At 36.6% G+C, this 72,089-nt stretch overlaps 6 protein-coding genes across 8 annotated transcripts; 4 read left to right on the forward strand and 2 right to left on the reverse strand.

Moving 5' to 3' along the window:
• The first annotated feature begins 6,247 nt into the window (after positions 1 to 6,247).
• On the forward strand, positions 6,248 to 13,306 carry LOC121237730 (succinate dehydrogenase subunit 7B, mitochondrial-like). Its single transcript, XM_041134589.1, has 4 exons — positions 6,248 to 6,429; positions 6,524 to 6,592; positions 10,292 to 10,394; positions 13,216 to 13,306. The coding sequence occupies exons 1-4, from the start codon at positions 6,373 to 6,375 to the stop codon at positions 13,296 to 13,298; spliced, it is 312 nt and encodes a 103-aa protein (XP_040990523.1). The 5' UTR covers positions 6,248 to 6,372; the 3' UTR covers positions 13,299 to 13,306.
• Positions 13,307 to 16,359: 3,053 nt separating this feature from the next.
• LOC121237288 (LIM domain-containing protein WLIM1-like) lies at positions 16,360 to 23,357 on the forward strand. Its single transcript, XM_041133970.1, has 5 exons — positions 16,360 to 16,640; positions 20,768 to 20,864; positions 20,965 to 21,005; positions 21,163 to 21,252; positions 22,844 to 23,357. The coding sequence occupies exons 1-5, from the start codon at positions 16,503 to 16,505 to the stop codon at positions 23,099 to 23,101; spliced, it is 624 nt and encodes a 207-aa protein (XP_040989904.1). The 5' UTR covers positions 16,360 to 16,502; the 3' UTR covers positions 23,102 to 23,357.
• Positions 23,358 to 28,439: 5,082 nt separating this feature from the next.
• LOC121236610 lies at positions 28,440 to 28,820 on the forward strand. Its single transcript, XM_041133054.1, has one exon. The coding sequence runs from the start codon at positions 28,440 to 28,442 to the stop codon at positions 28,818 to 28,820; it is 381 nt and encodes a 126-aa protein (XP_040988988.1).
• A 9,753-nt stretch (positions 28,821 to 38,573) lies between these two features.
• Positions 38,574 to 40,109, reverse strand: LOC121237893. The gene is made up of 3 exons (XM_041134816.1): positions 39,673 to 40,109; positions 39,420 to 39,547; positions 38,574 to 38,913 (listed from the first exon to the last, which is right to left on the reverse strand). The coding sequence occupies exons 1-3, from the start codon at positions 39,974 to 39,976 to the stop codon at positions 38,788 to 38,790; spliced, it is 558 nt and encodes a 185-aa protein (XP_040990750.1). The 5' UTR covers positions 39,977 to 40,109; the 3' UTR covers positions 38,574 to 38,787.
• A 7,837-nt stretch (positions 40,110 to 47,946) lies between these two features.
• LOC121237338 (nucleobase-ascorbate transporter 6-like) lies at positions 47,947 to 55,014 on the reverse strand. 3 transcript variants are annotated; one of them, XM_041134042.1, is made up of 15 exons: positions 54,661 to 55,014; positions 54,144 to 54,305; positions 53,122 to 53,219; positions 52,845 to 53,021; positions 52,250 to 52,350; positions 51,815 to 51,890; positions 51,670 to 51,729; positions 51,334 to 51,518; positions 50,385 to 50,481; positions 49,919 to 50,005; positions 49,085 to 49,143; positions 48,898 to 48,989; positions 48,699 to 48,776; positions 48,445 to 48,605; positions 47,947 to 48,331 (listed from the first exon to the last, which is right to left on the reverse strand). In XM_041134042.1, exons 2-15 carry the CDS (start codon positions 54,256 to 54,258, stop codon positions 48,116 to 48,118), a joined length of 1,602 nt encoding a protein of 533 aa, XP_040989976.1. In that variant the 5' UTR covers positions 54,259 to 54,305; positions 54,661 to 55,014; the 3' UTR covers positions 47,947 to 48,115. The 3 variants fall into 3 exon arrangements, with proteins under 3 accessions (XP_040989976.1, XP_040989975.1, XP_040989974.1); XM_041134041.1 differs by having other exon boundaries at positions 54,144 to 54,388; XM_041134040.1 differs by having other exon boundaries at positions 54,144 to 54,420.
• Positions 55,015 to 57,387: 2,373 nt separating this feature from the next.
• On the forward strand, positions 57,388 to 57,723 carry LOC121236611. Its single transcript, XM_041133055.1, has one exon. The coding sequence runs from the start codon at positions 57,388 to 57,390 to the stop codon at positions 57,721 to 57,723; it is 336 nt and encodes a 111-aa protein (XP_040988989.1).
• The last annotated feature ends 14,366 nt before the right edge of the window (positions 57,724 to 72,089 follow it).

Consider the following 72,089-nt stretch of genomic DNA (forward strand, 5'->3'; position numbering starts at 1 on the left):
AATTGAGTCATCTCCAAATGACGAAATAGTGACTCTAAGAAGATCCTTCAGAATACGTGCTATTCCAGATGATTACATTGTATACCTAACTGAGTCTGATTTTGATGTTGGACTTCTAGAAGACCCAATTACGTTTCACAAGCCATGAGTGGAGATAAATCTACATTTTGGTTGGATGCCATGAGGAATGTGTTAGAATCCATTTATAAGAACCAAGTTTGGGATCTCATTGAAGTACCAGAAGGGGCGGCAACAATTGGCTACAAATGGGTTTATAAAGTCAAACGAGATTATTTTGGTAATGTCAAATGATATAAGGCTAGACTTATCGCTAAAGGATTCACTCAGAAGGAAGGCATAGGTTATCACGAAACCTTCTCTCTGGTCTCTAAGAAGGATTTGTTGAGGATAATTATGGCCTTAATAGCTCATTTTGATTTAGAGTTACATCAAATGGATGTGAAAATGGCTTTTCTTAATAGAGATCTTGATGAAATTGTCTGCATGAAACAACTTGAGGGTTTCAGTGATGACAGTCAGAAAGTATGCAAGTTGAAGAAATCTCTTTATGGACTAAAACAAGCTTCCCGTCAATGGTATTTAATATTTCACAAGATTGTTATCTCATACGGTTTTATCGAGAATCTTGTTGATCAATGTATATACCTTAAGGTCAGTGGGAGCAAATACATTTTTTTCCTAGTCCTATGCTAAGACGATATTCTTCTTGCAAGCAGTGATTTGGGCTTATTACATTAAACTAAACAATTTCTCTCCCGAAATTTTGCAATGTAGGATATGGGTGAAGTCTCTTATGTCATTTGCATAGAGATTCACAAAGACAGGAAACAAAGAGTCTTAGGACTATCTCAAAATGCCTACATTGAAAAAGTTTTACAAAGATTCGGTATAAAAGATTGTAAAGCCTCTGTAGCTCCCATAATCTAAGGTGATAAATTTCATAAAGGTCAATTACCTGAAAATGCATTGGAACAAGAGCAGATGAAAAGTGTGCCTTATGCATCTGTAGTGCATAACTTGATGTATGCTCAAGTTTGCACCTGTCTAGACATATGTCTAGCAGTTGGATTATAGGGTCGCTATCAAAGTAACCCATGTCTTCAACATTGGATAGCAGCAAAGAAAGTGATGCGGTATTTGCAAGGAACCAAGGACTACATGCTAACCTACAGGCATACAGAAAATTTGCATGTGGTTGGCTATTCAGATTTAGATTTTGCTGGTTGTGTAGACACCATAAAGTCTACTTCTAGATATATCTCTCTTCTTGCTGAAGGAGTTATATCTTGAAAGAGTACGAAGCAATCTATAGTTGTTACATCTGCTGTGGAAGTAGAATTTATTGCGTGCTATGAAGCAATGACACAAGCCATGTGGTTGAAAAATTTTATTTCTGGTCTTGAAGTTTTCGATTTCATTCAAAGACCAATAAAGATTATTTGTGATAACACCACTGCAGTGTTCTTCTCAAAGAACAATAAGAGTGGAAGAAGAAGAAAGCATATCGACATAAAGTATTTAAGTGTAAGAGAGAGCATAAAAAATAATGTAGTATATATTTAGCAGACCAGTACAGATTTGATGTTAGCCGATCCAATAACCAAAATTTTACCGGTAAAACAGTTTCAGGGTCATGTGGATCATATGAGCCTATCTAAAGTGTAATATCTCTCATGTTGATATATATTCTACAAAGAATAAAGTTGAATTCAATTTTAGTTTTGCGCATAAAGTAACGAATTCGTTATATCCATTGGGTAATTAAGTTGGACCTGAATAACTTTATTAGTTGTTTATAAAGTATTTAAAGAGATACTATGTATTGTGACACGTGGAAGGGAAATGCTCACTATAGAGAGCAATACCGCCATGGTTCGTGTATAAAATACCTTGATAGAATTGAGAGCATTATTTTTGGTCATTTTAGTTTTACCTATTAAGTGAACCAATTGAGAGAATATTAAACTTTTGGTTTCCCAAGAAAACCATTTGTCTTCCCTAAGGTGGTTCACTTTATCTAAGATGATTCACTTCATCTATCAAGCATAGAAAATTATCCTTAATAAATAAAGTGGTTAACCCTTACTATTTTTTTATGGATGAAATAATGAGGGTAGCCCAAAGGTTGTAGGAGTAATAGGGTCCCTAGTCTTGCCTATATAAAGGGCTTGTGTTTTCCATTAGACTTACCCCATAAAGTTATAAGGCAAAAGACTAGAAGTCCATTCTTTACAGAAAGTTTTTACTCTCTTTTGTAGGCTTTTTAGTTCTCAAACTCAAATGACTAGAGGTAAAAGATTCTATGGATCTCTTTATTTTGTCAAAAAGTTATACACTTGAGGCTATTGCTTGGTGGTGGATCCACCACGTAGGGTGGTGCAATTTTGTCATGGCATCCTCATTGGGTTCCAGTTGCAAACAAGAAGGTACTGGAGGTGGGAGAGTTTATCGCACGGTGGAGGGGAAACCAACACTGGCACTCTCTTTCTCGACACCTTTGGTGTGCAACTACTTGTTGGCGTGAGAATGGGGTGCTTAGGCTGAATGTGCTACGATGAAGACATAAGTGCAGTGGCTTGATCTCAAGTGGCTCAAGGAGTCTTCCGTTGGCCGTGGCTTGGAGGTTAACGCTATTTGTGGCTGAGAAAGGAAAAGGGATGGTGCATGGATATGGCGTTGGGCAGCAGCTTGAGGCTGTATGTGACATTGAGGTTGCCGTGTATGTGTCTTGTGGTCTCTACATGACGTTGCTGTGCAAGGACGACATAAAGGGGTTCAAAAGGTGGTTGTGAGGTGCTATGGTGGTGAGGTGCTATGGTGGTGAGGCTCTTGTGGAAGGGAAATCGAGATGCCATTTGTGACTGGGATGTCGAGCATGTGCGTGTGCGTGTGTGTGTATACTTATGTATTTATATACGTATTGTTGTACCCTAGGGTAGAGGAAGAGACGGCATGTGCATGGGCTACATGGGTTGGGTATCCTATTATGAGCTTTCACTTATAAGCCTAACGGACCGATGTCAAATTCCAAAATGAGCCTCACTTTATCCGATAATATATTTTGGGTTTATAAATAATTTCTTGGGCCCAATACCCATTAATAGGACATGCTTGTCCATAAATAGTAATTGGACTTTAACCTAATTATCGAATCCAATAAAAAAATCCAAAATTTATCATATTAATTTTTGGTCTATCAGTCTATTCAAAATTATTCAATAGATTGTAACTAGGCTTATCAATATGGCTTATCTACTGTCATTTAGGTCCAACAAAATTATTCTTATAACTATTGGGTCTAGTCGTTACAGCTCCTTCCTCGGCAGCCCTAGACAGTGGAGGATGCCACAGATGCAAGGAAGATTAGGGAAAGGGGAGAACACGATTAATGGTTGTGGGGAGAGGAATTCGAAATGAGGAAAGGAATTGGGGCGAAACGAGTGTTTAGGTTAGTAGAAAAGAAAAAATAAAATAAAATCTATGTTGACATGTGTGCAATGTAGGGCTTTTCTATAGAATAACTCGCACTCAATTAATCTTCATTCCTCTTGAACTTAATAAGTCACGAAACATTCTTGGTCCAAAAGAAATCTTCAAAAGAAGATTCGACAGAACTTAAAATAGTAGAAAAATTATGTCCACCATTTTCATAGTCCGTGTCCTTCTCTCTTCATTTCCTCATTCATGCTACCACATTCTTAATCATGTTATCATTGCCTTAGCTATCTTCTATTGCATCACTTTGTTCATGGTTGCCAAGGCACGAACCCACGACCGCTAGGAGTGCTACCCACACCCACACCTCCAAAGCGATCAACCCTTAGCCCTGCCCTGGCATGGCCCTAGGGGAAGAATTAGGCCTCTAGGCCCCGTGGGCAAGTGCCCCTGTCCAGATGCTAAGGACAAATTGGTTCCAGTGTTGTCCACCCACCACGAGAGAGAGAGAGAGAGAGAGAGAGAGAGAGATGCCTAAGGCTAGGGGGTAGCAATATGTGATATGATCCATTAACCCAATACGAATACAACACGATAAAAGCGGATTTGAGTTTGGCCTTAACGGGTTTAAGTCAAAATGGGTTGAGCCGTTAAGACACCATTGCTTAACGGGCCACTAACAGGTTAACCCATTAAGACACCATTGCTTAACGGGTCACTAACGGGTTAACCCGTTATGACCCGTTAAGAAGGTTGAATTTACATTTATATCATATTTGGAGTTGTAACATTATTATTTTACAATATGTGTTTATCATATTTAGGATTGTAACTTTAATATTATTATAATGTATGTTTAATTTGTGTAATTGTGTGTTTATCATATTTGGTACCGTTGGTATTTAATATTAATATTTTTATTGTTTGGATTGTAATTTTAGACTTGTAATTAGTTTTTTTATTTTTTATAGATATTGCTTATATTTTAATATTTATATAAAATCAATTAGTCAAACGGATTGAAACGTGTATGTTCAATCCATTAACGTAAACGGGTTGAGACGGGTCGAGTCCGGTTGTGTTGTATCATATCAATCTATTTCATATTCAGTAACTGGTCAAAACATGTCAACCCGTTATCTTAATGAGTTATGTTAGGGTTTGAAATTTTAACACAAAATCTTTAACAGATCGTGTTCGAGTTGATCTATTAAATATAATGTATATGTCTTGACACGATACAAACACGACCTGTTAACACAATTTAATACTGTAGCAAAGGTTAGGAGCGAGCTATGGGGGCTAGGAGCTTTTAAAATAAAGGAAACAAAGGGAGACTACCGAGTGGGAGGGTTTTAAAACAAAAACTTGGATAAAAAGACGTCATTCTGGGTGGATTCGAAGGCCCACCGCCCAACCTTAATGACCACAAATGTGGGTCTCCGTTCACACCAACTTACAGGAAAGCATGTGGGTATGAGTCTCAAACCGAGATTGAGATCAATGATTGCGACTATGGGTCTAGATCTCAAATCAAAATTGAGACCCATGAGTCGCCATGACCACTATGGTGAGTCTCTAATCTAAATGCCCACGATAGAATAAGTTTAGTCTTTTACTTTTTTCTAATTTAGTCTAATTGGGTGAGATTTGGATGGTGGTTTTGGAAAATCAGCTCACTCAACACATAAATTCCTGTAGTAGGGGTGTAAATTGGTTCAGTCCGATTTGGGAGGATGATGGACTTTTGATCCATCATTTTCTTGGACCAGACCAGACCAACCATCTTTAGTAGACTGGATCGGACTGGACCGTTAGCTATGGGTATGAAATTATTTTATTTATTTTGTTTCATCTTTTTCTTTTAAATAAATTAATGAAAAAATTATTAAAATTAAAATTAAGTGAATTATTAATATAGATTATGTAACTAATTCATTAAAAAAATATTTAACTATAATTATATTTATGATGTTGATAGTTACTACTTCCTAACTTAGACTTTAGTATCTATAAGTATTAATAATATCGTCTATTAAAAATTAAAATTCTAACATTTTATATATGATTAATGAATATAAAATATTTTCATTGTACATAGATTATTCATACTTACTTACACCTTAGGTATTTAAAAAAATTACTTAATTAATTTAATTAAGTGTAAATAGTAGAATATGTATGAATGTATTATGTATCTATATATATATTATATTTTGATTTATTATATATTATTAATTGATAGCATATATTATTTAATATATTATATGGTCAATGATAATATATCTGATAAAAATTACATAATTAACTTATACAACTACTATATAAAATAATATATATATTTTAAATATATATATATATATATACTAATTCGGTTCGGTTTGGTCCAAAAATCACATACTCCGAGACCAGATCAAAATCCATTACCCTAGACCGTAGGCAGGAGTGACGGTTGGGTCAAGGTGAAAAATGACCAACTCATGGTGGAGGGGGAGGCTGGGGAGGTTGTAAATAGACTGGTACCACCTCTTACTTCTTACAATATATTAACAGTACAATAGTTTGATATAAATAAATATTTAATAAATTTGTCTTTCCTTTTAAATTGTTGTATATAATTATATTTTAAATTAAAGATGTTTTTTTTTTAAAACAATATTATTTTTTTAAAATTACTTTATAAAATTAATTTTCATTTAAAATAAATTTTTGTAAAAGAATGTGAAAAAAAATTGGATGCCTATTATTTTTCTTCCGGAAAATTGACAAGGCAAAATTAAGAGGGTACCGCAAAATAACCAATTTATTTATTTTTCCACCTCCGCAGCTCCGTTCTCTCTTCAGAACTGCTGCATTCTTTAGCCGCTGCTCCTCTACTCCGCTGATCCCTCTCATAGCTCTGAAACTTGACCGAAAATGGCGTTCATACTCAATAAAATGGGCATCGCTTCCAATTTCCGTGCTCATTCCCAGGTACACTCCCTCTCTTCTACTCGTTCCCCCTTGCATCGATGTCGTTTTCATCTCTCATGTTTTTTCACTCCGGTTTTATGATCTGATGAAGCAGAAAACAGAGGATTCGCTCTCTCTGATCCGCCGCGCATACCACATGGAACTTGGGCCTCGCGAGAAAGCCGTGAGTCTCTCTTCTGTTTTCGCTCTCTTCAGCTGTCCGTGTATGTGTGGGATATATAATCTTACGTATGCATATATTTAATAAATATGCCTATTAAATATGAATATTGGTGCGATTTTCTTCGTATCTGAAATATTTAACAAAACTGTCGTTAATCAATTTCCAAAGCAAGATTATGTCAAATTACTTGTAAAAAGAAAAAAAGAAGAAGCTAGATTTGGTCAAATTAATGGCAAGAACACCGCATCAAACAGGTCAAAAACTTTCTTAATTTTGGTTCGTGAAATTTTTGCGGGACGTTATGGTAGTATTTTCTGAGTTGCTTTTGTTTATGAAATATTTCAACTTTTATTTTTTTGATCAGTAAAAAGATAGATATTATATATATGAATGAAATAGACATATTCCTTGTACACAGGACGTATACATAAGAACTCATAAATACATTCTAAAAGCGATAAATTAAAGACAAGAAATCTTGAACATTGTCCCCATGTGATACAATAGTGGAAAACCAACACATAGTGTGGAGAAAAAAAAATTTCAACTCAATCATTGTGCGTTCCTTATCTTCAAAGCAGCGCGCGTTCCTTTCCGTCCAAATACACCACATAATACACAACGGAATCATCTTCCACACTGCTATCACTTGCTAGCAACCTTGCAACTTTGACCAACATCCCAACAAATCCACCACCCTCATAGGCATAACCTAGGCAATATCAACCCTTAGAAAGATCTCATCACACAACACTCTTGTTACCTCACAGTGTAGTAATAGATGGTCCACAGATTCGCCATTCTTCTTACATCTATAACACCAATCCAACACTACACATCCTCTCTTCCTCAAGTTGTCCTTGGTCAATATCTTCCCAAGAGTTGCACTCCAAACAAAAAAAGCTACTCTGGAGGGCACACGAAACCTCCAAATATTCTTCCAAGTGAACGGAGCAATATCAAGTTGTGTTGTCAAGATGCTGTAATATGCCTTAACTGTACATAACTTGTGGTTATTAGACCTCCACTTCAAACTATCTCGTTGTGTCAATGAGATCTCCGTGGAATATAATAAGCTGAAAAATTCTGAAACAATAGGTAATTCCCAATCATGGAAATCTCTATTAAAAAGGATATTCCAGAGGTGCGCACCATGAGAGAATATACGCACGTCAGCCACTGAGACCTCCCTATTAACTGCAATACGGTATAAGGCCGGGAAAACCCTTTCCAAAGCCTGGACTCCACATCACACATCCTGCCAAAATCTGATACGACTGCCCTCACCAACTACAAAGCGAACTTGATTTGCAAAACATGGCCAGCCCGCCCTTATATACTTCCATAAACCCACCTCATAGCCCCCGCTAACTTCCTTAGAGCACCAACCACCCCAAGCAACTCCATATCTAGCGTCAATAATATCCTTCCACAATGATCCCCCCTCCAAATGATATCTCCATAGTCATTTTTCCAATAAAGCTTTATTGAAAGTTATCAAGTTACATACACCCAACCCCTTATTCACAACTGAGGCACATACAGTCTTCCATCCAACCAAATGGAATTTCTTCTCCTCCCCATGCCTCCCTATAAGAATGCCCTAAAGAGTTTCTCCATTCTGTTCACCACTTCTACAGGCATAGGAAACAAAGAAAAAAAAATAAGTGGAGAGATTAGTGAGAGTGCTCTTGATAAGAGTGAGGCGGCCCCCTTTTATACACCCATTTCTAGTCAGCCAACCTTTTCTCTATCTTCTCCACTACCCCATCCCAATAGCTCTATTCTTGAATGTTGCTCCCAGCGGGAGACCCAGATATTTCATTGGGAAAGAGGACACCTTACAATCCAGGATGTTAGCTAACCTGAGAATATTAGAGACCACACCCACAGGAACCATCTCAAACTTGCCCAGATTCACCTTTAGCCCCGACACTGCCTCAAAGCAAAGTAACAAAGCTTTCAAAGTTTGGATCTAGCTACTCTTTGCTTCACAAAAAACTAGCGTATCATCTGCAAAAAGAAGGTGTGAGATGGGCCACCATAACCATTGCCCACCTGGAAACTCGATAAGAAACCTCCCCCAACAGCAGCTTGCACCATCTTACTTAAAGCCTCCATAACTATAACAAATAAAGGAGGAGATAAAGGATCTCCTTGCCACAATCCCGTGAACTATCAAAAAAACCAGCACATGTGCAGTTAACCATAACTGAGAACCGGGCAGTTGAAATACAATGACGCATCCATGCAATCCACCTATCCCCAAAACCACATCTCTCAAGCCCGTATAAGAGAAAATCTCAATTCACATGATCATAAACCTTCTCCATGTCAAGCTTTTACAGAACACCTGAACCTTCCTCCCGTAATCTGTAGTCCAAGCACTCATTTGCAATAAGTACTGAATCAAGAATTTGTCTCCCATGGATAAATGCGTTCTGGGACTTGGAGATAATATGTTCCAACACCGGACTAAGCCGGTTAGTGAGAACCTTCGAGATTATCTTATATACGCTACTAACCAGACTTATAGGCCGAAAGTCTTCAATAGTCGAAGCCCCATGTTTCTTAGGAATAAGAACAATAAAGGTCGCATTAAGGGACTTTTCAAACTTTTGACAACAGTGAAATTCTTTGAAAACCTGCATAACATCACCTTTCACAATATCCCAGCAAGTTTGAAAGAACCCCATTGAAAAACCATCCGGCCTCGACGCTTTATCATTGGCCATGCCAGATATGACCTTGTAAATCTCTTCTTCAACAAAAGGTCTCTCCAATGCACTCACACTCTACGAATCAATTGCCTCAAAATGCAAGGCATCAAGCTCCGGCCTCCAAGGAATCGATTATTTGAGAAGGGACTCATAGTACTGTACTATGTGATTTTCTAGCTTGGAAGGAGAAGATATCACCTGAGAGCCTGATTGAAATGACTCAATGGCATTGTTATGCTGATGTGAATTAGCCACTTTGTGAAAGAACTTCGTACACCTGTCGCCTTGTTTCAACCAAAGTGCCCTGGATTTTTGACGCCATGAAATCTCCTTTGATGACAAAACCCTCTCCAAGTTTGCCATAATCAATCCTTCCTCAATAACACCTCCTCCGAATTATCTCCCAAAAACTCTTTATTCTCAAGTTCTTGCAGTTCCTCCAACAGTGTAATCTTCTGATTATCAATGTGACAAAAAACCTCCAAATTCCACTTCTTCAAGTCTTGTTTTAGTGCCTTCAACTTGCTTGCAAGAATGTTACTTGGAGTACCAAAAAACTGATATGAAGACCACCAAACACAAACCATCTCTACAAGCCCATCTGCTGTTAGCCATATATTTTCAAACTTGAAATACCGTCGCCCCCTATGAATACCCCCACAATCCAAAAGGATAGGATAATGATCTGAACTGACTCGAGCTAGTCTTTTCTGACTTACTTCCGGATATTTAGCTTCCCACGAAGGAGAAACTAAGAATCTATCCAGTCTCGATCAAACCCGCCCATTTGACCATATTTCAACTTTTTTTTAGGACAACTTTGACTATGGTTTTGTAAATTGATGGTGAAAATCTAGATGGTACAAAATTATTTTTACATCAACAGATTGTGTCGTTTTAAGAGCCTGGTAATTTACGTGATATGTGATTTCCTTGCTTCACTTGTGATTTTCTTGTGCTAAGCTGAATCGTTTTGCAGCTCTTGGCCGACGATCCAGCTTTGAAGCGATTCAAATCACATAAAAAGAGTGTGTGGCGACTCAAAAGAGTTGGTGATGTTCTAACTCTTGTTGTTGTTGCAGGTAGGACACTTTATCTACAAGTTAAATAAAATGGTTTATGGGTGTTCTAGTCTGGAATTGCTCTATGAAAATTCAATTAGCATTGATACTTTTGTTAAGGGTTTGGTGATTATGCCAAAATAGCCTTTTTATCTTACAGTTACCGAACACCCGGCGGGCCACTTATGTATGGAGAAATCGATTTTGAATTGATACAATAGGGCACTAAAACATGTTTAGAAAATTTGATTCGGAGTGCTTTATCAGCAGTTTTAGCCCTTGAGGTGGTTCATCAATCTAATAATTCTAATCATCACATGCCAAAAGTCTTGAAAAAATTGAAATAAGTAACAGCAATGGAAATTCATCAACTCATAGAGTTTGTGTAAGTCCATCCATGACCACATAAAACACATCACTCACTACAGCTTTCATCCCTTCTGCTCTTCTTCCAACCAAGATCCACATTATCAGCTCTACCTGCAGATCATCATTTTCTGCTGAAGTCACATGAGCTCTACCCAAAATGGCAGTTTACACTAAAACACATGTCAAAGAAGTTCATAGTGTACTAGGCGTCTCTCTGTCCTGATAACTAGTATTGCCTCCCCCCACCCAGCTCTATCAGCAGGCCCTCAGATTGCAAGCAGTAGTTTAAAGCTTTTCAATAATTTTTTGGTGGTTGAAGGGGGGTGATTGCCAAATTGATAGCTTGGGAGTGATTGAAAATTGGGTGGTAGTTTGAGGGGGCTTTGTATATTTATCCTATGTAAAATCCACAAAAAGAATCTCTATTTTTTAATGATAAAAAATGAAACATGGAAATCAGGTCTGGCATTGTTTAAAATTATGTATAGAAGGGACTCAAACACTAGAAAAATGCCTAAGAATAGAGCAATGACAATGGATGTTTTCTTTATATCATTACAGAATTATCTATTTTGCAAACTTAAGGAAGCAAGGTAAATGGGATGATCATGCCCTTTTCTTTTTAGTGTGAAATTTACATTTTCACAAAAGAATTTTCAAGTTACATGTTACTTTGTAAGGCTTTCTTATATGATATGTTATGAAAATTAATTTTGCAAATGTTATAAATGTGCATGCTCATCCTATGTGATATGAAATGCATATACTATGGTGAAAGTTAATGAAGCATAAAATAAATAAATAAAGAAGAAGAAAGATGATGAATGTATGGTTTTCTAAAGTTCCTGTTCTTAGGCCATATGATGATTTGAAGGTCTTGGAGCAAAAAGGTGAATGCGCAGGTCACACTGAAGGACGTTAAAAGTTGTGGACCACCAGGATATTCACATCCATAAGCGGCTTTCCTTGTGGCTGCTGGATGTGGCTCGATGCACAACCAAACCCCGAAAGCCTAAACTATAAACCCTAAACCCTATGCATGCGATGTTAAAATATGTTTAAACTAACTTATCAAAAAAAAAAAAATGTTTAAACTATGTTTTCAAAGAAAATCAGCTTGATAAGGTTTTTACGATATGATGTCCTACTTTACTAAATATTCAACTCATTTTGGTTTTATGTTTTAAAACTATTGAAATAATGATGAGGATGAGTCCATGGGCCAGAGCCAGTAGAGCAGACAATTTACCTTGTAAAGATTGAAATATACGTTTATCAAATGACCTATTCAGATTTCATTTAGGATGAGTTTATGGCATTTGGATCACATTTTGAGGTGGCCTGTGCTTTGTGGAATGTTTTATTTGGCCAAGTTGGTTAGGCTTGTGTCAAGCCTAGTAGCATAGTGGATCTTTTACACTCATGGGGAGGATTAGGATGTAGTCCACAAATTTCTGTAATGTGGAAAATAATTCACTCACGCCTTATGTGATGTGTCTGGAGGGAAGAGAATGATAAAAATTTCATGGACCACAAACGGACAATGGAGGACATCAAAACTTTCGTTCTCAATACTCCCCTCCTTTGGAAAGCTTCCATAGATCTAAATGGGATGAGTTTGCATAATATATATATATTTTTTTCTATTTCAAGTTACGTGAATTTCTTGCGAGCATCTTGCTGTTCTGGGATTGTGCCTTTCGTGCTTAAAACAAAATTCTTATTACTTAATTAAAAGAGAAATTAAGGGCATTATGCTTTTCCTAAGTTCTTTTTTTTTTTTTTTTTTTAAAGTATGTTTCTCCTAATGTTTTTATGTGGGATTGTCAAGTTTAATATTCAAGCTTTAATAAATCGTTTTATCATCATGTTTAAAACTCTTGAAGTTTATGGAACTCTTATTAACGGGTGTTAGGGAACTTGTTGATGTAACATTACTGACCTTATTGGTAAAGTGGTTTTACATGCACGCACTTATGAGCACCACCTCTGCTTTTATTTCAACTGACAACTGATCACTTCTGGCACGACCATTTAGACCTTTTCTGTCAGGGATATTGGTTGTGAAAATTGTGGTAACAAATGCCATATAGCCCGCATCATTGGACAAAACTTATTTTTCTTGACTGCTCAAATCTTTTTCACAGTAGGCATTATACATGGTCCTATAATCTGCTAAGTTGTTGGCTGTCTACTAATTTTCTTTCTGCTCCATTTTAATCAGATCATTCTCTGCATATGGAATTGGTTGATAGTAGTCATTTAGACTCTGCTCAATATAAACAACTGCCGCTTTATTTGATATTTGGAATCAATGTGGTTAGTTATTAGATAAACAAAATATGGTTGTTTATGTTGGTAGTGACAAAAGAGAATACCTGCATTCATTAATTATGCCACAACGAATATAGTCTTCTCTTGTTTCTACTTTCAAAGATTTCATCATAGTGTTTATGATGCATGCTTGTTTCAGGTTGCTGCTATGAAATATATGTTAAGGCAGTAATGCGAGAAGAAGCTCGCAAACAAGCGACGGCTGCAGGCGGTAGTGAGTAAGTGTGAAGAAGGATAAAAAAAAAAGGAATAATGAGATGTAAAATTGTTTGGAATGATGCTAGACTTTAAAAAAAATGCGAGTTGCATTTTTTTTTTTTTTTTTTGCTTTTGGGTAAAATAAGAAGTGAAAACAATGGCGAGAAATGTTTGTACTCAACCTTCTGCTTGGTCGATCTGTGCTGGGTTTTATTTTATTTCATCTGTTGTTATTGCGACTGAGGGCTTTTGGCCTCAGACTTTAAGAAGGAAACCAACTGACCTGCATTCCTTCATTGCAAGGTTTATACGTCTTGATTGAGAATGGGAAACCATTGATGACAGTAGGGAAGACTGGGTGTGTTTGATTGGGTGGTGGAGAATCAATGCAATGAATATTCAGATGTTTTTATTGCTCTAATTTTCTAACCTGAATAAATCCAATGGCTCTTTCATTTTAGGGATAATTCTGATTTCAAATTGCAGTTACTCTCTAGTAGGGTCAAGTGATATTAAGGTCTGATTCAAATTGCAGTTACTCTCTAGTAGGGTCAAGTGATATTAAGGCCGTTTGGATATCCAAACGAGATAATTTTATATAAAAATTTAAAGTTGAATAAAATATTATATAATATTATTTATTAATATTATTATTGTTTTAAAATTTGAAAAAGTTAAATTATTTATTATATTTTGTGTAGAAATGTAAAAAAACTGTAATGATGAGACGAGATAAAATGAAATTATTTCAATATCCAATCTACCTACAAATTTTGACAATTGTTGTCAACTGGTAACATTATATTTGTATAATCACGAGGTTCTATATTTAATATTTAATTTGTTATATGTACTGCTGATTAACGAATGAATTTGATCATTATTTGATCATCATTAATTTTTCTATGATAGTCTGTATCTTAAATAAAACTCTCCGCTCTATTCTCTTGCTTTGCTCTTTAAATAAACAATAAAACATGTTCCTTGGTTGGATTGAGAAGGGAACCGTAATAAAAGGCTGCTCTTGATCAAAGAGGGATTGTGGTATATTTTTTACATTGAGTAATGATATCTGCATAATATATTTTATAACATATATTATAAAATAAAAATATTTTTATAAAGTGATTATTTTTATAAGTTAGTGTATAAAATATGTTATTTTTAAAAAATATTATTGTGTAAAATATTATAAAAATTACCTTAAATATTATAAAAATAATAATATTAAATACAAGTATCAAAATTTAAATAAATAAATCTCAAATAAATAAGTTTTATACAAACTATGTAATTAAAAAAAAAATGGGTCTATATTTTTATAAAGGAATGATTGAGAAAGAGGTGTACAACGTGCAAGCACTCACATCACTAGAAGATAATATATAATATAAGAATGACAAAATTTTATTTTGAAAGAGGATTCTGACCTCATCATTGCTGTCCTGTCCGCGCCCACACACAAGAATATTTTCTGGCTCTATGTCCCAAAACATATGTATATATAGATAGATATGAATGCCCCCACATTATATTTTTAATGCCAACCTTTTCTTTTCGCCTAATTCATGGGTGAAATCCACGCTCTTAATTCATTCGTGCAAATGTTTTTGGCCTGAAATTTCGAATTATTTTGGGCGGGGGGCGCCTAATATTAATGATCCTGACAGCCCCTCTAGGTTTTAGGAAAATAGATTATGGGGTTGGTTAGAAAGTGAGATCATATCTCGTATTTAAATTTTGCATTTTTTTTTTTTAAATATTACCTAAATATAAAAAAATAATATAATTTTTTAAATATTATAATATTTTTATTAAATTTTTTTATCACTTTTTAAAACTCAATAAAATATTTTAATTCAAATAATTTTATTGTTATTTATAAAATTTTCATCTCTTCTTATTATCAAAATATGTCTAAATCGAATTCAAGCTCCAGGCCAGAGGAAGAAATTTTAAGCTCTAAAAGATATGTATACAACATTCTCAATTAATGATGTGATTATGACCGTTTGACAATTCATGAACATGAAAAATTAAAACCTTACTCTATATTTTTATTATGATACGACGATTCGAACATGACACGATAACTAACATGACAATAATAATAGTTTCTATTATAATAAGACTATATTGGATTGGACAGATTCTAAATTTTAAAAATGATACATATGGAATTAGAAGACTAAGGTAAATATTGAAACAAGAGTTTTGTTATTCATCATCCTACACATTACACTTTTTTTGTTATTTTATTCATGTTGAACTAATTGAGTTCTTCTACTAATCAATCCTACATCACACACTTGCTAAAATAAAAAGAAAATAAAAAGATAAAAAATCATGTGCGATGTACAATATTTTATTTCTTTGGTTGAAGATTGAGATCCCTTATCTCTTCATTTTTATGAAAAAGAAGTGAATAATGTTTTATCATTGGTGTATAATATTTTACAGAGCAATGTTAAGAGCTGATCTGTTGACAAAATTATATATATAATTTAGGTGTTAATTGAGACTTTATATGAGGTTTAATATTATTCTATTTATATTTTTGAATAACTTGTTTCTAATCAAAATAAACTTCCTATATTCTTATATTGTTAAAATCCTTAAAAATCTCCCATATTTTTAGATGAATTAAATCTCTTAATTTTTTTCCAAGTAAATTAAATTAGAATATTGAAAGAGACAAGTGAAGAAGATTATCAAAACTTGTACCCATTTCACTTTTTTTATTTTATTCTATTATTATTTTTTAAACAAAACTCTTTTGCAATAATTATAAAATATTAATATTGTTGCTATATAGTCACGCGCCGACTCAAGAGAGTGGTATAAAACTCAAGAGGCACGTAAAAACCGCGATATGTTCGAATCTCTTTGCAAAATTTACTTTTTACTCTCCACTGGCCGTAGTGAAGCAACAAATCCCAGATGGACACGTGTCATTTCAAGGGCATTACCGTAATAAGCACTTGGACCCATAGTTAGGTGTAAGCCAAACCCATCATTATTTGGACCCATAGTTACCAAATTGTCCCCGATATACAATGCTGGCAATTTCTATATTGCCCGGAGTCTAACGGAGACCCATTTTTAGCTGTAAAGACACGAGTTTTGAAACAGTACGATAGAGAGTCTGCGGAAGGGAGAAAAGTATTTGGAATTTTTCATTTTATTGGGTCTGGGTTTTAGATTTCTGGGTGTGGAAGCTTTGTTGGGATGGCAACATTTGCAGGGACTACCCAGAAGTGCAAGGCCTGTGACAAGACTGTGTACTTGGTTGATCAACTAACTGCTGATAACAAGGTCTACCACAAGGCCTGCTTCAGATGCCACCACTGCAAGGGTACCCTCAAGGTAACAATCCCAATAAAAGGAGAGTCTCTCCAATAGAGAAACACATGGAAACACTTCTTTGACATTTTCATGGTTTTGACCTCTTTATGTGCCCAATTCCTTGTTTTGTCACTTGTATACTTGTTTATGGATATTCTCACCTGGGTTTTGTCTGTGGATTATTATCGTGAGCTTATATGGGGCACTTGGAAATGAGTATTATGGTGATGGATTGTAATACTGTGTTTGATTGATGACGGACTCATGCTTCATGATGATCATTTTTCTGATTTTGGATGGTGGTGTTGATCTTCTGAAAAAATTGAGTTTTTGGAGTAAAATCTTGATTTATTCAAAAATCTTCTCGTTAAGCTGACTAGGTATGTGTTGCATAAATGAGTTTTCAGTTGGACTGTACTTTAACATAGAAGTTTGGATCAAATAGGATCAATGAAATCCTAAAGAACAGTTAGGAAAGTATTTGAATAACCCTTGCCAGTATAAGCGGTAAAATAGATAAGAATTTACTTAGAAAGTTTGGGTGCTATTTGAGATCTATTTGAGTTGTTGTTGTTGATTTTTTTTTTTTTTTTTTCCCTGAATTTAGAGAACTTCAGAATTTCTGAGTAGTAGGACCCAAGAAAACATATTTTAAGCATTTGGAATGGAGTTTTCAATTGGCATTATTATGTTAGTTACATTGTAGAGACCATGAATGGATTGAAGTTTATCAGCCAAGATGGCTGGCTCAATGTGTGACTGGGTTTGATCATCATAGGTATTTTCACAAATTATATTGGATAATCCATTCAAACGGTACTAATAAAAAAAAAAAATTCAAAAGGTATAATCTCCACCATTGATTTTAGCAATCACACACTGATTTACAACTTTTATGCAAGTGGAAGGATTAAGATGATTCATTGGGAGTGGATTGTAAATAAACTTTAGTATTACAAGGGTACGGTTTTTCAAATTTCCGTTAGGTATCACAACCCTATTGTGATAAAGCACCAGAGCAACCACACCTACACACACAACGATATCGAGACAAACAATGAAATAAATACAAAAACACAAGAATCAAGCATACAAACACACACGGCATACAATATTTAACGTGGTTCGGCAACGAGTCTACATCCATAGAGCTGCAGAAAATTTTATTCCAAATGAGATTACAATCACACAGTGAGTTACAAGCACCACTCTACTCACACAATTTCAACTTTCTCTCTAGGGTTTTTTCTCTCTCACAATATGCTCTCACACATTTTGCCTCTCTCTCTATTCAATTTGACACTCGCTGATCTACTCAAGAGAACAAAACATTACATATATATATATATATATATAAATGGTGCTGGAAACCCTAATACGGCAGAACTGGGTTCTTCACTCGAGAGGGTGTCGAGCGCACCTCGAGCGAACAACTAATTGAACATTGACTCGAACGGTCTATCAAGCGCTGCTCTAGCGAACACTAGAGTTAGTGCTTCACTTGAGCCCACTATCGAGTGCACCTAGAGCAAATTCACTGCCTGAGCTTCGCTTGAGTGCCAGGTCGAGCGAACTTTCTATCTACACCTTTTCTGCTCACAAACTAGGCTCTACATACAACCCAACAATCTCCCATCTCGTTCACAGCATCATCCTCATTTTGTTCCTGATTCCGACAGTCTCTTTTGATGTGGCCAACTTGCCACAATTCCAGCAAGTGATCTACTAACCAGATCTCGTCCTGCTTCTGCCCCTGTTCTTGGAACTTGACTTGTCAAGTCCCCGGCCCTGATCATCACTAATTTGGACAAGGTGAGCTGAATAACCCCCAGAACCTATCAATCCAACAAATTCCACTCAGCATCATCCATGCTCTCCAGCTTCAGTCTTAATAGAGGAAGGTACAACCTGTTCCCATAGAGATAATCTCCGATCTGCATGCTCCAATGACCAAAACTTGTGCCATCGAACTTCTCGATTCCAACGTTCACGTCTTCTCCAAACACCGTTCAGCCCTGAACTCCAACCTTGGAGCTCTGATACCAATTGTTGTGGTAAAGCACCAGATCACTTATCAACCACACCCACACACAACGATATCGAGACAAACAGTGAAATAAATGCAAAAACACAGGAATCAAGCGCACATACATGACAGTATTTAAAGTGGTTTGGCAACATGCCTACATCCATAGAGCTGCATGAGATTTTATTCTAGAGGGGATTACAATCACACAGTGAGTTACAGGAGCACCACTCTACTCACACATTCTCAACTCTCTCTCTAGGGATTTTTCTCTCTCACAATATGCTCTCACACATTTTCCTCTCTCTATTCAATCTGACACTCACTGATCTACTCAAAAGAACAAAACATTATATATATACATATATAGAGAAACAGTGATGGAAACCCTAATACGGCAAAATTGGTTTCTTAGCTCGAGAGGGTGTCAAGTGCACCTCGAGTGAACAACCAATTGAACATTGGCTTGAACAGTCTATCAAGCGCTGCTCGAGCGAACACTAGGGTTAGTGCTTCGCTCGAGCCCAACATCACGCACATTTTGAGCAAACAATCTGTCTAATGTTAGCTCGAGCTCACTGTCGAGTGCGCCTCGAGTAAACTCACTGCCTAAGCTTCGCTTGAGTGCCAGGTCAAGCGATAGTCGAGCAAACTTTCTATTTGTGCCTCTTTTGCTCACAAACCAGGCTGCACATACAACCCAACAGCCATAGTGGAAGTTGCGAGCGATCTGTTCAGTTTGCTGTATGCTATAAGTATTGGTAGGGATGGCATGGACAGGATGAGATTCATTCTTGAAATGCAAAGTTCATTGTTAGATCTATGTACATGGTCTTGTCATGTTAGAAACATAATCCTTTTCCTTGTAAGTGCATATGGAGAAGCAAGGTGCCTTCCAAGGTTGCTTTCTTTGGTTGGACAGCATCTCTTGGGAAAATTCAGACCTTGGAAAACTTGAGGAAGCGTGGGCTGATTGTTAGGGATTGGTGTTATGTGTGTAAAAAACATGGCAAATCGGTGGATCATTTAGTACTTCACTGTGAGGTGGCATGGGTGTTATGGGATGAGATTTTTAGCAGGATGGGATTGGTGTGGTTAATGCCCAAGAGGGTGGTGGGATCTCTCTGCTTGTTGAAGAGACCTTTGGGGTAATTCTCAATATGCTGCTGTATGGAATTTGATTCTTCTATGTGTGATGTGGTGCATTTGGCTTGAGAGGAATGGCCAGAGTTTTGAAGATCGGAAATGCTCATTGGATGAACTTAGACGTTTCTTTTTCCATACCTTATATCTTTGGGCTTCAGCTATTGTATTCAATGGAGCTAGTGTTATTGATTTTCTTGTATCTTTTTCTAGTTCCTAATTTGTAATTAGGTGTTCGCTTTTGTGTACTTCTTGTATACTTGGGCTACACCTATTTTCTTGATTCTATAAAATCTTATTTTACCTATTAAAGAAAATTTACGTTAGGTAACTGCAGCAGTTCTGTCATACTTTGCAACAATAGCTATTTGTAATATTGTCTGCTGTATAACCGACTAAAAGTTTTCTTTTGATTGTCTCAATCCAATTAACCTTCACTTTGACAATAGGCCAACATCACAAACAAAATGAAGGGAATAGAGAGTAACTCACCATCGATGCCTCTAGATTTATCTGCTTTATGAACGCATTTTAGATGGGGAGGTTGAAGCCTAAATGTGGTATATAAGTTTTTCAAGTGGTACCCTGATTTCATGATATCAATTGCTACATCTTGATGTGCTTGAATATTGGGTTGCACTTATTGGCTGCTTTTTGAAGCAATGAACTGGGCTTGTTTAAAACATTTTTAGTTTGTTATAGTGATAATTTCAATATGGGATATGCTGATTGATTTATGTGTGAGATTTTTTCTTACTAAACACCAGATAACCTCTTTAACATTCTCAGTTGGCCAAGGTAAATTGTTAAGTGTTTTTTGCATCTTTCTTGCACTTACTTTTGTCATCTTTCAATAATGATGTAGTTCTTGAGATTCTGGGCTATACTGTGTCTTAAAAGGTCCTAAAGTACATAGAAAACCATTCTTTTTTCTGCTTCTACCTTATACTTAATTCCCATTTCTTTGATGGCTTTGCAGCTTAGTAATTATTCCTCCTTTGAGGGTGTATTATATTGTAAACCTCACTTTGATCAACTGTTTAAGATGACTGGCAGCTTGGATAAAAGTTTTGAAGGTGATTGGCTATTATTGTGTTGTTTTCATGCAGATTCACTTCTGCTTGTATCTGATTGATGAGTTGATTTATATGTTCCTTTTCCTTTTCTCTTCTACAGGCACTCCAAAAACTGTTAGAGCTGACAGATCTACCAATCAGGTGCCTAAACCCTTAATTAGATCATTTTTCTTTCTAGTCATCACAATTTCTGGTCATAGCAATTCCAGCCATGAGAGGAGCGAAGTGTTCCTTGTAATTAATATGGAAATCCTTAATCATTTACTTAAGTTGTCTTATTTCGGGTGGAGCTGTGCAGGTTCAGACCAACAGCAAAGTTTCAGGTTTGTTTGGCGGAACTAAAGAAAAGTGTGTTGCTTGCAGTAAAACTGTTTACCCCATTGAAAAGGTATATCTTAGCAGTTCAACATTCACTTATGCGATCTGTATAAGTTGATTTATTTTTTATTGTTGTAAGGTTTTGGGTGTCTACTCAAGCACTAAAATTTATTCTCCTCAATGCAAATACCTTGTATGTATGCTCGTTGTTGCACTAAAAAGATTGAAAGAAGAAAAGAGACGAGTTCAGTTTGTTGTAGTTGTTACTTTTCTAGTCCTTCAAACAAATTTATGACAACATATCACATTTTGGTTGGCAGATATCAATAGACAATAGGTTAGAATACACGATATCAGATGGATGGAGATTCCGAAAAAATTGTAAAATGTGAGAATCCATAATAGTTTCGTCAATGTGAGTGGAAAACATGCAAGTTGTACATCTATCAAAACCTCTGATTGCTGGAGGAAAATATTACACGAATTTAGGAAAATCACTGCTCAAACAACTTTAAGTGGAGTCAGGAAACACTCCCACCTGAAACACCCCCACCCCCACCCCCACCCCCTCCACCCAAACCCATCTCCCTTCCTCCTATCCTTCTCCATATTTGACAATCTACCTCTTTTCCAGCTCCCCCTTACTCTACCTCTTTCCCTGCCCCCCATTTTCTCTTCTACTTTTTAATTCCTTTTTCTTAGGACATGGAGAATGGATCTAGAACATTCCATCCACAAAACCACCACGTACCTTGCCACTAGAATCGCTGTCATCTGATCACCCTCGCCAACCACCAGTTGTGCCATCCCAGCAGACATGGCCGCCAAGTACCACTAATGGGCGTAGGTGGCTGCCATGCACCACCTCCAAGTTGTGGCCTCCAAACCTATTTTGATCAGATTTTTTTACCAGTCTCTACTAGAGTGACTCTAGTTCATTTTTTGGCCTCTCTCTTCTCTTTTCCCCAATTTTCTCCTCCCTTCTGTTCAGAAGTTAAAGCCTCCGAGTTGCCACCATCTGCATACTATAGCCACCACGTGCCCCCTAGTCTGGCCACCTGCCAATCTAGCACTCTGCAGTCTACATCACTGGATTAGAGATTCAACATGCGTATGTGGCCCACACGCTCCCTTTCCGATAGCACTTTAACAGGTTTGCTTCCTACTCCGAGGGACAATTTCTCTTTAGCCGAAAAGTAGACTATCATTCTTGGTTCCTTTTCCAGGGTTATGGAGGATGAGATCATGGAAAGTTTCACTTGATGCTCTGAAGCAGTCAATTCCAATGCATTCCCCAAACAGATTTTGGTTGCAGTATAATAATCCCCTAGCAGGATTGCATAAAAAAATCCCTTTTGTGGCGATCCTTTCACGCACTGTATTTATTGTAATGGGGTATTTATTGGGCCCTCAATCCCTTCCTCTTATATATCTCTCTTTAATATAATGGAAAATGCTGCTCAAGAAAGAAAGTGAAGTCATATTAGTATTTTTCCACATATCTGCAGTATGAGTAATAAATTGAGGTTATACCGTGGGCTAAAGATTGCTCATGTTGGTGCTTGAAGAAGTCAGCAAGCTGTTAAGCACATTCAAAGTTGAGAGAGAGATGGCGCATTTCCCTGATTGTTTTTTTCTCTCCTTTCCTTTCTTCTTTTCAGGTGGCAGTTGATGGTGTATCATACCATAAGGCTTGTTTTAGGTGCACTCATGGAGGCTGTGTGATCAGCCCATCAAACTATGTGGCCCACGAGCATCGTCTCTATTGTAAGCACCACCACAATCAACTATTCAAGGAGAAGGGAAACTTCAGCCAACTTGGTAGGCACGAAGAAGTTGCAGGGGAAGGTGCAAAATTCAGCCAAACTGAAACGCATGGAGAATTTAAGGTGGTAGCTGACAATGTGGTGGCAGAATAACTACTATGAGAAATTTATATCCCTCAGATGGTGGGTTTTGAAGCAAGAGTTGGGATGCTCTGTTGTAGTGTACAAGAAGAGGTTTTGGAATTCCCTTTCCTTGATATATAGGTAATATGCTACTCCGGTATAAATCATTGATAGAAGAGTCGGTATGTTGTTAATTTTGCGAGTGTGAGCTTTGAGATAATACGGAGAGAATGTGTTTATTTCCTCTAATAAACTGATGTGTCGAGCCCAGTTTTCCTTTTTTTCACCTTTGGTTTGAAGCTTGATGTGGTTTCATGTTCTATAGCTGGTGTGTTTCTGCTCATTGCTCATTGCTATTGACTACATTTTTGTGTTTGTCATCTTTGGCACTACTCTGTAAAACGCTGCTGAGCCTTGATCTCTATGACTTTCACACACGTGAACATACCCAAACAACCCGATAGCTATGGCCTTTTGTCGTATATTGATAGATTGCCTTGGCTAGTCATTGAAAAAGTATGTGTTCTAGTTTTGGTCAGATCTATTGCACTCTAGCGACCATCAGTCGACACACACCCCACCATGTAACCCTACAGCCGCCAATCTACTGGGACGACGTGGAACAACGGCGAAAATCTCAACGAGTGGCCTTCACGCCCGCACCAGCGGATCCCCCACCTCAAGATCTTTCAAATCTACCCTATCTCACCTCTCAACCATCAGCGCGTGGTCTCCACACGCCACCATAGCTGCGCGGTAAGATAGATGTTCTGCCGCAGATCAATTCATTTGATACCGTGCTTTTTACCATGTTATCGTTTTTCCTAACCGATAATCTTGATAAAGAGAATACGAATTTCTCAAAGAAATATCTAACAAACTGCAGTGCACCCATAGCTTCTACTGCCTTCAACGGTGGTTCCACAGTTCGCATGGCTATGTGAACTCTTAAAAACTGTATTTTAAGACCACGTCCTCTTTGTAGGGCATGGGTGGGGACGAAGAAATTATCTCTTGTTATATTTGGTGATTTGATACATTTTAAATAACTTTTTTTATCAAATCACTTAAAATCGAGCTGACAAAATTTAGAATATAGAATAATTATTAAAAGAAAAAGATAAATGGGTTTGAATCAGATTTGTTCTTGGTGATCACTATTTGTGCTGTATTTAGGAATAATAATTTTACTTAGCATCTCACAGATCACACCATACCTCTTTTAAATTTTTTTTTTCATTTTTTCTATAACAAGTATGTGATGTATAGATGATGAATGGAATAATTCAATTAGTTTAGCGAGAAATAACTTTGCACACGTGCCATTGATAATTTGGTAACGGATGATGTGCCATTGATTATTTACTCTATCCATTTATATCAGATAATAATGTAATTACAACGATCGTCTTAGGGCAAGAAGTAAAATTTGAATTCACAAACAAGCCAGAACCTAGGGAAATACATACACTAAAAGAAAGTATCCATTTCAAGAAAAACCAATCTCATACAAAACAATACAAGACACTTAAATTATTTAAAAGAAGAAATTAAATACAAAAGAATTGAACAACAACTAACTAATAAAATTTCAGTCTACTTTATGAGTCTATTAAAGCAATTACTTCGGATTCAAATGCCTTGTTAATAACTATTTTTTATTTTAGCATGCTATTTCTAATAATTCATTCTTGTGACTATTCCTAAAAAATTTCTTCATCTTCAATGCAAGGAATATATTCTATTGAAATAATCTTGGGAGAAGCTACTGTTTGGGAGCAGCCACTTTGCACACCTTATGTGGCATCATCCCAGCCATCCATCTGGGGAGAAGAAATTAGTGGATTGTAGTGTGTGCATTGTGTGCACCACTACAGTGGATGCTATATAGCACTACTCTATTCTATTTGGAGAATATAATTTTTATCTTGATGAAAGACTTATTGTTTTTCATAAAATTCTTGGTTAATTTTTAAGATTGTTACTTCTTCTTGTAATTTTTTATTTTTATTTTTTAATTCCATTATTTATTTCTTAATCTGGCTTAAAACTTTTTGTGTTTTTGTGAATTTATCTAATATTTTATTCATATTTTATTAGGAATAGTCTTTTTTGTTGTTTCTTCCTTACTAAGCAAGTCCTTAAATTTTTTAAGGTATTGAGCTTTTAATTTATTGTCATCTACCATCTCTATTAAATCTATTAGTAATTCTTCTTGTTTATTTAATACAAATATTGTTTTATTCTTACAACATGTATCTAGACATCTTAATTTAATATCTAGATTGCTAGATTCTTCTACTTTTGCTGCTAGATCCGTAGAGCTAATATCTTCTTCTGAGATCTCACTATCAAAAGTGGGAGGGATATTTTCAGTTCCCAATAGACTGGCCTGGACCAAGTCTGAGAAACCCAACAGCCAGGATGTAACCAGCCCACCAAGAAATAAAGGAGGAAGAGGGCCCAGTGCCCAAGAGGGAAAAAGGATCGGCATGGGAGATGGGACAATGCATGCTCTGACACAACCTTGTCTAGATGGCCTGCAAGGATGCCATGCCACATTAAATGTGCAGATACAGGGCATAGATAGGAGAACCCAACTGGAGGTACTATTCTTGACAAAATGCTTAGGTAGTGGCCATACCAAACCACCTGTCATAGGGGACATGACCCAGGAGAGCCACGTCGCATTAAACGTGACGACGTGGAACTCTGTATGGGAGACGGACGCCCCTAACATAGGAAGTGGACCCCACCTTAAAAAGAAGTATAAAAGTTCAACCCTAGGTCAAAGACCAACTCTCACGTACTCTTACATACAAAAATTCTCCCCAAGGTTCAAAAAACTGAATTAGGAATTAGAGGTGTCTCACCACCCCCGAGCCCTCACACTTCTAATGTTTTAAGAGTATCGAGCCCGGTGACCAATATGCGAAATAAATGGTTAACAGTGGTACTGTCTGTGGGATCCTTGTAAAGTAATATGTCCTTCACATGCCATCTACAATTAGGGGTGTAACCGGTCCGGTCCGGTCCGGTTTTTGATAAAATTTAGGACCGAACCGGTATGTACCGGTTTTACATTTTTCAAAACCGATTACGCCCCGATTACCCTCCTAAACCGGTATCTTCGGTTTTACCGGTTTCTGGTCCGCTCCGGTCCGGTTTTTCAGTTTTTTTAAAATGTAAAAATATAGAATAAAGTGTTACCTTTTATGATAAAATGTTATTAATAATTTAATATATATTTTTTATGTTTAAAGCATATGATCAATTAAATTTTCATCTTTAAGATTAAACTTTTATTTTATAAATTATAATAACATTATCGTATATATAATTATATTAATAACATATAATCAAACAAATTATAAATGTTCATATTTAAGATTAACATTTCATGTTATAATTTATAAATTATAATATGAAATTATTTCATATATGATATATAATTATATATTATATATAATATTTTGTATAATATATAAAATTAATTTTTATATATTTTTTTCAACCGGTCTGGTTTGGTCCGGTCCGGTCCCAGAAATTACGGAATCGAAACCGGACCGATTCCGGCCAGTTTTCAAAATATAGGAACCGGTTCCAGACCGGACCGGTTCAAAAACCGGACCAACCGGTCTGGTTCGGTCCGATTTTCCGGTTTAAATTTACACCCCTATCTACAATGAACTCTCAAACAACCTGTGGACAAGAAGCATTCTCAAGAAACATGGACGAAAGGCTTGCAAAAATGGAGCATAAGAAGAGAATGGCGACAGAGATGGAGAATATCCAGTAAGAAAATAAAGTCCTAAAGAGAAGGAACGACAGGTCGGGAAAGGACGCCAAGCCAAGTCAAAACGAGCATGCAAAATCAAGAAGCGCTGGAGGAACATACGCCAGTGAATAAGAGGGGAGAAAGATGCACTACGAGCTACGTCGCCTCATGGACAAGTATGAGGAGATGGTCAAAAGGATGAGAGCATCATCGTCGATTAACCAGTTACTCACTAGCACGGACCTACCCTACAGCATGGAGGTAATGGCAACATCGCTATCGCCAGAGTTCAAAGTTCCCCAAATCGAGATGTACATCGGATCCAAGGATCCCTTAAATATCTCGAGACCTTTAAAGCCCATATGACTCTTCATGAGTTTTCACAGGGAAGTAGCTTGCAGAGCTTTCCTTCTGATGTTAAAAGGTGCGGCGAGGGGATGGTTTGGAGCATTAACCCTAGGCTCAATTGATGGGTTTGGAGAGTTAGCCTGGCTAGTTCTGACATAGTTTATGGCAAGCAGGAGGAGGCACCTTACTACTTATCTCCTAACTATCAAACACCAAGAGGACGAAAGCCTGAAGGCGTATCTAGCTCGGTCCAACAAAAAGCATATGATGGTGGATGACCAGGACGAGAAATCACGCTAGTGGCAGTCTTGGGAGGCATTTGCCTCGAAACCCGTTCATGACAAAGTTAGCAAGAAAAAATCTCACAACATTGCTGGAGTTCATGGATAGGGCAGGTGATTTCATCAACCCCGAAGACACTTTCAGGACCCTGACAGCACCGAGGAAGACCGAATTAGAACAAAGGAATATAAGGACCAATGTATCGGGTCGGATGAAAGCCCCAGAGAGACCTAAAAAGTGGCAACACAACAAAATGTAAGAGGAGAACACGTCCTTGAGAGGACAAGGCGCCAGACACGCGTGCTCCAGTTTGAATGTACAAGAAGAAAGCAAGTCAAACACCTGGGAAGCCGACCACCGCGACAGGGGAAGCCACCGCTTCTATGCTTACCACCAGATAGAAAGCCATAGCATTGAGGATTGTTACACCCTCAAGAAGAAAATGGAAGAGTTTTAGCATTTGGTCACCCAATATTCGACGGACTGTGGGCGGTCGCCTGAGCAAAGCAGCCGGCGGCTCCAAAGGCCGCACAGGAGTGGGATCCACAAAAGGCGGAGAACAAATTGAGAAGAAACTTGCAATGGCCCTCGTCGAGCCGTAGCACGCGGGAATAGTCCCTGGGTGATATCTGCACCATAGCCGGGGGTTCACTGGGGACGACCCCACCTCATCCAGTAGAAAGGCGTACGCCCTGAAGGCTCGATACGAAGAAGTATTTTTTTGTGGAAAGACCCACGACTTAGCAAATAAGGCATTCGGGGACAACGATCATCTCGTTTAATGAGGAAGACAACAAACGGGTACTTTACCCTCATGAAGATGTGCACGTGGTAACCGTGCTGGTCACTAACTTCACGACCCGAAGGATCCTGATAGACAATGACAGTTAGGTAGATATCATCTTCTAGGATGAATTCTTGAAGATAGGGATCGATCCCAGCCGTCTATGCCTGACACCCATGCCACTCAAAGGATTATCGGGGGATGTAGTCCGGCCTGTGGGCACCATAACTCTGTCGGTCTTGGCAGGTAAAGCTTCTAAAGCCGCCACAATAATGGTCGACTTCCTGATAGTGAAAGCCCTTTCGTCTTATAACGCCATCTTAGGGCACCCAAACCTGAATAATCGGAAGGCGATAACATCAACCTATCACTTAAAGATGAAGTTGTCAACAACGGTAGGTGTAGGAAAAGTTTGGGGAGAGCAGGTGCTAGCACAAGAATGCTACGTGCAAGAATTTAAAATCAGAGGGGGAGATATTCGAATGACCAAGGGCCCGACTTATGGTGAGGAGCCGCCGCCGCCTCCACTGCCAGTGTTCATTGACAAGGGAGAATAAATTAGGCAAACCCTTCTGCAGGTGGAGCTGAATGAGCCACAAGAATTAGTCACCTTGGATCCGGGCCATCTCGAGAACACCGTGAGACTTGGAACCAAGATGGAGCCAAAGATGAGGCAGTTGTTGAAGTGACTCCTGACTGAGCCCAAATACTTGTTCGCCTAGAGTTACAAAGACATGTCCGAGATATACAACACAGTAATCAATCATCACCTCTGTGTGAACCTAGAGGCCAAGAAGGTTTGGCAGAAGTGCATAATCTATAGCACAAAGAAATATGCCACCATAGTTGATGAAGTTGACCGCCTTCTAGCAACGGGATTTATCCGAGAAGTGCATTACTCTGAGTGGCTGTCTAATGTGGTGTCGGTTAAAAAGTCGAATGAGAAGTGGATGATGTGTGTTGACTTCACCAAGTTGAATAAATCCTTCCCGAAGGACAGTTTCCTGCTGTCCCACATCGACCTGATAGTGGATTTCACAGCGGGCCATCTTGTGTTGAGTTTCATGGACACTTATTCAAAATATAACCCGATCTGAATGAATCCCGGCGAAGAGGAGAAAAATCTGTTTGTAACGGACCGTGGGATTATTGCTATCGAGCCATGTCGTTTGGACTAAAAAACGTGGGAACCACCTACCAAAGGTTGGTCAATTACATGTTCAAAAATCAGATAGGGCGCAACATGGAGGTTTACGTGGACGATTTGCTTGTCAAGAGTAAGGAGGTCGGGCACCACCAGGAGGATTTGTAAGAAGCCTTCGCACTCCTACGCCTGCACAAGATGAAACTTAATCCAGCTAAGTGCAACTTCAAGATAGACTCGGGCAAGTTTTTAGGCTTCATGGTCTAAGAGAAAAATATAGAAGCAAACCTAGAAAAGGTCAAAGCCATAATGCCTATTGGTTTTTGGGCTTCATGGTCTCAATCGGTTGGTTTCCCAGTTGACAGACAAATGCCTATTGTTCTTCAAAGTATTGCGGAAGGCACAAACCTAGAATGATGAATGAGATCGAGCGCCGATCCGAATGAATCCCGGCGAAGAGGAGAAAAATTTGTTTGTAACGGACCGTGGGATTATTGCTATCGAGCCATATCATTTGGACTAAAAAACATGGGAACCACCTACCAAAAGTTGGTCAATTGCATGTTCAAAAATCAAATAGGGCACAACATGGAGGTTTACGTAGACGATCTGCTTGTCAAAAGTAAGGAGCTCGGGCACCACCAGGAGGATCTTGCAAGAAGCCTTCGCACTCTTACGCCTGCACAAGATGAAACTTAATCCAGCTAAGTGCAACTTCAAGATAGACTCGGGCAAGTTTTTGGACTTCATGGTCTAAGAGAAAAGGATAGAAGCAAACCTAGAAAAGGTCAAAGCCTTCCCAGTTGACGGACAAATGCCTATTGTTCTTCAAAGTATCGCGGAAGGCACAAACCTAGAATGATGAATGCGATCGAGCATTTGGAAAGCTCAAGGAGTATCTGACCAACCCGTCTCTACTCAGTCAAGCAAAACTGGAAGAAGCTTTGAATCTATAACTGTATGTTTGCCCACACGCAATCTCGATGCCTTTAGTGAGGGAGACGAAGGGAATCTAGAAGCCAGTGTATTACACCAATCGTGCCTTCCAAGGAGCGGAGGCTAGATAACCCTGGATGGACATGCTGCCTTTCACGCTAGTAATGTCAGCTCGGCAATTACGACCTTATTTTCAAGCCCACCCGATTAAGGTGATGACAGAAGCACCTTTAAAAGTGGTATTGCAAATGTCGGATGCCTCAGGCCTCTTAATGAATTGGGCGATTGAGTTGAGAAAGTTCAACATTGACTACCTTCCCCAAAACGCTGTGAATGGGCAGATCCTGACTGACTTCATAGCCGAATTCACTGACTTCCCCGAGGAAGTTCGAGATGCACCTGCTGGAAAGTCTTGGTAGGTCTTTGTTGATAGCTTGTCCTACTATGCTAGAAGGGGAGTCGGGGTGCATATCATTATGGGCTCCGAGGAAGAACACAACTACACGATTAAAATCGCTTTCAAAACTACCAACAATGAACAAAATACAAAGCATTGTTGGCCAGGCTTTCAGTAGTTGAGTCAGTGGGGGCCACAGAAGTGGAACTAAGAGACAACTCCCAAGTAGTCATCAATCAAGTCTTGAGAGAGTTCATTATGAAGGGTGAGAAATTGAAGAAATATCTGCAATTAGTCTGGGAAAAATGTGGTCGTTTCTAGTATTTATGTATCCAACAGGTGCTAAGGGGAGAGAATCAGAAGGCTGACAAGCTAGCGTGAACCACCTCAGGACAGAAGGATTCCACCTTACTAGAACAAACAGTCATCAGAACAATGGATGTACCTGTTTTGGGATTGAAATCTCGAAGGTAAGGCCAGGAGCATTGGAATGGGCATTAGAAATGATAAAGTACCTAGATGCCGAGGAACTCCCTGACGAAAAATGGGAGGCTCGAAAGGTTGAAAACTAGGCGGCACGCTTCACTCTGATAGATGGAGTTCTGTACAGGCGAGGCTTCTCTGCACCCCTCCTAAGGTGTGTCTCGTTGAAAGAGACGTAATACATACTGTCCAAAATACACGAAGGGGTATGCGGGAATCATTCCAGTGGGAGAGCATTAGTAGGAAAGGTGGTAAAAGTAGGGTACTACTGACAGCACACCCTCAAAGACGCAGAAGAATTCATCAAAGTAATGCAAACCGGAATAGCATCAGAACACCTTTCGCCCTTACCTACGGAAGCGAAGCGGTGGTACCAGTAGAAGTAGGGATGCCTACCTACAAGGTCCAACACTTCAACCAAAGCTCCATTGAAAAGAAGCTGGAAGAACAATTAGATCTATTGGAAGAAAAGAGAGAGGAAGTTGAGATACGGATGACGATCAATAAAAGAAAGGCTGAACACTACTTCAATAAGAGAGTCAAGCCCAAGTCCTTCAAAGTAGGCAACTTGGTTCTGAGACAAACAAGACCAACCATGCAAGAGGAAGGGAAGTTGGGGCCACGACAGGAAGGACTGTTTGTCATCACCGCCAATAACAGGCCGGGGTCTTATTGCCTTAAGGACGCCTAGGGAAATGAACTACCACACCCATGGAACGCAGAGTACGTGAGGAAATATTTTGCTTGCATGTATTAAGAAAATGTATCGGTGAACACTAGCAAACCATGAATAAAATTATCTTTCTTACCGAACTATATGTTTTGTCTTACAGGGTATCCACCAATAAGCAAGTACTATCCCCTGACTTACGCAAATAAAAGCTGGGTCACTGGGCTCACCGCGAATCAACAGGTTGTGAAAGTCCCTTGACCTCCCGACCCTTGTGCAAATAAAAGCAAAGTCACTAGACTCGCTCAAAGCAACAAGCAATGACAGTCCCTTGACTTTTTAGCCCTCCTGCAAATAAAAGTTTAGTCATTGGACTCTCTGTGAATCAATGGGTGGTGACAGTCCCTTGACTTCTAAGCTCTCGCGCAAATAAAAGCCGGTCACTGGACTCGCTGTGAACCAACAGTTGGTGACAATCCCTTGACTATATGGCCCTCGTGTAAATAAAAGTCGAGTCACTGGACTCACTGTGAACTGAGAGGTGACAGTTCTATGACTACCTAACCCTCACGTAAATAAAAGTCGGGTACTAGACTCGCTACAAACCAACGGGCAATGATAGTCTCTTGACTGCCTGACCCTCGCGCAAATAAAAGTTGAGTCACTGGACTTCCCGTGAACCAACGGGAAGTGACAGTCCCTTAACTGTTCGGACTTCACAGAAATAAAATTCAGTTCACTGGACTCACTTCTAACTAATGGGCGGTGACAGTCTCTTGACTACTCGGCCCTCGCACAAATAAAAGCCGGGTGACTGGACTCGCCCCGAACCACTGGCGATGACAGTCCCTTGACTACCTGACTCTAGTGCAAATGAAAGTCAAGTCACTCGACTCGTCGCAAATGCAACCGAATGGCACAAAGAACAAAAGTACAACAGAATAGCATAAAGAAAAAGAATACAACAAAATGACAAAAAGAAAAAGAACACCATAGAATGACAAAAGGAGGAAATGCCTAAACCAGGGAAGATTGGCAGAACTCGCATATGTGGTAAATTCATTTCCATTATAATAGAAAAGACTAACTATCATAGCTATTAGAAGTTAAGATCCCATAACTGGAAAAACACTAGGCATCATATCTATACCCAAGGAGTTGCTGAATTGGAGCGCACGATGGTCAAGCTAGAGGGAGACCAGGTCAAAAGCCCTCAAGTTGGTCCGAGGGTTCTCCAACTGGTGATCCCTCGACCTATCTAGGGCTGCTTTGTGGCTGTAGCCCTAGGCCTAGTTGTGAACTGTCTTTGCTGCCGACATCTGAACACAAACACGAGTCATGCCCTTCTTGGAGTTTGCTAGCTCGGACCTCAAGGCTTTGACTTGCAGGTCCCGAGAGGTCAACTCCTCTTAGGAAGTGGCCAACCCGCACTCCAGGGCCTCTATATGAAGTCCCAAGATTGCAACTCGTCCCTGGCTGAAGCCAACTTAGACATCAAAGTCTTGATTCACCTATCCCGAGATTTGAGGAGCTCTACCTTGCGCTTCAAATTGGTGAGGTCCTAGTACGTCGTCTACAACTAATTGTGTGACCTCACGTCTGAATCATTTTGTTTAACCAGCCTGACCTTTTCACCCTTGAGGTCATTGCAAGATTTCATGAGCTCCTCCAACTCCAGCTCCTGACGAGCCAATTGCTCTCGCAAAGAGTCTCATTCCTCCTTCAGAGGCTTGGCCTCGAAGTTGCAGCAAGCGACCTCTTCTTGAGACTTAGCCAAGTCTTCTCGAATGAAGGTCTTCTCCTGGTGAAACTTTGCAATTTTCTTCTTCTTGTTGTGACGGCTGGAGTGCACATGGATGAAGTCCTCCACGATATCGTCCCTCTCTTCGTGCGCCTTGTGGACCTCCATACGGGCTAAGATGGCAAGGGACCACAATGCCAGGACCTCCTCTCCTAACTTTCTCCTCTCGTTCGCAATCAAGGCGGCTAGTTGGTCGACTCCTTAGCAGTCCAAAAAACATTAGATGAAATAAAACAAAAGGATAAAGGAAAAAGTAAGGCAAAGGAAATGATCATCCTTGAGTTTGTCAGCTTTTCGACTAATGGCCTCGGTTGGAGCTCTATCAAAACCTAACCTGGTCCTCAAAGCACTATCGCCTCCATCTTGGGAGATCTGCCCCAAGTCTCCCAACTACTAGAGAAGTGAGGCGGGAGCCCAAGAAGAAGTGCCTCCATCCCCATCAAACGCCAACTCGGACTGGGTCTCAGTGCCGCCAACGGCCCCAACTATCAGCACCTGCTCGGATCTTCCCGAGGTGTCCAAATCAACCTCTGGCTCCAATCCAAGCGTCGCCGAGGCACCTAGATCCACCACCTGCTCAACTTGAGTTGTCGTGATGACACCCCTAGCTTGTTGCTCACCCATTGCGCTTGTATCACCTATTGGAGTGATCACCGCGGAAGGCTCCTGTAAGACTATCGATGAAGCAACCTCAGGTTCGGATGATGTGTTGAAAGGAGAGGAAGGTATGGAAACCTCACCTCACTAAGGTCTACGACCAAGGGATGACCCGAGGACGACCCCATTGGGTGATCAGAGTGTAGGGAATGGACACTCGGGGACCTCGACACCTTAATTCAACAGTTGCCTCAGTAGCAGCAGCGTGTGCCCCATCATCGTCATTTGGGGAGGCGAGCATCTCTGGAAAATCCTCAAATGGCAGGATGAGATTACAAGACCCCTTTGGAGCAAGGGCGAGGAAAGCCAAGAAGAAGGCCATCTCGAGCTCTTCTTCTTCACGGCAAAGAACCCCAGCTAGATTCTGATCAACAGGCGGAATAAAAGATGGGGGCACCGGTCTGGATGAAACAAGGGGTTGGTCGAACAAGAGGGCATCCGAGCAGCCCAGGTTAGGCCATTGACCCCGAGTTGGTTCCACGATTCTCGACAAAGATAGGGTCTGTGAAGACAGGCCTAAGGGAGGCACTGGGGGATTCAAAGCTGCTACTGGACCCCGATGGCTCACAAGCACACCTTATCCTCGGTACAAGGCTTCCTCCCTTTCCCTTCCACTGGAGGACTGTGAGGCCTTTTTGGGTCCTGGGGAGCAGACGACTCCCTCGGGATGCAACGAGCCCCAAAACGAGATCGATCTTGAGACACCAAAAGACGGTTGATGTTAGTCCAAAATTCTTCCTAATGTGTCTTAACACAGGCCAAGATTGCCGCTATGCAAGCTTGCTCTCAATTGGTCAAAACCAGATAAATCCTCTTGTCCATTGAGATGACCCCTCCAAACGGCATGGACGGAGAACTCACGACGGACTGCCTCTCAAGCGGGAAATTTCCAACCTTGACCCGACATGAAGAAGAACCATTTAAACCAATCATTGACATGAGAAAAGCGGGGTTCTAAGAGGGTAACCATATATCCCCTCGAGAACAGAAACTGCACAGGTTGAAGTCGTACCTCGTGCGTGCAAAGAAACACTCTGACGGTCAGGTCAGGGTAGTTTTTTCCCATGATCTCCAAGACCATGCGTCAGAAAATGCAACATGACATCAGAATCCTTCATGCATTGGGACGAAACTCCGACAAAGCTAACCTGAAATAGTCTAAGGTCGACATGATTAATGATTTATTATTAATTAATAACATATATTATTTTATATTTTATATAGTCAATGATAATAAATTAGATGAAAATTACATCTTTGGAGTGAATTTTCGTTAGATTTGATGTTGTTGGTAGATGGAATGGGGAATTGGGAAGTTTTGAAAGTTTGAGGGTTCACTTTAATGTAATTATTAGTTTAGGAGGCACATTGTGAATTAAGTGAAATTTCGATGAAAGTGTAATTAACCCTATTATTATTTTATATATATATATATATATATTATATGCTACATTTCTAATTAATATAACATGAAATTCTAATCTTATTATTCAAGTCTATTAATCTTATAACATAAAATTAACATACTAGTACAATTAGGCACTAATTATACTATTTTAAACTTATTATTCAAGTTTATTAATCTCACTAATAAGTTAGAAACTATTTATATTATACTACTATAATTGAACATTAAAGAATTAGTAATTGTTAATAATAAATACTAAATTCTCACAATTAAGTTTAGTATTAAAAAAATTATAATATTAAATATATAAAGTGTTACACATATAAATGGTAAACTAGAAAACCAGACCAGACAGACCAAAACCAAAAAAACCGAAAGTTTCGATTTCAAAATTTCTCCAAAACCGGATCGATCACCCTTAATAATATTTACTTCTTTTGTAATAAAATTTTGTTGGTTCATAATTCTTCCTCCTCTTGTAATTAGTTTTGTAATATCTTTTTGATTTTTTGAAATATTTATATTTAGTTTTTCTCCTGGATGTGGCTATAAAAGGCAATCCATATTGTTCATGTTAATTTGATTACTAAATTTTATGTTTATACACATTTTTATTTCTTTTTTGTTTATTGTACTTATAATGTCTCCATACGTGAGATTATCATATTCTATTGGTCCTGTTGGCTTACTTAAAACTTCTTTAATTTTATGGTTAAATAAACTAGGGAGGCTATTTAGTCGTGTATTTTTCAGATTATATTAATTGGTGTTTCTACTTCCTAAAAAATTTTCATGATGGTATAAATGGGTACATGAATTCCATCTTAGATTCTCATTTCTACGTTATTATCAAAAATTGGGTTTCCTTCTTCATCCTGTTTTACAGCATATTTTATACTGCCTGTTTTCTTTAGTGAGATATTTTTCCCACTTCGTCCCCCTCCCCTCTTCTTCTCCAATCCAATTTCCCACTGCCTGTTTTCACTCCACTGTCGCCAACCGAGAACCGACTGAGAAACTGCCGAAATCGGTAAGGCCGGGGTATTCCTCCTACCCGGCAGCCAGTTCGATCGGTCTTCCTCTCAAAATCTTCCCCATCGGTCGGTTTCCATTTTTGACAAAAACCAAACCGCAACAGCCGGTTTTCACCTCTGGTTATATCCACCTCCTTAACCAGGGGAAGGTGGAAAGACATAAGATACAGCTGGAAATCGAGTACGCAAGACAAAGAAGCAATAAAAAGAAGATATTTCTCTTCAACTTGAGATCTGAAGGCATTTAATTTCGTTGATAGTTAAAATTGGAACCAGGCATTTATGCTATGAATCTGCCAAAAAGAGGCAAACAAGTGATGGCCCGCATTGAAGGGATTCCAAGTACTTTTTTAACAGAATTTGGAGTGTAATGCAGCTTGTTCATAATACATACAAAATGTCAGCTGGATGCAATATTGCAGCAATTGTCCTACTCGAACAAGTCTTTGAATTGGCAATGGATGCAATATAATGTTTTCTGGTGTTTGTTGCGACCTCAACCCTCGTGTATTTATGAAGTTTTCTTAAACTAGACCATTAAAAAAGTCTACGCACAATTCCCTTTTAAAAAAATTGATAAACACGCAATTCTTTACGTGACTATTTTCAAACTTATGCTTTAAATGAAGGTCGTTTTTATAAAATAATTTTATAAATATCATCATTTTATTAAAAAAGAACATTTTCATTCTCAACCTGGTTCGTTTTTAAGCTTTGAATTTTATAAATAAAATCTTATCATATAAGTGATCGTGAATGGTGTGATCTAAACACCCACTTGAGAATAGAATAACTTCTAAAAATATCATAATATTTTAAAATATGGATGTGAAAATAGTTATATAAAAGTTTGCTATTGTTATTCATATGTTTAATTGAAAGAAGGGAAAGAAAAAGCCAACTTTTGCTTTACTAGCTTCGATCGGCCTGTCTTGCTCTAAGCTCCAAAGGGAAAATAATCGTGCATTGGGTAGTGAGGAAGATTCGCTTCTTCCAGTGCACTAGAAAAGGTTATTTTGGTGGCTCTCTCAAACTGTACAGGCATGATAATTGCAGGTAATATGTAAAGCTCACTGTTTCTGTCGAGGAAGAACTTTCTGAAGTCAGATGCTGATATTTTCCTTTATAAAGAAAGCCCTTTAGGTTGGCAAATAGTTTTGCGCATGCAAGCTTTTTCTTTCCCCTTCTGGACAAGGCGCTTGAAAGATGAAAATGTACTGAAAAGCTCTTGATTTTAGTTTATGTGATCCCCAAGAAAATGAAAATGTTCATATGAAAGTACTAATTATAAACAATGTCACTGATATTTTGTAACTTTAGGAAATTAATAAAATACAAGAGAGAGGTCAATTGGGTTTGTAATATTGTCATCACTGTGCAATGCCTAGTTTAGATGATAAATGATAGTCATACAATGGCATATATTATTCAAAAGCAATGATTAGAACTTTGGTCCTTATATTATAAGGGGGACCTATTTGTTCTTTGTTTGATCCATTTTAAATAGCAGACTTGTTCGAATACTGTTTGTTTGTAGCTTCCCTCAACTATTTTTTGTTCTTCGGGTGCATGGCTGCCCAAATGCTGGAATTATTAGCTAGCATGACCTCAAATATAAGAAAACTATAGCAGAAACAGCATTTAATACATACTGCTCTATGGCAGATTTTAGTTTTTTGCTAACCATAATGATTTGATCTTCTTGATCTTGTACTTTCTTGTTTTCTTTTTCTTTCAAAATCTGGAGGAATTTTATTTCAAGTGGTGCACTAGTGCAATCATCTATAACATGGGAGTCTAATTTCATTTCAGAAGCACACTTAGATTACACTGATGCTGGATATATACCCCCTTTACTATGCACAACTATGCATTACCCAGATCAGCAAATGACAAAAGAAGTTATTGATATCTGAAATTGTTTTCACTGATTTGAAAGGTCATCTAGGAATTCACAGCTTCACCGTCTTTCTCGCAGGATTTTGAAAACAAGGTCAACTTGCAGCCTCTGAGATGCTTTTTAAAGATGGTTGCCATGTTCTTGGCCTGGTTGTGGCAGAGGTAGTTGATGATGCAACTACTGTCCTTGATCCCTGTCTTTCTCTCTCATGTGTTGTCACCTGTTGTGTAGTGATAAAACTTAGTGAACATATTATGAATTATGGGGAATAATAATTATTAGCACACGAAAGAATTCAACATCTAGTAGATATTATTCTTCATTTAATCATATAGCCTTTGACTTCAGACTACTCAAGCATTTCCTATTATTTTATGCTGATCCAGTTCCAAGAGTCCCTAATGTTCTGAATCATTAAATAAAAGATATTTTAGTGTAATGTATTGATGTGAATAATCTTGTAGTTGAAAACTATAATTAACAATAAAAAGTCTAACTACTTAACAATAAAAACCACTTCCACAGGGGGGGGGGGGGGGGGGGTGGGGAACAATCGGAACCGAGGCTGACTAGATGGATCTGAGGAATCCTTGATTCACTTAGCTTTAAAGGGAGAAAGAATCAATAAACCTGACCAAAATTGTAGAGATAACATATATACAAGATATATATATATATATATATAGATATATATCTCTGTGTGTGTGTAAAGAAATGAAGTTTTACATGATTTCTAGCTGCTGTCTCCGGTCGAGATTTGGGCTTATCTTTTACCCTCTCTGGCATCTCTGCAGATTCTGACTGGTTTTTCTTCATCTTTGCTTGCTTCTTTTCCCACAAGCCTTTCATAACCTCTGAAACCCACAAAGCAAATTGGGCTTTCATGTCAGATTAAGCTAGCATGCACAAGGACGTACCCGAAAACTTTTGTCCCTAACAAACAGAAAGGAAAGAGATCAAGTATGACAAAAAAAAGAACCTTGAGTGGTGATGAGTCTGTAAACTTGGCCAAGAACAAGAGTATCTGTCGGCCGGAGAAGCTTAATCTTAGTCAAACGAACCTGCAACAGGTTGTTGTTGCTATTGTTGTTCTTAACCTGGGAGCTGTCTTCCCTGCCATTGTTGGATGGACACATGGTGGTGGAGATGAGAAGAGCAACATAGTGACCAGGGTTCATCTTCATGATCTCATTAGCACTCATAGGCCAATAAAAGGTGTCCACTTTCCCACTTGGGTGCTGTACCGCTAGTGTTGCTGCATCAATGGCTTGGCAATTCCCCATCTCTCTCTCTCTCTCTCTCTCTCTCTCTCTCTCTCTCTGAGCTAAGAGGATGAGATATGTGTGAGGAAGCAAGGAACAAGAAGAAGATGAGATGCACCAACCACCCACAGACTTTGCTAGCAATGTGGTAAATGTCCAAATGACAATGCAAAAGCCTATTTAAGCTGGCAACTTCTAAGCCAATGGCAATCCAAGGTGGCAATGAGGGAAGGGCAGTTCGGGAATAAAATTTAAGGATGAAGTGAAGTGATGTCCCACATGGGATGATGTGGTTGGTGAGATGAAGAGACAAAAGGAGGTGGGGGCCAGAGGGAGTCATAATCAACTTGGCATTCCAAATTTTGGATACGTTACATTCTTTTGGTCTACCACCGGTCCATACCAATCCTAAAAAAGATGCTTCTGGGATGGGTTTGTGGGGCATTCTTCCATGCGGTGTGCTGTAAAGCGAAGTGAGGGAGAGAAAAGAGTAGGGCATGTTTCATATTGCCAAGGGGTCTGTGTTGGGAGAAAGAGAGCCTGAAAATGGCCTTTCCCCTTACCTTTGCATGTTGGAGAGCTTCCCTCGACACGTTAATGAGTGGGTGTCGCGTGTGAAGGGTTACATTCCTAAAGCTTTACCCCTTTTTACCTAAAGCTTCCTTCCCCTTGAGACCAATTCAAAAGTTGCAAAAGCTTCGGTTTTCTATTTTATTTGTTGTATTTTTAATTTATCTTTTTTACTTTTGTTATGTAATATTTTCCTTTCAGAATTAAACATATATATAAGCATATATAGGAATATTGCCAAGGACTGAGTCATGGTCCATATCATGGTCGGTTTTCAACTGATGGACTCCTCAGTCCTCACGGCCTATCTTTCAAATCTGACTTATTCCACTAAACCCTCATTGAGAGTGTGTGAGCCCTACATGTAAAGCTGTAAATGAACCAGTCTGTTCGATAGTCCGCTTGGTACTCGCTCGGTTAAACTCGAATCGAACTCGACTCATGAAAAAAAAAAAAAACTCGTTCGTGAAAGCATATACTCGCTCGAATTGTAAATGACACATACCCGACAAAACTTGACTCGACTCGGCTAAGGCTCACTCGTTTATGTTCGAGTCGACTCGTTAGCTCAACTCGATTAAAACTCATTCATATATTGATAAATATATACATACACGTGTATATATACACACGCGCACACACATGCGCGTGCGCGCGCGCGCACACACACACACATATATATATGTAGTAACTACTAATATAAGCATATCATTTTTATAATTAAATATATAATATGTAATCTAATTACTTATGTATATATAGTGAATATACTTCATAAGTATATTTTATAATTTGTATAATAATTAATAGATAAAATTTAATAATTTCATATACTAATATGTGGGAACCATATATGAAATAGATATATGCTATCATATTAAGTGTATGTATTAATAATATATGTAGGCATATAATATATTGTTATTTTAGATAAATATCAACTAGTTAGATATTAATTATTTATAAATTTTTTAAAATTTTATAACTCAATAGAGGTTCTACTTGTTAGTTGTATAAATTTAATATTAAATTATTTATTTATTTATTTTATTAATTATTAAATTTTATTCAAAAAAAATACACAGTTCTAGCTCGAGCTCGAGCTCGAGTTGAGAGTTTAAGTACTTATCGAGCCGAGCTCGAACGAATAATAAAAAAAAATTTCGAGCTCGAGTATTTTGAGTCGAGCCGAGCTCGGCAAGCCAAAGACCGACTTGGCTCGGCTCGATTACAACCCTACCTACACGTTGATACTGCATTGTATGATGTCACCAATAATCTGCTACAATCTTAAGTATTTAGCTAATATATATGTTTCATCTTTTCCTAACCGAAGATCGGAAAAAAAAAAAAAAAAAAAAAAAAAAAAAAAAAAAAGAAGAAAGAAGATGTGGATATCTACATCAGCAAATATCAAAGCATGAGTTAATTGCATTATGAGAACTGCTACAGCCACAAATAGATTATACAAAAATAATCTCACAAACTGACGTGATTTCATGTGATCCGTTAGATCTACTTTACAATAAAGTAATTTTATAATCTGATGAATCATATTAAATCATATCAATTTATAAGATCATTTTTGTGTAATTTCTTTATAGTTAAAAGTATTTCTCTTACATTATTCCTTTTTCGCTTACAGGCCAAAACCACATTCGAGAAGTTTATCAATTTTTCTTTAGTAGTCCCCTCCTCTATCAAATAGAGGAACATGGCCCGATCGAGTTCCTTTTTCTATCTTTTTGCAGTGAATTTTTCTTTATTGGTGTCCTCATCCCCTCATATTGTATTTGATCTTAATGAAATCTTGCCACAGAGAGAGAGAGAGAGCTACAAGCAAGGGGCCGTAGAAAAGGACTCAAAAGAGGGTGGGCATACCTTTGGCCTCACCGGTGAGTAATAATGGTAATCTATGGATTGTAGCATCGGTGGACTGTGCAACATCTCTATTTTTGGTGCATTTTTTCTATGATAATTAAAGATGCATTGAGTTAAACCAGATATACAGGAGGAGAGGTGGATACCTCATACAAAAATTTATTGCTAAGAGGGATAGAATAAAACAAGAAGAAAAATGACAATAAACTAGAGTTGTAACCGTCCGGTTCAATCCAATTTTGAACATTTTGTAAAATCAAGCCAGTATCCACCGGTTTAGAAATTTAAAAATAGATTAACCATCAAAACCGGAATTTCTTGTTTTTTTTAGTTTCAATCCGATCCAGTCCAATTTTTCCGATTTTAAGAATAAACAAAATTATATTCAAATAAAACTTTGACAAGTGATTGACCTATATTCCTCATTTTATAATTTTTGATTAAAACATTATGAAATTGAAATTTATATGTTTATATCAAAATTCAAATATTATATTAAAAATATAAGATTAATTTTTGCTATATCATAAATCAAATGTTATATTAAAAATTTTAAGATTAATTTTATTTTATATTAAATGTTATATTAATTTTATGTTATAAGATTAAAATTTCATGTTATATTAATTTTATGTTATAAGATTAAAATTTCATGTTATATTAATTAGCAACTTAGCATATAATATAAAAACTTATATAAATAATATTTTATATATAATATAAAAATTAAAATTAAAATATATATATATTAGTCCGGTTCGGTTCAAACTAATTTTTAAAATATGAAAACCGATTCTTAAAAACCAGTTACGAACCGGAATGAACACACCGATTCGGTCCAATTCAACCAGTTTACCTTTTTTTTTTTTTTTTTTATTTACACTTCTACAATGAACCATAGATTTGGGGTCCATGTTCCTTAGCTAAGCAAATGAGAGAATTTTGATTCAATCGGTAGAAAAAAACTGCAATGAACTATTCTAGTCCATTTCATAGGAGATCTGTATTTCTATGGCCTCCATATTCTCATTCGGAAAAAATAAAAATACAGTGAGATAGCTAGAGACTATAAACATCGATCGTCGGCAACACCCAAAGAGTATTAACAGGAATGGATCGAGTGGGGTTAAAAGCACTTTGAACATATGAGGCCACGAAATCCATCGGCGTCGTGTGTTTAGTTGTCAGAGTCATGGCCTAGGAGACGCGTGAGCCAAACACACTAGTTTGACGGCAATATTTCTTGACCCATCTTGTAGATCGGCATCTAGAGAGAATGGTGGTGTGGCGTGTGTACGAATTTTGTGTCACGAAAGGGATATATGGAACATTTTCTAACATCGATGGGCGATTTTTCTCCAATACACTTTGACTTGAAAAATAAAACTAGGAATGAAGATTTTTATGAATCGCTTGCTCAAATTGCAGAAAAGTTAGAGCATGCAGGTAATGTCAGAGAGGCGAATGGGTCCGACTACACGAGGCAGTACTCATCCGAAGACCTGCACGAGGCAGTGGGGTTTGCACGCCCTTTTCAAATTGGGATAGACAATTAATTACAAAGGGATGGGATCCTAAAACTTTGTGGGTAGAATTTAGTATCTTCGTATTTTCATGAATTGAATTAGGTGGCTGCCTCATTTTTGTAGGTCCTATTGTCATTATGTTGGCATTTAACTTTCTGTTCGGATCACCAAACAGCATTTTTTGGGATTCCTGTGAGGATATGATTTTTGTCCCTTTTGTCTTGTGTTACCTAAAAAACGCATGACACAGGCCAAAACAACCACAGATGAAAACAAGAAGACGAGGTTTTTTGTCAGTTCAGTGTTCAACAGCAATCTTGTTGTTAAGATCTTAATTAATCCTGCTTTTGAATATGATTATGACAAGTTGTGACACTAATAATGATGTTGTTTGTTCTAATTCGATGAGCATTCCTTGATTATTTGACTCGTACTCATCATCTAATCAAATGGGTTAAAATGGGTCAATTTTCTGTGAAGGTAGAAAAAATGGGTAAATTTTGGATTCTTTAGAGGATCCTTTAAGCACGTGAAAAATTATTACTTTTTTATTATTTAGTTATGAATTTTTTTAAATATGGAATTGTTCTATCCGAGAATAAATAAGATATGAAGTAAGAAGATGAAGTGTTAAAAAAAAAAAAAAAGAATACAGAAGTGTTATGAACTTTTAAAATTGTCTATTATTTAGTTATATGACTTTTCAAATTATTTTAATTTAAATGACCAAACTTGTGATCATTTAATATAAGCATAGATAGATGAGTGGCTCAATAAAAGCAAAGCTCTTCCTTCCAAAATAACTTATGTTATCTGTTTGATATCCTTAAAAGTGGGCATAGAAAGACCTTTACTAGTACTTGGTGAAAGAATTCCAATTCACATTTGTTTTTGTAGAAAGTTAGTTCTTATAATGGACAATGATCCTCTCCATGTAAAGTAAAACGGATAGTATCTATTTAGTACAAAGAGTAATTATAGTCTTAGTCCGGTTTGAGATCACACACCACACACCTATGATGTGGCAAACCAGGTTTAAGAAATTGTCCGGTCCAATTGTTAAATCGTGAATCCCTAACTCTGGGAGTTTATGATATCTGTCATAAATGATCCATTATGCTCTCAACGTTATTCCTCCTCTTGTTTATATCTTATTGTCTTTTTCTCACGTCTCAAAACGAAGATAATGAAGAACTATGGAGCAGCTTGGCAAGAGAAAACTTGTGTGTGAGCTAAACGCGGCTTGGTCGTCCTCGTCGGCTGCCCCAGGCGATGGCTGACGTAGTGCAACTTCGAAGGTCATGAGCTAAATGCGAGTGAAGGCTGGCAAAGAGGCAAAGGTGGGCGGAGGAAGAATGTGAGAGGAAAAAATTCGAAATCCACCCATAAGACTGATTTGGGATATTCAGCGGTAAAGGTAAAATGCACGTGTTTTACCAACAAAAAAAAAAAAAGAGCCACATCACCGGTTATGTGGTTTATGAAAAGTAACCAGCAGATGAGTAGAACTACTCTAGTACAAAATATGGAGTAGTTTGGTCATTTAAGTTGTCAACATGATGTGAAATGATTAAAATACCCCATATTTTACACTAAAATAGATATTATCTATTTCAAATGAAATGAAGAGTATTCTATTCCTCTTACAACTACTCTAATAAACTAATTCTATGCCACTTCTCAAGCTTCTTGAATTGAATAACCCAATACTGGTAAGAAAATGGTGTTCTTCTAAACAAAGTAAATACATATTGCATGCATGGCATGTGCAGATTTATTTAGATATTCTCAAGCCATGCTTTCATTTTATGTTTATTCAAAACAGGCATACAAAGATGACTTATTCTTCTGGCCATCATCAGGAGTCATTCTAAATGTTTCAGTTGATTCAAACACTAAAGCCTCTTTGGATTGAAACCAAAATATTATATTTTCTAGCCTATGGTCCATATAAGGGCTACCCTTCTTTGAATGGGAAGTGACAATTATTAAGGCAGGGTGATCAAATTCTTGTGTATCAGTTGAGAGTTTATGTAGAACAAAGTATGAGATGTTTTAGATTGATAAATAGATGTCATCCATTCAAAATGAAATTGATAAAATCCTGTCACATATATGTTTTAGTGCCAAAGAAATTTCTTAAAATGGTTACCTATCACCTTGGTTATTCCAAGCACATAAATGTTCCCTTTGCTCCTAACAGTTCTCTTGTCATTGAATGGATTGCAAGGCACTTTTAAAGCGTAAGGCAAGGCAGGTGCCCGGTCGCAATTCATATCAATTATGACGATCTAGATACTTGATACCGAGTTAGTCTACGTACAGTCTCCAATTTTGAAGATTGCTTATGCAAGTTCATATAATTATGTTTAAAAAAATTAAAATTACAATAATATTTTTTTTAAAATATTTTTTCTCTTTTATCCTCATTCATCAATGGAACCCCCCACTCAGGATTGTAAATAAAATTTCTCTATTTTAAATAGGTAAAAATATATTGTGTTTTATATCAAATGGATATAACCCATTTCACCTGAAATGAAGTTGATTCATGTCGCATTTCTCTGGTCCAAAAGGTGGTGTATATTTTTCAGCCACCCCAATCCCCATCCCCCCCCCCCCCCCCCCCCCCCCCCCCCCCCCCCCCCCCCCCCCCCCCCCCCCCAGCAATGTTAATCCAGATGATGCAGTTTCGATAAGAATAAGGTACAGACATGAAGGCAGGTTCAGAACTTGCGATTTTTCACGAAAAATAAGTTAGTGCAGAGTCATAGAGTTCTGAAGGTTTCATTTTTTCAAGCTAAATCTGAAAACTTATTTGATGTTATGTCGAGGAGGATGATAAATAGAAGATTTTCCTGTAGCAAATTCTCTTTTTATTTTCTGTTGCTGCCTGCAATTCCCTCTTTCTTTCGTGGTTACATGTGCTGCAGCCTGGAACAGGCCGGCGAAAAGAGCACGCAACTCTGCCAGCACCCAACGGGGTTAAAAGGACTGTCATACCATATCTTTGCCCGTTTCATATGCAAACAAAGTTTTTCATATCCAAGCGTGTTCTACAAGCGCCCCATTTTATGTTAAACTCTTATGAGTTCAATTCAGTTCAATCTAATTTTAAGTTAAATCTAATATTTAAATACTCAATTCTCAAATTATTAAAATCATCTTAACTCAAAACGTTTTTACACTTAAGATCTACAACCTTTTTCAACTTCTCATAAATACATCTAAACTCATCTTAACATTCAAAGATTAAAGTTGAGTTTAGATGTTAAAATGAGTTGAGTTGAGTTGAGATGATAAAATATTATTAGAATATTATTTTTTAATATTATTATTATTTTAAGATTTGAAAAAGTTAAATTATTTATTATATTTTATGTTGAAATTTGAAAAAATTGTAATAATTAGTTGAGATAAATTGAGATGAATTGATGATTCAAATGAAATCATCTTAGATAGATCCCACAAAACTCACTATACCATCTCAATTCATTACTATTAATAAAAAAACTCAATTCAACTCAACATCTAAACATAACTCTAGTATTCTACATTGCAATTTCACCTTTTTATATTTGTTTGTTTATGTTTATTTGCTTTTAACGTAGAGTAATTCTATATACAATTGTGAAATACGTAAATACCGCATAATTGTTTTGAAAAAGTGGTCACTATTAAAAAATTAATTTTTTCATATAAATCTCATATTTTATTCACTTCTTTCAAAACGATTATGTAGCAATTGCACAATTCACAGTTGTAAATATCTTCTCTCTCTAACGTAACTGCATTTTCACCCTTCATTCATTTGTCTCTTCCTCCTTTCATTGGGTGTCGATGCCTGCCGGACCACACCAATGGAGGTAGAGATTTGCCCTCATGGTTTGGTCTGATCAATACCCCAAGCCGCAGAACCGTTGCACGGTTATGCCAAACTGGGGTGGAGAGGTCAGTTTTCATCCTCTAGCTCAATTCCGATCGTGCCATTGGATTTCCGACGAAGAACAAAAATGTTCAAAAGGCATTCTATAAAGAAAGACTCTCTTATACCGCTGTAGCATGTAATAAGAATCACAAGTAATGGAGATAACAATGATTTATAACACGATCAGACAGTTTTTGAGAACCTTCGAACGGAGTAATTTATGGTTAATCTTCTTATAATTTAGGGCTGCCGGGATCAAACAGATGGGAAATACTTGTTCAGATTGAAGGGAAGGGAATAGAATTCCTCGCTCCTTGTATCACCCTTGAATGATCGGAACTTGTCCCACCAATGTTTACCTCTGTCTTTCCTGATTACACTGTCCTTATGCAGCGTGTTGTCCAGGAAAAACGCCAAGCAACCAGCAACGAAAGCTTCGGATGAGAAAGGGACATTCACAATATCGTTAAACTGCCAAGAAAAGAATGATGCTTTTTGTCAGTGGAGCTCAGAAACTACCATGAAATGATTTTAAGAAAAGCTTACTAGATCAGATAGATTCAGAGTTGACATGTCATTCATACCCATCTTCCGCTTGTGTGGACCGGACCATAACCATTGACTGCTGTGTACTCGTTGAAGTACTGCGGCACCGACAAGCCCATGAAGATGGAGAAGCCCAAGATGAACTTAGTTCTGAAACTGTTTAGGTTGCAGAACTGAAGAAAACTAAGGCCCCCCGAACCTGAGTATGCACCATAAGCACAACTAAAAATGAACATGATAAATCAAGCGTTCACACCTCTACTTGTTAACATGTTTAATCAGGGAGACATACCCACATAAGCAAAGAAAAGGCAGTACAAGGCAGCAATTATGGATGCTGGGATAGAAGCAAAGACTGCTCCAAATTTCCCTGTACAATGACGAAAAGTCGACTGATTAACAGATACCAAATTTTTTTGAAAGAAAGGCTGATTGGTAATAATTATTCAATTTTCATACATTTTATCACATCTCAAGCATCAACAACTTACCAAGAATGGAAAAGAAAATCATAAATCCAGCAGATATTTGTACCACCCTTCGACTGCCAACACGAGTCAAGGCCAAAAGACCAGCATTCTCACTGTAGATAAGCCAGGTAAAGTCCTCAGATCTTGTTTTCACTTAATTGGAATAGAACAGTCATACAGCATAGATTTCCCCTATTACGGGTCTTACACAGATACTGAGGATCCATTCACAGTTCCAAACAACCCAGAAAACAGGATGGCAACGCCCTGTGAGCAAAAGTAATTAATGCACAATAAGAACATAATTTTATCTCGAATCTAAACACCAAGAAACATGCAAATGCTATTCTAGCATATAAATATTTGATTTTTAGGAATACCATGAAAAAAACCACACGGTCAAGTCCCAGAATTAATAATAGCCTTCAGCAACCAACCCAGATGGACAGAGTAATTACGATAATCCTCTCAATATTTTTTCACTTTTTCTTATGATTTCAAGTTCTAAACCTTTTTCTCGCAAGTTTTCATATTTATTGTTAAAGGTTTAATCAGATCAGGCTGAGAGGATGGTAACCTTGATAAACATGGACAGGCCTGAGTTTAAACACGGGTAGGACCATGTGGTGGATCAAAGGGAAGCACCAGCGTACACACTGATGGAGCAATTTCCTGTTTCTGTTCTTTTACTTCACACAAATGTTTATAAATTGTTCAATCAATGGAGAATTTTGATTCCATTTCTTCCTCATGTGCATTTGCATGCGTGGTTCTGCTTGAATCAGGAATAGCCTGCACTCTTTTTTATTCTGTTTCTCTTTGATTTGTAATGCGTGCTGAAGTCTCAGGCTACACGGGAGTAATAATCCAGTGCTTTTTTTAAACAAGTTCCTCTAATTAGTATATCTTCGTGCAACGATGTGTACAACAAGAGAAATATAGAATTTATCCACAATATAACACATGAAAAGACAGCTAGAACCTCCTATTGCATTGTCAGGTGAATTTGACTAAAACATGAGAGACACGCCTTTCTAATTACCTGCCAACCGATTCCACGGCTAAGAATGGAAGGTGGCGGCGGAGTTGCACTTGCATACCTTGATACCGCAATGAAAGCACCAGTGGACTGCTCAAATCATCCGAAATACATGAGAAATGAGTAAACTTCAGGAGACAAACTAATAAAAACATCATCATTAGAGATATCAGTGTTCAGATAATGAAATACTAGCTACGAATAAGAACTTTTGATTCTGACTACGAGAACATCATAATGCTTAAGGTAGGGTTAAACTGTTGACATTCAATTTAAAGATATCATGGAATATCTAGTCATTAACAGCATATTAAGGGACGTCAAATGAAAGCACAAGACACAGCAGCAAGGGTACAAAATAAATTTGAAGTGCAGGAGAAATTACGGCAATAACAACAGCAATGATGGTAATACATTTTGGTACTTGGTTTGAATCATTCCAAAGAAGAAGAATAGAAAGAAAGCACACCTCTACAAGAGCAACAAAAGAAGCCATCATCATGGCAAAGGCTTCACCAGCATCAAATGAAGGAGTTCCCCATTGAAAAGGATATGGAACTCGTATCCTGCAAACCAAATTTCAAACACTTCTCTTTCACCCATGTCCAGAATCAAACAGAGGAACGAATTTATCTTGGTAGATACATTAACATAGTAGGTGAAGTATCCTGAGGTTGAAATCAATCTATAATTACAAAAATACCACATGCATGCCAGATTATAGTTCACTACAATAGCTTTTGCTCAAAAGTTAAAGATGATAACACAACTAAAACTACTCCATACCAATGGTTTTGGTTGTAGGAATCCTTCTAAACTAACCAGGGTTGGCAACTTAAAAGTAAAAATTGGTCAAAGTAATTATGACAAATAATTTTAAAAAACAAAATCCCAGTCCACAATGCAAAATTTTCAATGTATTGCTGCTCATTTGAACTGAGGCAACCATTTTGGACAACTCTAAGTGGAAACTCAAATATCCCCTCCCCTCCCCACCCCCTGACCAGCCAAAACAAATATTTTTGAAAAAATAAAGAAGTTCTCCTTAATAGTCCATGTAACTAAATGCCAGAACTTTAGCTTCGGTTCACTAATCAAAGAATCATTAATTACCTCAACCCACATATCCTACAGCACCTTTACACTGGAAAGTAATAATTGACATACACAAATTGAAGGATTTTGGTGCATTTTTTATCGAATGAACAAGAAGTTGTGAAAATAAAGGATGAAGAACCACGATCAGCTTGAATTACAAATTAATGATTATGAAAAGGGATTTGCAAGGGCTGTTATAAATTTAACAATCAAATAGAGCCAAATATCAGGGCGCTGTATTTTGTGGCAATAATCGGACTGACAGTTATCAGATATAAATTCTGAAAAGAGCATTTCTTTAATGAAACAACCTCACTTACCATGGAGCACCATCTATAAGCCCAGCACGATCGGTACGACAGCTTACTTGTGTTTTTGGTGCTGCATCGTTATACGCCCCACCTACAGTGAGTAGGTGAGCATAAATCCAAACAATCACCACTGAAAAAATGACTGCAAAACGATCAAAGAAATGTTTTCTTGAATGTAGCACATGGGGCATATACTGCATAAAAAAGCATTAAACAATATTAGCCTAACAGTAATCGTTGCTATAAAAGATTCTAAGGATAAAATTCAAAGAAATGCTATAGATAAAACAGATAATAAATTCAAGACCATAAGAATTGAATCTGTCAAATGTTTAAGACGAGTACCTGTGAAATGAAAACTAAAACAACAAGCTCTGGCAGCCCAATCTCTACACATTTCGCAACCTTGATAATAAAACCAAGAGTCAGCATCAGAGAGTAACATGATCTAGCGATAGGCAAGGGTTCATTACAGCAAAAGAAGACTTACCCCAGGAAAGCCTAACTCATACAGCCCAAATCCGACTAATCCTACCAAAGGAACAGCTGAAAGTGGACTTAAGAACCTGAAAAATGCATGAATCAAACAAAATAATTTTCAAATTGTAGTATGAGAAGTCACAACAGTGTATTCAGTTATTTGGTTCATTGCAGATTCTTTTGGATAAAAAGCTGGAGTGAGTAAATGTGAAGTGATTAATAAATCTCTATCAGAAATCAAACTGATTCAGAGTTCTCAATTAAAATTAGTATTAACCATAAAAAACAAAATAATGAAAATAACTTTCAGTTGCATTTTATGCAATGATCTTGTATGATGCACAAGTAAACGGAATCCAGACAGTTAATTCATAAACAACAGGGATAAGGCCCCAACTTTCCCAAGGATTGTTTCATTTAATATTTGTGTAGGCTCTGAACCAACCTTGCAACATTGCGCCACAGGCCACTGAAGCCCAGGACAATCTGAAGAGTAGAAGCAACAATGAGAGCACCCTGGGTTGCCCGCATTATCCTCTTAAATTTCTGTATAAGCATCAAGACAAGGTGACATAGTTACAACCACTCTGGTGCAAACACCAATAAGTTATACCATAATTTTCATCTTCCTCTTTACTTTTTCCAAATAGATTATAATAACATGTTCATTATGTAGTTTGTTTGAATACATGATAATCATCTTCCTCTTTACTTTTCCAAATGGATTTGAATAGGAAAATGTTCGCTATCCTATTTTCTTTTTGGCAGTGATTGAGGGGCAATGAAGACACATTATTTCCAGCAACAATTTTTTTATAGGTAAAAATTTTTTTATTAATACAAAAAAATAGGAATAGCCCAAGTACACAGAACGTATACAAGAGAATGCGTCCACATAATTACCAGCAATATCACATGCCAAAGCCGAACACTAGTTATGCACTACACTTGCACTAAACACGTACACCATATTAACCAGAAAATCAAAAGATGATATGAATGCCACCAGATATTATGGGATGGGTCTGAGATCACAAAACCTCTATAGGGTCTGGGATATTGGAGAATCTCCCAGAAAGGATAATTGAAATTGTGGTCGGGACAAAGGTATATGACCCTCCAATGACCGCAGGCAGTCGAGTCCCAAACAATGACTGCATCAACGTATTCAAACCAGCAACAAAGAGTAGGGTTTGAATCACCTTTGCCTTCTCCTCCTACAATAACAGCACGTAAAAATTACCAGTGACACCTTGAAGCAAGTATCAGATATAATAAAAAACAGCATTTTTTTTCAAATGTATCTTGGATGCTTACATTTCCACCTCCCATTTGAGGAACCAGAGCAGTGGGTATGAGAACGGTCGTGCCAAGCATCACAAGATAATGTTGAAACCCAAGAAGGATGGCTTCAGCTGAATCATGTCCCATAACAGCGTTTAATGGTTTACAAATGAAAGCAATATTAAAAAATAATAAATAAATAAAAACGAAATAATAAATAACCCAATCTATGAACAGTGACAATGTGTTTGAATTAAAAAAATTTTAAGCAGATCAAAATGGCTAACAAGGATTAGGACCCAAATAATCAGAAAGAGTCAAAAGAGGCATTCTTGCATTAAGACAAACAGTGTAATGCCTACTGTAGAGAACCAGGAAAAGCAAAAGAAAAGAAAGAGGCGAAAAAGAAAAAACTAGAGATAAGGTCTTAAAAGGAAAATCAAAACTAGAAGAAAAAGAAAAGGAACTAAAATGGCTGCAACCAACTCATAATTAGGAACGCAGCATGTAATCTAGTGACAGAAAGCCAAATCCCAAGTTCCCGAAACAGTACAGCATTAGCACCCATAAAAACCCAAAAATATTCACTCAATATTCCCAGTAAAAAATAAATAAAAGAATAACTTCAGCCAAAAAGCAGTTCTTTTTTTAACAGGATCAGAATTTTTCTTTACAAGAATGAGGTATATTTAAAACGAATGGAGGTTTACTTTTTTCAAAAAGTGGGTATCTGCTAAGGAAAAAGGGAGAACTCGTTAAAGATATTTTTGAACAGTTAAACGCAGAGATAATGGATTCGAATTCAGACTAACTTAAACAAAGTATGCCTTAGATATACCAAGATAGATTCAGAAGAATCAGATTTAGAAACTACGACCAACCATGAATAATCTATCAATTATATTTTCCAAAATGAAACAACAATTCAGAATCCAAGTTAAAACGTCAGCAAAAAAAAAAAAAAAAAAAAAAAAAAAAAAAAAAGAAAAGAAAAGAAAAGAAAAAAAAAAAAGAAAAAAGAACTTTGGATGAGTGAGAGTGAAAGAGATACTCACGCCATGAAGGTGGGCTGGTAATGCAGAAAGAAATGTTGGGTAGCTGGTCCTTTGCTGGATGTGGCTGTAGCTCATCTGCTTTTGCACCTCCTCCACCACCACCTCCTCCTGCCATTGATCTCTCTCTTTCTAGAACTTCGTTTTACAACTGCCTCTAAGACTCTAGGAAACAGAAATTACAAGCATAAGTTACTATAGACTAGCTCTCTGAAACCCGAATCTAACCACCACCCAGATCTTAAATCCTGCAAAAAGCCACTAAAATGAGCCTGGGATCCTGAAACAAAATACTCAAATAATATCAGGACCCATAAGATTAAACCACCCACATGGAAAGCCAATAATATAGAGAAAGAAGATAATGATAATAGAGATGTTTAGCTGTTATAAGAAAAGAAAATGGAGGTGGGAAATGATAATGTACCTATAGGGTTGAAAACAATAGTAAGACTTACAAACATAAACAGTAATTGAAGAAAAAAATCATATCGGACTAAAGAAAGGCGAAGAAAAGCACCTTTTTTCACACAATCTTTCTGAACCAAAATCAAGCGGGCGCTGCCTTTTAGAAAGTAAATAATCCTGTATCTACTACCCCCACAGGGCCACACCCAAAATGTTCACTGAAAAGTGGGGAATGATGCTTTAAAAGAAATGAACGGGAAAAGAAAGGTGGTTTCTTGCAGCAAAGCAGACTGTCGAAATGGTTTGAGAGGCGCGTGCGAGCAGCCGAGCAGATGAAGATATAAAACGAATGACATACGTAAAGAGAGGTTTGCAAATGAGTAGAGAAAAATTATTAACAAATGTCGACTCTCTCTCTCTCTCTCTCGCAGGTACAGTTTCTCTGTAAAACAGGGGATGTCAGTCAGTCTACAAGACAGTTCACATCTTCTTTGTGTGAAGTATATTAATTATTTAATCATTTTGATGTTAAATAAAGCACATAAATCAAAAGAGTTTTATCAAAGTGTAATTATTTACATCAGTCTACAGTCATAGTATATTTTATGTGCTGAGTTAAAATAAAAAATATTACGTGAGATGTGTGGAAAGTGTAGCTATAAAAGAAAAATTTTATATACTATACCATTATTTTACTCTATTTATACAATATAAAATATGATATATTTATTATTATTAGATGATTTTTTATTAAATTATTCTGTATCATTCAATGATGATAAATATATCATATCTTACATAATATGATAAAAATAAGATAAAAGTATAAAGTATAACATTATTTTTACCTTTTTTTAATATTAATTAATCTTTAAGCACAAATGTTATTTGATATAAGAGTTTTGTTACTTATCATTCTCACACACTACATACTATATTTTTTTTATAAAGAAAAAATTTAGTTTTGTTATTTTTAAACTAATTAAATTATTTTACTCATCATCCATATACTATATATTTGATAACAGAAAAAAATAAAAATAGAAAAAGTGAGGTGTGTAGTGTATAGTGTATAGTGTGTGAAGATGATAAATATAATTTTTTTTAATATAATCATTAATTTTTAATAAATATATAAACATTCTATTTATTATCTTTATATATTATATTTTTTTTTCTTTTATTAAATGTATAGTGTATTATAATGTGTGGCGTATGGAAATATGAATGCTCGTAAATATATGGTAGTTGAAAACTTGAATGGGATGGAAGTACCACACCTGAATAGACCTGCAGAAAAAGTTTGGACATTGAAAACGACGACGTAACTTGGATTGGAAGTTTATAACTGGGGCACGCACCAGCTGGACCTTGGCAACATCACTTCCCGATTACCAACTACACATTTTCTTTCTCGTTATACTAAATGTCGGTAATACCCTCTGTCGGTGAATACGGCCATGGATATCAAACGACTTCAATCGTTGTGGTGGGGGAAGGGGTTTTTGGGAATTTAGATGGTGATGATCCCGTTCGGCCTGTTTAGGAGGAATATCGGGACGCGCCCAAAGGGCCCCCCCTTTGATACTTCGAAAGCGATGGAAAGGAATCCAATTCATTCCCTCCACCAATTCTCGCCAATAATTTAATTTAATAGCTTTGGAACTTAATAATTATTACTTTTTTTTTCATAGGCCTTTAATAATTAATAGTTAGTAATACAATTAGAATATTGGAGAGGACATTCCTCTCACCGATACAGTACGGATTTGGGTCTTCATCTATTTATGATTTGAGTCTCAATACCAAAGGGATCAATTAAATTTGAGAATGACCTAGCTCACTTCCCATTGCTAACTAAATAACCACCCAGTTGTGATAAAGGAATGACAGTTATTACATCAATCCATTAGAGCAAGAACCCTCAACCCAAGTTTGAATTTGAATAATAGATATATCTATTATCACTTAAGCAACAAAATGGTTCAGAGACTCTATATAAAAGGAATATCCAGATACGTACAAGGGATCGAATTCTTGGAGATTATTATTATCATATGGTTACTGACTTAAATATCGGAGGCTTCCCATCGAATTTCAAAGACGTCTAATCTTTGGTTGCAGATGATCACCAGGTGACGGCAGTGAAATACATCCATAACAGTTGGCGCTATCTGTGAGATTTTCTAAGTCTCACACTTAACATGTTTTTCACATGCTCATCACCACTAGGTCTCAAGCAACTAGAAATCAGTGAGAAACTTCACAAAACATAGAGGAGAAACTTGCAGAAATGGAAGAGATAATAAAGAAGCTTTCGACAGAGGTGGACTCACTGCGTAAGGAAAATGAGACTCTCAAGTCACGAAACGAGTCGTCGGGAGAGGATGCGACACCCAGTCAGGCTGACAGAGTAGAGATGAAGGCAAACAATGCGGGCAAAGGCCATTAGGAGAATGAGGAATCAAAAAAGCTGCACCACGATGTACGTAGCTTGATGGATAAATATGAGAAGGTGGCCAAAAAGATAGGAACGTCCTCTTCGGCCGATCAGTTGCTGTCCAGCACAAATCTATAATTTTCTGCAAAAATTATGACGATGCCTCTGCCCGCAAAGTTTAAACTCTCGTCGATAAACCTGTATAATGACTCAAAAGATCCCATGGAGCACTTTGACACTTTCAAAACGCATATGACGCTTCACGGATTCTCGGGAGAAATTGCGTGAAGAGCTTTCCCTTTGACTCTAAAGGGATCGGCAAGATGATGGTTTGGTGCACTACAACCAAATTTTATAGAAAGTTTTGAGGAACTGGGCCTGCAGTTCTTGACCCAGTTCATGGCGAGTAGAAGGCGCATGAGGCTCACTGCATACTTATTAACTGTCAAACAGCGAGAGGATGAAAGTTTGAAAGCATATTTAACACGCTTCAATAAAGAGAAAATGACAGCTGATAATCAAGATGAGAAAATCATGCTAGCAGCGTTACTAGGAGGTATTTGGCCAAGGAGCCCTTTTGTGGCTGAGCTGGCCAAAAAAACTCCTTCCACTTTACGAGAGTACATCGACATGGCTGATGATTTTGTTAATATTGAAGACACTCTGATCACCTTGACCACCCAACCAGAAAGAATGAGTGAATGGGAACTGAAAGGAGGACAGAGAAAAGACTGAGATGGAGGTCAAAAGGCGAAAAGAGGCCAACAGGTGTTAAGGCGGGATAATAATTTAAAAAGGCATAATGGCAATTATATGCACTACTCTGACAAAACAAAGGAAGAAGAACCAATCAACGATAACGAGCGACAGACCAAGAAGTACTATATTTATCACAAAACAAGGGGGACACAGAACCGAGGACTGCTACAACTTGAAACGAAAAGTAGAAGAGATGAGGGGCAGTGGTGAGTTGGAACATTTGATCGCCCAGAACATCACCCCCCCCCCACGGCGTACGAATGAATGAAAAATTAAGCACAAAAAAGAAGGAGTAAGAGCCCTAGGCAATGAGAATCACCAAGAAGGGAAATGAGGTCAAATGAACCTCGTGACCGAAGAACAAGAGCGGATGAAAATCGGAGAAATCCACCTTTGGGCGAGATACACACGATTGCTCCGAATATGCAAGAAGTGACCCAACTTCCTCAAGAAGAAAAGCCTATACAAGATGGGCAAGATATGAAGAAGTCTATAATATAGAGAGACCCATCAAACAGCCCTGAGTACAGGTGTCACCCACAATATCTTTTGGCGACAAGGATTGTCGAGGGGTTGTAGATCCCCATGATGATGCTTTAGTGGTAACAATACTTGTGGCAAATTTGACCACCAGGAGGATATTAATTGAAAATGGAAGTTCGTCATATATCTTATTCTGGGACGCTTTCAGTAAAATGGGAATTGGCAAAGATCAGTTGAAACCAACACCAACTACATTGAAAGGGTTCACTGGAGATGCGGTACAATCAATGAGGTCCATTAGATTGTCAATATTTATATGCGCAAACCCTTATGTCGCCACGTCGATGATTGAGTTTTTAGTAGTGAGAACTCGGTCAGCATATAATGTGATCATTAAGTGACCCACGTTGAATGCTTTAAAAGCTATCACCTCGACTTATCATCTAAAGATGAAGTTCCCAACGAGAGCTAGAATAGGCGGGGTTCACGGTGAGCAGGTCTTAGCCAGATAATGTTATGTGCAGGAATTCAAACAAAGGCAATGAGAAGTCAGTGTTGTGGATACTGAAGAATACACGATCCTCCCACTAGGACCCTAGGTAATGATGATGAAGCTAGAAACTAGAGATGAAGATGCTCTAAAGCATGGGGAGGCAGATGAGCCCCTGGAGTTGGTCACTCTTGAGCAGAATCATCTCGATAACCATGTGAAGATCTAGACTAAATTGGAACAGGAAGAGAGACAGCAACTAATAGATTTCTTTCTAGACCATAAAGACGTATTCGCATGTAGTCATAAAGATATGCTCGAGATAGGCGAGGAGCTCATCGAACGCAAGTTGAACGTAGACCCAAAGGTGCACCTAGTAAAGTAAAAGAAGAGAAACTTCAGCACCGAGAAGTACGAAGAAATCGCGGAAGAGGTGAATCGGTTATTAGCAACTAGATTCATCAAAGAAGCATAGTATCCAGAGTGGCTGTCAAACGTGGTATTAGTGAAGAAGTCCAACGGGAATTGGCGAATGTGCTTAGATTTCACCAATCTCAACAAGTCTTATCTAAAAGACAGTTTTCCATTACCGCGGATAGATCTTATAGTAGATGCAACAGTAGGACATAAAATGTTAAGATTTATGGATGCCTACTCAGTATACAGCCAAATCAGGATGAAGAAGGCTGATAAAGAGAAAACCATTTTTATAACTGACTGAGGATTATACTGTTATAAGGTGATGCCTTTCAGCTTGAAGAACGCTGGGGCAACTTACCAAAGGTTGGTGAATAAAATGTTTAAAAACCAGATTGGAAAAAACATGAAAGTGTATGTCGACGATCTACTAATGAAAAGTATGGAGTTTGACCAACACATGGAATAACTTAGGGAGGCTTTTCAGGTTTTATGTTGGTACCAAATGAAATTCAACCCAATGAAGTGTACATTTAGAGTGCAATTGGGAAAATTTCTCAATTTTATGGTGTCAGAAAGAGGAATTGAAGCAAATCCTGAGATACTCAGAGCAATATCAGAGATGAAGTCGCCCACAAGCTTGAACAAGGTACAGAAGCTGGCAGGCAAGATCACAACTTTTAACAGGTTTGTATCTCAATCATCAAATAAATGTGTTCCTTTCTTTCAAGTGCTTAAGAAAGCACGAGATTGGGATGCCAAGTGCGAGGAAGCATTTATCCAGTTAAATGAATATTTAGTTAAGCCATCATTGCTCAGTCGCACTAAGCTAAAAGAGTCATTATCGCTATACCTAGCAGTGACTCCGGACGTAGTGTCAGCTGCATTGGTGCGAGAGGAGGGGAAGGAGCAAAAGTCAGTGTATTACGTAAGCAGTGCCTTGAGAGAAGCTGAGACCAGATATCCAAAGTTTGAGTTAGTCACATGTGTCGTGGTAGTAGCAACAAGGCGATTACGACCTTATTTCTAAACCTATCCAATAAAGGTGATCACCTCATCATTAATACAGAAAGTGTTGCAGAAACCAAACAACTCGGGACGATTGGTCGATTGGTCAAATGGTCAATTGAATTGAGTGAGTATGACATCAGTTACATACCAAAAAGCGTCGTGAAGGGATAGATCTTGACAAATTTTGTAGCAGAATTTTCAAATTTCAGAGAAGAGGTCCATAAACCACCTGAGAATAATCCATGACAAGTATATGTGGATGGATCAGCCTACCTAGCAGGGAGAGGAGTTGGTGTATACATAATAACGAGTGAGGGGGAAGAGTCGTACCATACAGTACAACTGGAGTTCACAGTAACAAATAACGAATCTGAATATGAAGCAATACTCGCTGGTGTAAAAATAACGAGGGTATTAGGAGGCGAATAAGACGAGATGAAAACCAATTCACAGGCAATAGTCGGGAAAATCACCGAGGAGTATTTGGCAAGGAGATCCAAGTTAATAAAATGCATTCACCAAGTCCAGAAGTAGTGCAAAGGCCTCAAATACATTCAAATCGAGAAGATACCTCGAGGAGACAATTTCAAAGCTAACCCATTGGCGCGCACGGCCTCAGCAAAGCAAGAAGAAGCGCTGCCATGGAAGGTTGATTTACAAACGATGGCTAGTCCAACAGTAGGAGAGGAAAGTTTGCAGATTAGAAAAAAGTACGTTAGGACGGGCTAATGATATAAAAAAGTATTTGAAAACAGGTGATCTTCCCCCATCTCGAGAAAAGGCGAGAAAGTTCAAAGGTAGGGCAATTAGGTTTACTATAGTTGACTAAGAGCTTTATAGGAGGGTTTTTCAAACCCATTATTGCGATATATAACAAAGGAGGAAGCAGAGTACATGATAAGGAAGTACATGAAGGGATTTACGGGAGTCATTCAGGAGTGATCAGGAGGACGATCACTCACCACAAAGATTGTAAGGGCAGGATACTATTAGCCAAACGCACTCAAAGATGCGAAAGAGTTTGCAAAAAAGTGTGTCCAGTGCCAAATTCATGCACCAAGCCTAGGTGTACCTCCTGAAGAGCTGCGGTCCATAACGTCCTCATGGTCGTTCGCCCAATAGGGAATAGACTTAGTATGCCCTATGCCCCCAGAAAGGAGGAACCAAGTTCATCATCATAGCCATCGATTACCTTACAAAGTGGGTAGAGGCTGAGGCGAGGGCTACCATAACTGCCCAAAGTGTGACACAGTTCCTATAGAAGACAATAGTGTGTAGGCTCGGGAACCTCAGTGTATCATTTTTTATAATGGAAGACAGTTCAATTCCGAACATTATCGCCAATGGCGTGCGGAACTAAGAATCAAAGTCAAGTACTCTTCCCCAGGCCATCCTCAGGCGAACGGGCAAGTTGAAACAACTAATAAAACCATCATGGGGATACTGAAAAGGAAGATAGGCGACAGAAAGGGGCTATGGGCCGATGAGCAAATTTTGTAGGCTTACAGAACAACACTAAAAACCTCAACAAGCCAAACACTTTTCGCCCTAGCATATGGAAGTGAGGTGATGGCACCGATAGATGTCAGGTTACCAAGCTACAGGAGGAAAAACTTTGATCCAGAAGCAAACATAGCAGGATTGGAAGAAAACCTAGATCTATTGGAAGAGATAAGGATAGATGCATAAGTCAGAGTTACAGCTTCTAAGAAGAAGGCAGAACAATACTTCAACAAGCAAGTGAGGCCCAGATCTTTCAAAGCATGCTACTAAGGCTGTGTTTGGATGTTGAGCTGAGTTTAGTTGAGTTAAGTTCTTTATGAATAATAGTGAGTTGAATAGTGGAGAAAGTTATGGGGGGTCCATCTAACCTGAGTTTAAAGTGTGTTTTGAAGTTAAGATAAATTTAGTACTTTTTATAGAAATTGAAAAAGGTTGTGGGTCCTACATATAAAGATATTTTAAGTTGAAAAAAATTGTGTGTCCCATGTGTAAGAAGGTTTTGAGTTGGGATGAATTTAGTAATTTGAGAGTTGGGTGTTTAGATGTTAGACTCAATTTAAAATTAGACTGAATTCAGCTGAACTCAGTTGAGTTTGAGATCCAAGCGCAGCTTTAGTGTTGAAGGAAACCGGTGTCACCACGGGAGAAGAAGGGAAATTAGGCCCCCAATGGGAAGGCTGTAGTGGTAAACCACAGGCCAAGAGCTTACCACTTCAAGGATGTTGCAGGGCGTCAGCTACCTCACCTATGAAATGCAGAGCATCTACGAAAGTACTACGTTTAAGGGAAATATATGTAGTTTTTCTATGCATTTGTCGATTTGCTTTGGTTCTTATTGATGTCATTTTTACCCGTTTTGACTCTCGAACCAATCCTACCCAACATGCTAATTAGAGTTTACTATATATTGTATTAAATTGTATACAACCACTGCACTATATCTTTGTTTATCATATAAATAAAATTTTTTGCAATTTCGTAGACATAAGCATGTTGCTGAACTATATAAATCTTATATTGTGTGTAATTGATTCTACTTTTTATTTTATTTTTTCTCTCATCGTTCCTAATATTTTATGTAAAAAAAATATTATGTGTATTATATATTTACTAATCATATCATATAATATAAATTATAATCGTTCCTGAATTCCAGTTGCTTGGTAATCTTAAAGCCACTTCTGCCCATCACAAACTACTTGTTTTTGGAGAATCAAATATTTCATTAAAGTGATTAGAAAAAAAAAATCTTCCATTAAAGGTTAAAACATTTTTTCTGAACCAGATCCTTTTCCAGAAAACCACATCCGTATCAGACTCTCCAATGTGTTCAACAGTCTCACAAAGAACTCCATGATGTCCATTTCCTCAATTAGCAACTTCTGCACTGAGATTGATTCATAGCTCCAGCAACTTTTGCACTGAGATATTAGGTTCTGACCAAATATCTCCAGCAGATGCATAGCTCCACAAAATATATGAGACTGATTCTAGTTCACACTCACATATTGGACATAAGGAGTTGTCAGATATATTTCTTTTGTAAAGATTTAGCTAGGTTGGAAGGACATTATCAATTTATTGTTGTGAACTCGTCATTTCTCTAAAAATAAAAAATAAAAAAAAATAAATTGATGAAAATATATAGATTTTATTATTTGTATTATAGTCTTAATATTTCCCCTCGCGTGGGAGCTAAACTCTTTCTCAATAAGTAAGTTCAACACGTGAAATATTTAATTAAATAAGGTAAATGTAGAGTTAGGATTTAAACTCAGGACCTTTGTTCTTTCTTCTTTTTTTTTTTTTAACCATAAAATCTTTGTTTTGATACCATATGAAAATTCTCACTTGTCCCAAAAAGTAAGCTGATGGGAATAGATAGATTTTATTATATTTCTTCTGTAAAGATTCAGTGTAGTTGGAAGAACATCTTTGCCACATCAGAATGGAGCATTCTCCCACTTCTATGTAGTCTTAACCCCATGCCACTAATGCTTATAAAGTAGCGCTACAAGTATGCTCAATTATGCATGATATTTTATTTATTGAGTGGTAATCCCATTATATCAATATTTTCTTTTTTAATTTGAATTTTAAATTTCAAAATTTTAAATTTTCACTATTTTCACACATTAGCACATATGATTATATAAATAAAATTATAAGTGTGAGGGGGCCCCTCTAAGATAAGGGTCCAAGCCCATTGCCCAAAGACCCAGAACCCTCAGGTAGAAACTCAAAGCAGGCCAGAAGCCCAAATCGGGAAATCGTGTACCGAGCCCACTGCCACAGGCCCACCCGGAAAGGCTTTGGCACCGAGCTTGGCCACACCAAGAAGCCCACCATAAGGCAATAATCGCCTAGGAGCTCAATGAACTGTCGAGCCCTGCCATAGGGTACACAATAGACTATCGCCGCTGGGCGCAGGTGGCTAGGCGTGTCCGATTGTGGGCACGCCAAGCTTGAGATACGCCTCATTCAATGCATGTCGGGGAACTCAGAACGCAGTGACGTGCTGCCAGAGATATCGTAGGACTGTTCGACCACAACCTGACACCCTGCCACGACAGGAGGGTGGCAACATGTCTGACCCGAGCATGACCTAACACCCCACGATCTCCCTTGATAGTTTGAGCTGCGACCTGACATACTGTCACAACAAGATGATGGTAGCAGGTTTGACCCAAGCACGACCTGACATCTCACGATCTCCCTCGACAATTGGGTTCAGACCAGGTATAAATAACAGTCATCCCTCCCACGGGAAGGCTCTCTGAACCCTTTACTATTTTTCTAGTTTCCTTAGCTTTCATCATCACCTAAGTATTCTCCACTGACTTACTGCTCGAACTGCAAAACACGATATCAACAATAAGTATAAATAGAATTTTTCTTATGCTTATAATATACTATAGTTTAGTATGTAAGTAGAGCTAGAGCAGGTGACTCCATTGTATCTAATGTTGTAAAATGTGGATTCTACTGTATTTAATGTAACCCATTAGTGTATAAATATATTGTCTATGGTTAATATTTAATGTTGTCGGATTAAGGCTTTTGGATTCGGAAAGTATCTTATCATTACAACTTTATCAAATTTTCACGTAAAATATAATAAAAAATTCAATTTTTTCAAATATCAAAACAATAATAATATTAAAAAATAATATTCTAACAATATTTTTTTCAACTTTCATCTTTCATCTAAAACCATATCATCTCATTTCTGAATCCAAATCAGCCCTAAAAAATTATATTTTTCTCCATTTATAAAAATAAAATAAAGCATTTGCCTCAAGAAATTATAGAGATATAATTGAACTTTTTTTTTTCCACAAACTAATTTAGACCCATTTGGATAGTGAGATGAAATAATATAGTTTTAGACAAAAGTTAAAAGTTGAATAAAATATTATTTTTTAATATTATTATTGTTTTAAAATTAAAAAAAATTAAATTATTTATTATATTTTATGTGATAATTTAAAAAAATATAATAAAAAAATAAGATAAGATAAGATAAAATGAGATAAAATAGTTTCTATATCTAAGAGGGCTTAGACTTTATGTTTAGACAAAAGTCAGATATTAACACGATGTCATTGTCGGTGGGAGCGTCAGAGAAGAAGAAGAAAAACGTTGGGCAATCCGTTGTAATATGTAGCTAATAATTGTGAAATATATACCATCGAATATTGATGTGTGAAGATGTTAAAGAATAAAGAGTACTAGGGGGCAACTTTTGACTTATATATACAAATTGTCAAATTTTATAGGATTTATGTCATCCGACAATTTTAGAGGATTATTTAGTTTATAATAAATTCTCACAAAAATAATGTTTATGAAATTATTATAATTTATTAAATTATAAAATTATTTTTATTACAAAATAAATATAATACAACATATCTAGTTACATCAGTTTGTGAGTTTTATTTTTACGATATCTGTTAATAAAACCCACACTTCTAAAATACTATTTAACTATTTTTATGATAACATCACATGTTGTGACTATTTATCTCTATAATAGACTTTGCAATTAAATAGAGAATTCGAATTTGATTTATTGTCATCAGTAATCTATATAGTTGTGGGACAATGATACAAAACCAACTACTCTACAATTTATCTATAGTTTTATATTAAAAAATAATAAAATTTTCACTTTAATTTGAAAATATTATCTTAGCTATAGTTCAAAGTATATGCGAAAAATAATTTTTTAATACTTAGTTGTAAAGGGATTGTGATATAATTGTTATTATATCGTTTTTCATAGCGGCGTATATATGCTAAAGTACCAATGTATATGAACAATATTCAGTGAGGGTGACTCCATATGTTATGTTGATATATCTCATCAACATGAGATTTGAGTTAAAAATCTAAGTGAATCATATGTTTTCTAATATGTTGAGATATTAAATGATATTGAAGATTATCAAGGTTTCATATTTTGTAACTCTTTGACTATTAAAAACGACTAGTTACACACTTATGACTGAGTACCAACACTTTGCATCAATCTTTAAGATTCGATCGTCAAGATTGTGCCACGTTACTTGTTTTTCATTCATCTTAACGGTTAGAATTGCCCGAAGGTGTAAAATGTTAGTTTTTTGTAGATTGAGTCCAATGTATTAGTTTTGATGACTCCTAGTGTAAAGTGCCAAACAACATAAATGTGCAAAATGTATTAATCCTAAAAAATAAACAAATGACAATTTGGTTATGCATTGGATTGGCATTAGATGGTGAGATTTATTGTTTACAATTTGATAAAGTTGTAATAATTAGATGACATGAGATAAGTTGTGAATACAAATTAAGCCAGAAGAATTCATTACTAGATGTGCTATCTTTAATGAGAAATACTTTGGGTCCCGAAAATGGGTCCCGAATGACTTTTTTTTTTTTTACTTAGTAATTAATGAAGTGTTTTTTAATGATATTATAAATTTTTTATTTTTTTAAAAATGTTTACGATGATTAAAAAAACACATGAAAATAAAGAAAATAAAAATAAAAAAATAAAATATATTATTTGGGATCTTTATTCGGGACCCATTTTCGATGACTCTAGCAATCCTCATCTTTAATAGGTCTTCTTGGCAGATAAATTCCAGTGGGTCTTGTTTGAAATCAGAAAAGGTCATTTGATTTTGGCGCCAAAAGGGAAGGACAAGAATAAATTAAATATCCAATGAAAATTATTTATTTTTTTTAAATAAAGATATTATCATGAACCCATACATTTCTTTCACCCACATGTTGGTTCCAATCATGTCATGTTGAAAGCTTTAGTTGGACATATTGATTGGTCCACTCACAACTTTGCCAAAACTTGAAAAGCTAAAGAAAAAAAGCGAACAAAGTCTTGTGAATATAATGCAGGGTGGTGCTGCTGAAGTCTGTCCTTTTCTGGGTAGTCTGTAAGATTCTGTCAACTTTTTTTTGGGTACTCAAGGGCATATCTCAATTCTCATGTTGGTTGATGCAAAAACTTTTTGGTGCCCTAACCCTTACGGGTAAGTTGAGATGAGATAAGATAAAATTTAAAATTTAAAATATTATTATAATATAATTTTTTAATATAATTTTTATTTTAAGATTTAAAAAGTTGAATTATTTATTATATTTTATTTAAAAATTTAAAAAAATTATAATGATCAAATTAGATGAGATTGTTTCACTAAACAAATCCAGATCATGAGTAGCTTAGAATAATTGCACTCTTAATCATCATCTTGTCATTTAAATATATCAATTTGTTAAATTGAATGGAGATGACAAAATTTAAAATAAATATGCTATTTTTTAAGATGTTCCAAAAAAGTAGTAGGCAATTAATTTAGTTGAAATATAGTAGAAATTGACTGGATGGTAAAATGGAAGTGGGTAGGGTAAGGCCCGGTTTGGTCTGTACAGATGAAATAGTTTTGTCTATCTGTACGGGTAAGGCCGGTTTGGTTTGCCATATGAGATGATACTTATGGCTATTAGCAAGGTTGAGCATGAAATCAGTGAACCAGAGTTAGTTGAATTATTAGCCACGTTCTGAGGATTGCAATTCAGTTTGCATCTGAGAATCAAGAAAATTGTGTTGGAAAGTGATAGTTTTACTCATGGTAGAAGTACTCTCTACTAATGAAGATTCACTATCAACTCAAGGTAATTTACTAAAGGAAGTCAAAAATTTGCAGAGTCACTTTGAAGATCATCAAATTCAACGTGCTCAGAGGTGGGAATTAGGTTGCCCATTTTCTGGCAAAACATGCATGGTCTATCTCAGACTTGGAAATATGGATGGGGTCTTTCCCTCATTTTCTATCTCAGTGTATTTGGCTAGATCTCTCAAATTTGTAAGTACAGTATTTTAATGTCTTGAATGAAGTTTTTATTATTAAAAAAAAAGGGGTTAATTTCACATATCTATTTTATCTCTAAAATTTTCAAATTCATCTCATTACTTTCTGACATAAATAGTAAAAAGAATCCTAAACAGTAAAAAAAATTCATTTGTGATTAAAATAGAATAATCAATAAGTCATTATTAAAATAATATATTTTCACAAAGAAATTGATAATTTTGGGAGGTTCTATTAAAAAATTCGAAATTAATAAATTATAAAACAAATCTACAGCATAATTCATATACTTATTTATTACAATAATCAAAATTATTATAATTTATAATTAGAATAAAAAATGACGATTTTCTTATATATAGAAAAATAAATAGATAAAAATATCTTTTAAAACGAGAAATTATAAATTTCGGCCTACAAATTCTCAATATATTTTGGGATTTAAATTATTTTTTAGAATAATAATATCTTTAAGAATAATATTTTTTAAAAAGAGAAATTATTTTTTGGAATTATAGAGTAATTTCAGCCAGCAACTTCTCAATATATTTTGGGATTTAAATTTATTTTCTCTAGATTTTATAATTACTCATAAATATTATTTTTTATTAATATATTTATGACTATTACTCAAACATTGGTGGGATCCGCTCCTTTATCAAATAGTACTTCTACACCCACACATGGGGATCCCAGTCGGGATCCCTGTTAGTGTGTTTCTTTCTTTTTTTTAATTATTATTTTTTAATATTTTTTTTAAAAAAATTACAAAATCAATAAAAAATACTTACTTAATCATTAAGTAAAAAAAAAAAAAACCAGTCAGATCTTAGTTGGAAATACCCAATTGCGGTTTTAATATTTTCTTTATCAAATTTTAAAAAATCAAAACTATCTCACCTCACTATTCAAATATACACTTTTTTTTATAAATCTTCTTATTTTATTTTAATTAAAATTTATTATTATTATTTAAAATATATAATATCATCTCATCTCATGTCATTTTACCGACCATATGTATCCAAACTGATCTTTTAGAAGGGAATAGTAGGGGATGAAAAGGAAAAGGCATTGGGAAAAGTACAAGGGATAGAACATGGTTATTGCTTTCACTTCTATAGAGGATACTCGTAGAGTCTCGTACCACCCAACGCTCCACCAGCAAGGGACCACGGCTCGGCAAACTCTGTCCTTTATTATGCCCTTTCTTGATTTGTTTTTTTTTTTTTTTTTTTTTTGAAAACCCCTTTCTTGATTTGTTGAGATATGGTTGTTTGGTGCGCTCTCTCTCGTTTTCACATCTCTCTCGAAAACGACGACAAAAATTAAAATAAAACTATAAATCAATCGTACTACTTAAAAATTTATATGATTCTGTAATTTGTTTATGTACATAGAATTGCATATGATTTTATTATTTTGAAGAATAATAAAATATACTTTGGAATAAAATGCATTGTTCCAAACTAAGTGTAATTACATATTTATAGCATTGTATAATAGAAACTCTAATTTCATAATTATTAGATTATTTGCTCGAGTGAAAGATGTATCTGATGTTCGCTCAAGCGACATATCGAGTAAGTATTAAGCGAACTCTTTGTCTAAACTTGTTCGAGCCCCCAACCCCCATGATGCTTAACCATATTCGCTTAAGCTTGAGTCAAGCATGCGCTCTATGACCTAAGTCTCATTGGAACTCCACAAAAAATTATAACAAATAATTATTAGGTAAGATCATCCAATTGAGCTGCTATAAGATAAATAAAACTCCACAAACCCAACCTCTCTCTCTTTCTCTCTCTCCTCTACATTGCTTCCCTATTCTTCTCTCTCTAACTCCTACCCACTCTATCCCTATTTTCCTTTACAACATATGACTATGAGGTTCTCTCTCTCAAGCGTAGGTATCTCACTCGTATATGGATTGGATTTGTGTTGTGTCAAGTTATGCATATATAATTATAATGACAACTTGAACATGATCCATTTGATTTAAGGTTGTTTAGGTTAAAAAATCATCTCATCTAATCATTATAACTTTTTCAAACTTTCAAATAAAATATAATAAACAATTCAATTTTTTCAAATCTCAAAATAAAAATAATATTAAAAAATAATTGTTTAATAATATTTTATTCAACTTTTAACTATTATCTCTTCACATCTCAACTCAACTGACAACTCTCTATCCAAACGAGTTAAGGAAAATGTTATTTGTATTTACAATTTTTATTTACATAATAATACGTGCTGGTATGTCAGTTATTGATATATTAAAAGTTACGAAATTTGAGATTCAAAATTTGAATTTAAAAAAAAAAATTGATAAAATGGATCTTGTACGTAAAATTATAAATATATGTAGAACTACTCTTTGATTAAATTGATCAACTTTTCAACCTATTATAACTCGTTTATATAATGAGTGGTAAGACGCAACCCATATAATGATTTAATACATAGATCTTAGTAGGTTAATCCAAACATAACCCATTTCAACCCGTTTAGTTTAGTGTATTTGATATAAATGTGTAGAGTTCATCCAAAGATTTGATATTAAAGTAACGATAACTACAAGTTCTAAATAGATAAATTTCATACAAACGCTTTGTAAAAAAGTGAGTCCGATTAATAAAGAATTTTTTTTTTTTTTTTTTTACATTTTTTTTAAGGTGAGGCCTATTTTTTTTTATAAAAACTTGTATGTAACTTGTCTATATGAAACTTATACAAATCATTTCTTTTGATATTAATTGATTAAATCATTTTTATATTATGTAAAGATATATTATATCCACTACGTATTTTCATGTCTAAATTCATGACAAATTCAACATCCATAACCTTAACTCAGTGCATATCTAATTAAAATAATGTCATGATCCTATAAAAATTCTCCAAACAAAATCACGTAGCAATAAAAGAGTTTTGAGTATAAATTCGTAAAATAATATAATTCTAACAGTTTTTGCCGTATCAAATATTATTCCGTCTTAATTGGATTGGATAGAGCAGTTGCCCTACCTATTAGTGACCATTACGCGAGAAATTGAGTAAACAACCTTATGATTTTATTAAACTTGCTTTAAGGTTCTAATTTTTAATTAATAATCTAAAACATAATCACACCACATTTTGTGTCAAATTATGCACAGAAGAAAAATAAGATACATACAACTATTTTCACAATCTTTTAAAAACAGAATAATGCTATTATACTGCCTCATTTTACAACCACTCATGCATTAAATTTTTTTTTTTTTACATATTTTTTACTTACTGATTAAGGAAGTGACTATTAATGTATTAGTATTTTTTTATATTTTTAAAAAATATTTAAAAAGACTAAAAAATATGAATTAAAAAAAATTAAAAATAACAATTTTACCTAAAGACACGCCCAACGATCATTGCTGGGTGGCACCCTAGCAGCACTCTTAAAAAACTTATTTTAAATGAGTGATATATTTGTAAAATAACTTATCAAAGTAATATCGTTTTACAAAAATAACCTCAATTTAAAAACACCATTATATAAATAGTTGTAAAAAGAGTTGTATATATAACATTACTCGTGACAGAAAGTCGCTTGCGTAGTCTATTATTTCCAAGTATCTTTCTCCAATTGAGTGATGTTGTAGTGGGCCGAAATTGCCGAGGTAAAAAAACAGAGTAGCTCATGAACTTGCTAAGGCGACTTTATGCCTGCAAATTGTTCGTGTGGAGACTCATGAAAAAAATATGAAATCATCGTAGTTGGCATGTTGTTCTTTTGTTGTTTTAACAAAAAAACTATGAAGTCATGTATTCCAAACCTTAATTTTTAAGAAAAATGATATTTATCAATTATAATCTTAACCAATTAACTTATAATCTTCTTATTTGACATCAAACAATTGAAATATAAGAGTAGGGTGATTATAGGACAATATTGAGAGAATGACGAATAGAGATTTATCCTCTCCCTACGAGCGATTAGAATTTTTTTTTTTTCTTTTAAAAAAAATCATATATCTAATGGATAATACTAGGGGGTACACCGGACAATGTATTTT

This window comes from Juglans microcarpa x Juglans regia, chromosome 6S (genome assembly GCF_004785595.1).
Source record: "Juglans microcarpa x Juglans regia isolate MS1-56 chromosome 6S, Jm3101_v1.0, whole genome shotgun sequence".
Classification (NCBI taxonomy): domain Eukaryota; kingdom Viridiplantae; phylum Streptophyta; class Magnoliopsida; order Fagales; family Juglandaceae; genus Juglans; species Juglans microcarpa x Juglans regia.

Bases quoted from the DNA above. Each gene is read 5' to 3' on its own strand.
- LOC121237730 (XM_041134589.1), top strand. From the start codon at position 6,373: ATGGCGTTCATACTCAATAAAATGGGCATCGCTTCCAATTTCCGTGCT. The intron at 6,593-10,291 runs GTGAGTCTCTCT...ATCGTTTTGCAG, and splicing joins TTGGGCCTCGCGAGAAAGCC to CTCTTGGCCGACGATCCAGC. The intron at 10,395-13,215 runs GTAGGACACTTT...TGCTTGTTTCAG, and splicing joins AACTCTTGTTGTTGTTGCAG to GTTGCTGCTATGAAATATAT.
- LOC121237288 (XM_041133970.1), top strand. From the start codon at position 16,503: ATGGCAACATTTGCAGGGACTACCCAGAAGTGCAAGGCCTGTGACAAG. The intron at 20,865-20,964 runs GTGATTGGCTAT...TCTCTTCTACAG, and splicing joins CTTGGATAAAAGTTTTGAAG to GCACTCCAAAAACTGTTAGA. The intron at 21,006-21,162 runs GTGCCTAAACCC...GGAGCTGTGCAG, and splicing joins CTGACAGATCTACCAATCAG to GTTCAGACCAACAGCAAAGT.
- LOC121236610 (XM_041133054.1), top strand. From the start codon at position 28,440: ATGCCACTCAAAGGATTATCGGGGGATGTAGTCCGGCCTGTGGGCACC.
- LOC121237893 (XM_041134816.1), bottom strand. From the start codon at position 39,976: ATGGGGAATTGCCAAGCCATTGATGCAGCAACACTAGCGGTACAGCAC. The intron at 39,548-39,672 runs GTTCTTTTTTTT...TGTGGGTTTCAG, and splicing joins CAGACTCATCACCACTCAAG to AGGTTATGAAAGGCTTGTGG. The intron at 38,914-39,419 runs GTAAAACTTCAT...ACTACACAACAG, and splicing joins AGACAGCAGCTAGAAATCAT to GTGACAACACATGAGAGAGA.
- LOC121237338 (XM_041134042.1), bottom strand. From the start codon at position 54,258: ATGGCAGGAGGAGGTGGTGGTGGAGGAGGTGCAAAAGCAGATGAGCTA. The intron at 51,730-51,814 runs GTAAGTCTTCTT...TTTATTATCAAG, and splicing joins ATGAGTTAGGCTTTCCTGGG to GTTGCGAAATGTGTAGAGAT. The intron at 48,777-48,897 runs GTAAGTTGTTGA...GTCATTGTACAG, and splicing joins GATTTTCTTTTCCATTCTTG to GGAAATTTGGAGCAGTCTTT.
- LOC121236611 (XM_041133055.1), top strand. From the start codon at position 57,388: ATGGCGAGTAGAAGGCGCATGAGGCTCACTGCATACTTATTAACTGTC.